Genomic DNA, 72,089 nt, shown 5'->3' with positions numbered 1-72,089 from the left:
CATTTGGAGGTGTAGAAATCATGTTCTCAGGCATGATGCTGTCGGAAGACCTGAACTAGTAGTTAGGGACATTCAAATTGATATAATTTGTAGAATCCAAAGTTGTGTGGATGTTAAATGGTCTAATGAGGATAGGTTTTGGCTGCAACATTTAATTGGATAACTAGTATTTTGACTCTGGCGATACCCGAGTTAGCTATAATTATCAAATATATTATTATTTAAAGTTTTGTAATTGATTTTATTAGCTTTTCGTTATTTTCTATCTAGTATGAAATCGGAAAATAGACATAATTATGGCATGATAAAACTAACAATTTCAAGGGGATTGAGATAAGAGAATGTTAATACCTTAATAAAATTATTAGATATTAGAAGCTTGTTTATATCTTTATAGTTACATATAATAATAAGACTTTACTATGTTTAACTTTGAAATATTAAACATTGAAATGTAGTGGATTGATGGTTGAACTCTCACATTTTATTTCAAAAGTCATGCGTTCAATTCCTAATAGTTACATGTTAATATTTTTAAATGAGATCATAAATACGTGTATTAAAATTTTGAAAAGAGTCTCACATGACATATATATTGGAGAGTGTCATGTGACACCGTTCCTTTGATAGGAACGTCTTTTAATATATTTATATAGATGTATAGTTCTTTGGAGTAGGATGGCTGAGTGATGCTAGTAGCCTGCACTAGCATTACTATAGGTTGTATTGTTTTGGGGTGCCTTGTTTTGGGTTTCTGTTTGGTAATTAAAGCTTACATTTTTTTTACAAAGAAAAGTACGCTCAAACAGGGAGGTGAAATTTGGACGATATTTGTGGCGCTTACTAAGTTTGATGCCATTATTTTTGAAAGAAATAGAGTTCTAAATTGGTAAAAAAAAAAATTACATATATAACGTACACGATGAAGAAATAATAGAGTTTGATTTACAATAAAATACTTAATTTGTAGTAAATCAATTATAACTCTTGACATATACTCCCTCTGTTTCCTAAAGATCTTCCCACTTTTGCTTTATTCCTTATTTGGCAAAACAAATTTCCCTATTTACCCTCTCATGTCACTATCATATGGTCCACCATTACATTATTAATTCAATTTTACTCCCTTTCTCTCTCCTACTTTAACCCCTTTTTATTTGTTTATTTATCTTAACCCATTTCTCTCTCCTACTTTACTCACACCATGCCCCACACAACTTGATTATCCTTGGTATCTGTAGGAACAGTAAGTGGGAAGATCTTTAGGAAACGGAGGGAGTATTTTGATAAATAATACTTGTTGTACCATTGGGGATTATTTAAAAAATACTTTAAAAAAAGATCCATTTATAAAAAAATTCAACTCTATATTAGAGTAACGTATAAGATGAAATACTTACTATAGTAACATATTTAAGTAATTAACCTAATGCAATTAGAATTAGGGATGTATTTTCAATTCGGACTTTATAAATAATTTTAAAGGATTTTATAAATATATTTTAGTATTTATATATTTAGATTTAAACATAATTTAGTTTTAAATGATTTGATTATTTAAAAGAGTTGACTATTTTAAAAGTCAAATGAAATTATTTTAAGGATTTAAGAAAGTTAAAAATATTTTAATTAAGCATGCTTTGATAAAAGTTTTAAATACTAATTTATATTGGAAAAGAAGTCTAATGGACTTGAGGAACCCAAAATCCTAAATGGATAAGGAAAAGGAGTCATATTAATGATAGGAGTTCTATTTTATTTATCCTATTCATCGTCAATTTTAAATGAGCCCAATCTCTTTTTTCCTAACCCCAAAAGGAAGCCTCCATATAAATATTTTAATATCCAATTATTTTATCCCACACAAAGATTTATTTTCTCTCTCTGCACATTCAAGAATTTCAGCCCTCTCTATTCTCTCTCTCCTCACGGTTTTCTTTCCCTCCCTTCACTCGTTTTTTTTTTCTCTCACCCGAATATGATTGTTCAGATTTCTCATAGTTCCGTTTATTTTTAGCCAAAACTTACTTCTTAGAAATTGTAGATCTCGAGAAGTTATTGAACTTAGGCTCAAGAATCACTCGATTCCGATTATTCTTGTATCAGTTATGGCCTCTGCAAGTTTCGCTATTTTGCTGCCATATTTCACTCGCGATTTCGGTATTTCACTCTTTTTCTTCCTTTTTATTTTGATTATTTTCCTCATTTTCTTATATATTGATTTCATAAATATTGATTTAATATTTCTAAGTATTATTTTGATAAATTATTGTTTAAAGATTGTATCTTTAATTGTTTCAGATTATATGTTTCATATTATTAAGCAAAAGAATTTCAGATTTAATATTTTATGTTCAAGATGAGATTAAAATATTAAAGTCTTGATTTTTGAGGTTTAAAAAGCCTATTTTAGGTGTACCATATTTTAGGGTTTGAAATATTTAATCTTTGGTGTCAAAAGAATTTTATAAAAGGTTTTGACACGTTTTTAAGTGATGTTTTATTGCTGTAAATTTATTGGTATATTGATTTACCAATGGTTTGTATTTTGTTAGGCAGAGATTATTTCCTAGGCAACTTTAAGAGTAGAATAGTGGCCTCTCAATTTGTCTACACAAGGTACGTACATACCTTTGTGCTATGTGATTTTTTTGATAAGTAAGTGTAATATTATTATTGCTCAAACACAGTACATCCAACACTCTCAAGGCAAAGCGAACCAACTAGGTTGGACCCCTAAGCCTAGAGGAGTAACAAAGACTATCCATTACAATCTTACAAACCAATTCTGATCAACACTAGAAACTTTATGTGGCATAACAGCTATTACTCTTTGCTTAACAATTTGTTTGACACAATTAAAAGCATGCATAGGATTAGGAACAGTTTGAGTCCAATAAGCCTTATTTCTACATTGCCATGTGAAGTATATTGCAGCAGCAACGCTAGCATACCACACATTCCTCCTAAACTTTGTCTTCTAGCTATGCTGAATCCATTGCTGTAGGCGAACCAGATCAGTAGTTCCAGTTGTAATCCCCATCCACTCTTTAATTTCACTCACTAGCCTTCTATTAAATTCACACTTAAAGAATAAGTGAGCATGGGATTCCACATCATTATCACATATACTGCAGGTATTTGAGTTGCTGGCACCAAACTGAGCTAATTTCTCTTTTGTGCATAGTCTAGTCTGAATAGCTAGCCATGATATGAACATGTGCTTTGGAGTGTTAATCCTATTCCAAACCATATGATCCCAATGAACATGCAGCTCCAGCTGCTCCATCATCTTAAGGCATACTTTTTTAGTAGAGTAAGTATTCATAGAATAGAATTCTTCCCTACTAAAATACTGCTGCAATGTTTGTTTAGTTGCACATATTTGCCTCCAATACCAGCTGCCACTGGTTCTTGGAGAGTAATTCCACCAATCTGCATCCATCAGATACACAACTTGAATCCATTTCACCCAAAGATTCTCAGCATGTTGAGCCACAACCCAAACATACTTCCCCATAGCCACATCCCAACCATGGATATTTCTAAACCCAAGCCCACCATGAGCTTTGCTTCTACAAGTTCTCTCCCAAACAATGTTGCCTGACTTGGTTGTATAGGTATTCCCAGACCAAAGAAAGGCTCTGCAGATTTTTTCAATGCTTTGCAGAACTTGTTTTGGAAGCACATACACCTGAGCCCAGTATACATGTAGGCTCATAAGAACTGAATTAATCAGTTGCAATCTTGCTATGTAGGAAAGATGTCTTGAACTCCACATCTTAATCCTGGCAGCCATTTTCTCAACTAATATTTCACATTGACTATTAGAGATCCTTTTTGAGCATACAGGGACACCTAGATATCTGAAAGGCAGATAGCTTCTTTGCAGCCCTGACACATGAACAATTCTTTGAATCTCCTCCTCATTCATAGCACAGCAATAAAATTCAGACTTCCTCACATTAGCTTTCAGACCAGATGATCAGAAAACAGCTTGAAAGCTTGCAATAATAGATATACAGATGGGAAATCACCTTTACTACATAAGATGAGATCATCTGCAAAGCAGAGATGAGTGAGATTAATGCCTTGACATTTATGGTGAAAATGAAATTGCTCCAGTTGGCTCATCTTCCCCAGCACCCTAGACAGGTACTCCATACAAATGACAAAAAGTAGAGGAGACATAGGGTCTCCCTGTCTTAATCCTCTTGTTGAACCAAAGTAACCTTTCATGGCTCCATTAATCATCAAGGAAAACTTTGGAGTTGTAACACATTCCATAATCATCACAATGAAATGGTTAGGAAAACCTAAATGAGTGAGCATTTCTTGTAGAAACATCCAATCAACAGTATCATAAGCTTTCTAGAGATCAAGTTTAATTAAGCAACTAGGTTTAGCTGATTTCCTACCATAGTGCTTCACCATATCCTGAACAACCATGATGTTATGCACAATATATCTTCCATGGATAAACCCTCCCTGATTCTCAGCAATGATATCTGGTAGCACTTCTCTCAATCTATTGCAGAGAATCTTGGTGATACATTTATACAAAATATAAAAACATGAGATAGGCCTGAAATCACTTACAGTGGTAGGGCATTTACTCTTTGGAATGAGAGTAATCACTGTAGAGTTCAGCTCCTTGAGCAGCTTCTTATGTGTGAAAAAATCCAGAATTGCTGCTGTTACCTCATTGCCAACTAAATCCCAGTTATCTCTATAAAAATGGGCCCCAAATCCATTTGGCCCAGGAGCTTTATTGCCAGGGATAGAGAATATAGTAGCCTTCACATCCTCTGCTGTATAAGGAGCATTCTGATGTGTCTATTTTATATAGAATTTTACCCCCGTTCCCCTTGAATTATTGGTATTAATTGCGCTCTTTGGAGCCCTTTTTAGTACTAATGTGTGTCTTGTAGTGTGGTTGTGTTTTCAGATTGACTTTTGTAGAAAATCATATTTTGGTGCATTTCCTAATCCTTGATATCGCTACATGAGACATGAAGTCGGGACGCGCGAAAATCTCACATTTGGCTAAAAACCTGATGACCGCCCGACCGGGCGACATCTGCCCGGGTGGTCGGGCGAGTCTTACTTAGTCAGAAATCGAACGCTGAAGTTCCAAGAGAAATTGCTCCCGCGCCGACCGGCGCGAAATCTGCCCGGGCGGTCGGGCGAACCTTACTTAGCATATTTTCGAAGTTTAAGGAACCAAGCCAGCTGCACTTGTGGGCCCGACCGGGCGAAATCCGCCCGGGCGGTCGGGCGAGGCGAAGGATAATTATGCTGAAAGGCGCCGGCCAGGCGCGACGAAGAAGCATCAGACCTGACGACCGCCCGACCGGGCGAAATCCGCCCGACCGGTCGGGCGAGACGATCTTTTGGGCCGTTTTAGCGCGTGTTGCGCCATTTAGAGCATATAAATACTATTTTCTTAGAGTAAAAAATACGCCTTTTTACTAGAGAATACATTTTATAACTTTTTAGAGAGCTTTTGAGTTTACTCCATTGTTGAACATTGATTACTACGCTTTGATTCCTTCAAGTAAAGACTAAGTTTTCTTAATCTCTTCTTTCCTTTCATTATTATCATGTCTTTTAATTTGTTCATTATTTGTTTGTTATTTCAATTATGTGTGAGTAGTCCATTAATCTAGGGTTAAGTAAAACCCTAGCAATGATTTAATATTGAATTCTCCATTAATCCCAAGTTTATATGATCAATTGTTCTTGTTTGATTGGATTGTTCTTATGCTCATTATCATACTAGGGATAGTGATTTTGATTTGACTCCGTATATCTTATTTTCAATGGGAATTGAATCTAGATGGTTTTGTTGATCCAATCAATGGTATGAATATCTTCTATGGGAATAGTTAGATGGATTGCTAGGAATTTAATTGTGATGCTATGCTTAATGCCTCTTTCTTGCATGATTCTATGGGAATAGGTTTGATTGCTTGTTTAGAGTAGCCATTGGTACTCGGGAGAGATCTTTGGTAATTATAGGGTGCATTACTCCTCTTGAATTCTTGATTATGTTATTTGGGATGGAAATTATTCATGTATTGGTCATGCTAGTGGTGATGCTTAATTCTAGATGTTTTAATTAATTGATTATATCTTGTGTGTTCTAGTATATTGTCATAGTTTAGTGTTAGTCTTAGTCAACACCCTTTTCATCATTGTTTGTCACTCGTTTAGTTAAATTGAGTCAAGATATCTAGTGTTTGATACGTTTGTCCCTGTGGATTCGACCCTGACTTGCTCTGCTACATAGTTAGGAAGTTAGTGAGGTAATTACTTTTGATAGGTGTGCGACACGCCAACCACATTCAGTATGCTTCTATGCTCTTCAGTAATTAGAGGACCATTCTAAACAATTTGCTGCAAAACATGTCTCCTATTAACATGATTAGTACCCAGAAGCTTCTGATAATACTCAATAAAAGCTTCTTCCACCCCTCAGCATCATCCTTCCACACACCATGAGCATCAGTAATAGCATAAATCTGATTCTAGACTCTCCTGGCTCTAATACTCTGATGAAATACAGCAGTATTTTCATCACTATGTGATTAGTATCATGATTTAAGGAGAAAGAAATTTTAGTATCATGTATGAATATATGATTTCTAGTATGACTGATTTCTACATGTTTTAATATTTTATGCCTGCGTGCAAACATGTGATTTTGAGAATTGTTATGAGTTAAGATTGTTATGTTTGTATGGATTAATTGATGCAAGCATATGGATGGAACTTTGTTTATTAATTCACATGGGGGAATTAATATATGTTATAGAGATTGAATCATGTTATTCATGTGTTCCCTTATAAGTATTATTTTCACTACTTTATGAGGACTGTGGGCCTTATTTGATAAGTTGATAAGTTATGCCTTTTAAAAGGTAAGATTATTGTTGGCTAGGTTTAACAAAATAAGAAGTTTGAGATTAAAAGGAAGTAATCTGGGATTGTAAGTTGTGATCACTTATGTAATCCTAAGATAAAAGAAATAAGTTGTGATTTATTGATTTACATTTCTGTGATTGCTTGTGTGTGTGTGTGTGTGTGTGTGTGTGTGTGTGTGTGTGTGTGTGTGTGTGTGTGTCACAACAAGTAATAACATGTAAATAACGTAAAGTGTAACAAGGATAGTTATAGACTTTAGACTGGTACACCTCTAGAGTTGGACATTAAGAGTTGGAGTACATGGTGGTAGCCCATGGCTTTTTACAGGAGATGGATTGATCACCATCCCTTTTCAGTTAGCAAAAGTTCCTCGATATCGCAGGTCAATCTTAAATGCGTTGTAGTGCCTAGTAGCACTCGTATTTCGGCTTCGTAGGTGAAGGCATTAGTAGATAAGACAACTCAGTTCCAATAACTATTCCATTTAAGTAATAAAAAGATGTTTAGAGTTTAGTTCAGTTAAAGTTATCTACACAATGTTATATGATTATATTATTATTTATCCCCGCATATTATTTATTTAGTATCATGTTAGGAATGCTTATGTTTTACTATGAAGTACTCAGCTTTGCTGATTATGTGCTTTGTTTGTGATTGTGATCATGGCTTTGCCTTATTGATCATGTGATGACCCATTTTAGTGAGCAGATTCAGTATAGCATTGACTTACAGATTTGCAGATGTGCAACATTGGGAATCTGGAATGGAGAGAATGTGTAACTAGTATTTTTTTTTTTCCTGCTTTAGTAGGAACATTAATTATTAAGTTTGTTTGAATAAGACTCATTTAGAGCGTTGATTTCTAAATACTTATTTATTTATATATAATAAGAGGTTAAAGTTAGTTATATGTTTTTCGCTGCAAAATTCAGAATAAGCCGATACGTTATCACACAGGCGATAATACTTGGGTAATTCTCTACTTGTATATTATAAAGGTATTTCTGAAAAGAGAGAATTATCGGGGTGTTACAGGAGGGGGTTGGTAGCTGGTGGGGCTGGGGTTGTTGGGGGGGGGGGGGGGGGTTAGGGGAGAGAGATGGGGCTTAGGGTTAATAGGATTTTTAGGTTAATTAGTTATTTTTAGGGTTAATTAGGGTTAATTAACACTAATGACTAACAGAGTTAACCGTCGTTAGTCATTAAGGGCATTATTGGTCATTTTTTTTTATAAATTTGGGGTATCCGATGAATATTTTTAATAGTTAGGGGTATCTGGTGAATTTTGAAAAAAGTTGGGGTATTTGGTGAATACATTTTTTTGTCAAGGGTATTTGGTGAAATAACCGTAAATTTTAAGTTTGATACAATTATGATGTTGTGTTAATTCAAATTGACATGTTATTACACTTTTCCATCTAATTTTAACACTTTGCAGTTCATACATATATCTAAGAAATTCCAGTGAACCTATAAATTCAGAATTGTCTTAGTTCTCACTTAATCTTAGTCTTATGCTAACACTCACTTGAAAAGCATTAGTGTGTTTTAACAACAATCATAAATCTGAAATATGAGAAATTGCAAAACTAAAATTTAGGAAAATATAATAAAAATAATGAACTACGCTCTTGGATGCTTTTCCTTAATATTTTCTCCTGAAATTAGACAAGATGCACCGAAAATTGGAAGCTTATGAGCTTTCAGACTCAAAGGAGGGGGAAGTGAGGTATATAGTTCGTTATACTCTTCGATGCTTTTTTTTTACCATCTCAGTTATTTTTTCTTTTTTTGTGTTTCTTTTCAGGAGATTGTCTTGGTTATCTTTGGGATTTCTCTGACTGTCAATTTTGCTCTTTATGATGATTTTAAGAGTTCTCACTTCATGTTAGTCTTATATTAACACTCACTTGAAGAGCAGTCATAGATGCATTTTAACAAGAATCGTGAATCTGAAATATGACAAACTGCAAAATTGAAAATTAGGCAATTATAATGTTATTAATATGATTAAAAAAAGGACAAAGGGGAAGATAGAACTAGAAGGGAAGGAGAGGAGAGAGCGACAAGATGGAGGGATCAAGCAGAAAGGGATTTTCTAATGTGACAAGGGTATACATGATATAGGAGGAAAATTAGCCTTACTAAATACTTGCATTTTTATCTTAGTCTAATTATATGGGCTCACTAAAATCTTACTATTTACTTATCATTAAAAAAATAAAAGACAAAGGCGAGGAGAGAACTAGAAGGGGAAGGAGGAGAGAGCGAGAGGATGGTGGAAATAAGTAGGAGGGGACTTTCTAATGTGACGAGGGCGTATAAGAGGGGAATCAACCTTAAGAATACTTTCTCAATCATCTTAGTCTAATGATATATGCTTGCTGAAATCTTACTATTTACTTAGCATATCCATACCCATTAAAAGGTGAGAAATGCTTCTACTGTAGCTTAGTAACAGTAAGATTACTTTATTGCCCTGAGGAACACCAATTTGACGATTTTGCCCTTCACTCTTCACATAACTACTTCCCTGCCCTCCCTTTGCCACACGTGTCCTTTGGATGCTGCTTTACCTAGTCGCTCCTCCATCTTCTCTTCCCATTTCTTTCCTCCTCCTCTCTTAAATTGTTCCTTTCTTTTCAAATTCCTAAGGTTATCGATTGAAGCTTGAATTCGTCTAATCGAAAATGGCAATGCAAGCATGAAGTCAAGGGATGGACCCAGCAGTGTTGGACGACATTATTGGACGACTTTTGGAGGTTTAGTTTATAGGCTTAATGCCATTGTTATTGATAGATCCGACGACTTTTGCATCGCTTCTCGTGAAACTTTGATGCACCAACCTAATCTATCTCTTTCTCTTCTCTTTTCTCATCGAGTTCTTCCACCAACCTGATCGCAAGGGTAAATTTCTTCGATTTTTCTCGCAAACTTCCGTTTTTAGGTTTAGTTTGGGATTTCATTTTTTCGGTAATAATTTTGGCCGATTGAACTTAAATATGAAATATTGGCTTCACATGTAAACCTATATACAAATTCATTATATTTTGTGATCTAATTTTGAGGTTTGCATTTGACTGATTGATTAAATATTAGGTTGTTTGTACTGAAATCAGTGTGCTTGTAGTTATAATGAATTAGCTAAAGATCTTGATGTTGACTTTTTTTAATATTTCTAATATGATTGAAACTTTTGTTAATTGAGTGTAATGACTGTTTTCCTTGTTTCTCTCAGAATCCATAAATATAGATGATTTAGAGAATTTGTTAAGAGGAAGGCGTGGATGCTTTTCATACCGTTGTCGATGACGGGAGCATCCAGGAGGTTGTTTCTTTGTTCCACTTTTGAATATGTTTCTTTTATTTTCTCACCTTTTTTCATTAAGTTACTTGTCGTTAATTGTTAACTTAGATGAATTCAAATGAAATGATATAAGATCTGTTGTCAGTAGTTATGGGTTTAATCTAATTTAGGCTCCTTGTAATGTGGTGTAGGTGGCAGAGTAGTTGACGATTATGCTTGAAGAGTGTTTGGGAGGTGACTATTAATCAATTCAGAAATTAAAGCAAGTGAAACCGATGTCTTGTACTCTTGTAAGAAAGGTAATTGGCATTTCCAATCATGTTTTTGTGTGTTAATTAGGATTTAGATCATTGCAAATTACATTTGAGGGAGAATTCAGGGCAATAGGTGAAGCGTATATGCTATGTGACTTTGTATCGTGTACATGTCCATTTATTGATGTTTTTGGCAGGATGGAATTTACATGAGCTATGATGGTCTCAAAATGTGCTTCTTTAATAGTGGGTAAAGGAGGATCAATATATATTTGTAGTTTCACCGACTATTTATGGTGAGGTTAGTTGTAAAAATAATAAGTAGGTTAAATACTTTGTTATTGAATAAGAAATCCCTTGTGATTAGAATAGTTTATGGAATTTGAAATCTTTGTTTAGAACAATTTTTTTATATTTTATTTAAAAAGTTTGTACAATGATAGTTTTGGAAAATCATAACTTGATAGTGCATGACAATCGTAGATTTAGAAGTAGAGGATTTGCACATTTCATCCATTATGTCCGTAAAATGCATCAATACATATTTACCGATGGTACTTGCATAACTTTATCTAACCTTGTGCTTTTATCTTGAATCTTTTGTGGTTGACGTGTTTTAGCCTTTTCAATTCTCGCCTTTTTGTTACTATGTTGCAATTTATTTTCCACTAAGGCTCCGTTTGGTAGGGCGTAAAACATTTTCAGTGTAAAATGATTTTCATGGAAAACAATTTACAATGGAAAACACAATTCCAAAATTAGTTTTCCGTTGTTTGGTTCGATGTAAGAAAAATGATGAAATGAAAGGAAAATGAAGGGGAAAGTAAGGAGGTAGTGAGAAGAGTGTACAAGAGAGATAAGGAAAATAGTTTTCCCTTCATTTTGAAAGGAAAATGGTTTTCCATCATTGGGAGAGTAATTTTACCCCAAGGGAAAATGGTTTTACACTTTTTTGCCAACCAAACAATGTAAAACTGAAAATAGAGGAAAACAGTTTTCCGGAAAAACGTTTTACGCCCTACCAAACGGAGCCTAAGTCCTAGCCCATGTATAATATAAAAAATAAATGATCTTAACATAAACTAATAAAGTCCATCTCAAGAAGATCTTCCTATTTTTATTTTATTCCATATCCATACCCATTAAAAAACAAGGAGTTTCGTTACTGTTCCTTCAGTGCTTTGACATTCATGCCCTTCACACTCCACATAACCACTTCCCTGCCCTCCCTTTACCACGTTCTTTTTTTTCCCTCCCGTTTTCCCCCTAAACACTCCCTCTTCATTTTTCTCCGAGTATTGCTTAGCTGAAGATCTTAGTATGAAGAAGCTCATTTTTACTGTTGACTAAGAAGACTAGAAATTTATGTAATTATGAATAATTATTAATGAGAACAACTTGCTTAGAATTGATATCCTGGAAGAGTTAGTGATACACAATACTTATTATACAGGGCTATCCTCCCTAAACTCATCCTCGCTTTTTAGATGGATAGAATTTTTCTTCTAAGTTTAGGTGCAGGCTTCATTGCTTCTCAAATTTTGCAGAAAAGCAGCAGATAGGGAATCTTAGCCATTACTGCAACAACAGAATCAACAGCAGCAACAGATGGTTCCATTACAAGACACCTATATGCAGAGCAGAGCGAAAGCCCTTCAGAATGTGGAGTCTACCATACAGGAATTAAGTAATATATTTACACAGTTGGCGACAATGGTGTCACAATAAGGAGAGATTGCAATCAGGTTTATAGCTTGTAGCCTAAATTAGTTGTTTCAATTCACACAAAATTTATGCTCGTATGTGTTAGTGATGACAATTCTGAAGCTATTTTGAACATCTAAAGCATTGGGTTTACTCAGATCGGACTCAATTATGAACCATGCTTGAATGATACCTTAGTGGCCCTTAGCTAGTTGCTTTTCCATGTTGCTGAGTTATGGATGTAGGCATGTAGCTCAACCTTGCTTTTTTTCTTTTTTTGCTTCATCAATCCCTGGCTTCTCTATAGAACCAAATTATATTATTTGGTTTTCTTCTCATTTCGTGTAGTTGGATTTTTTTATTCAAGAGCAACCATGAAAGAACACCTTTTCAAGTGACATGTGATCTTTAGGGGAAAGCATAATTTTGTGCTAAGCCAGCCAGCATAATTGCACTCTCTTTATAGCAATTAAAGTCCTTGGCCATTTAGCCCTGAAAGGACATAATAGACGCCATTAATACACTACTTATACCATTTATATGTTATGTGCATTTTTCGGAACCAATTGCTTGACAAAGTTGACATGCATCTCTATTGTGAACTTGATTTGTGATCTAAACTAGATTTGGCCCTATTGCAGGATTGATGAGAACATGGAGGATACTCTTGCAAATGTTGAGGGGCGCAGAACCAGTTGACCAGGTATCTTAGCAGTATATCCTCAAAAAGATGGCTGATGATCAAGATATTCTTTGTATTTTTAATGTTCTTCCTTTTTGTCGTTGCGTAAATTTCATTCAAGAACCTTTTTGGCTGAGTATATACGTTGAGAAAAAATTTAAATGAAAAATATAGTAAATTGCTATTGTAGATTCGGCTCGATCGAACCTCATTTTAGATTGCTTTTTTTTCATTTTCTTTCCCTGGTGGAAGAGGAGTGTGGCGGCTAAGTTTAAATGTTGGATTGGAATAGGTTAATTTTTTTTTGGCAAAACAATATGTAATATCTCTTGATTGTTGTAAGCATTACTAAATGGTACTTCTAGATGACAGGTTCCATTAGCTCTCTGTTCCTGTCTTTTCTCTTGGTTTTTGCCATCACGTTATTCATTATTATTTGATTTATGATAATGTAATATTGACCTAGTGGATAATATACCTATAAGAACTAAAGAAAATATATTTTATTTATGAGCTCGATTTCATTATTTATTTATATGTATTTCAAGTGGGTAGATTATCGATTATGTATGAAAAGCTTTTTTCAACAGAGTGGGGGTGAGAGGGGATGGTATGGAGGGTGATAGCGGATGAGAGGGGGAAAGCGGAGGGTTGAGAGGGTGAGAGGAGAGGAAGTGAGGGTGAGGAGGAGTGAGGGGGGTGAGAGGAGAGGGAGCGGAGGGTGATAGGGGATGAGATGGTAGGGAGTTATGGTAGGGGTGAGAGGAGGAGAATGTGTGGTTGAGAGGGTGGAGGGGAGGAAGCGAGGGTAGTGGGTGAGGGGGTAAGGAGCGCAGAGGTGAGAGGTAATGGGGTGAGTAGGGGAGGGGTGAGAGGGGAGGGGAGCGGAGCGGAGGGTGAGAATGAGGAGGCAGGGGAGTAAAAGCATGAGGTCTTAGCTTCTCATTTGCTATTGGTGATGAATTGAATGGATTTTTTTATTGGTGTTCAAATTGTAGGCAATTAATTATTTGGTTGAGGAATTTGAGGGACGGCGTGTAAGATTATTAAGGAAAGAAAAAATTGGTGGAAGATGGGATCAAAAGCCATCGTTGTGCTATGAGAGTAAGTTGAATGTCGTATTGTCCAGTGATCATGTAATAGTTTCTTTTTTCTTTTTGTTGTTGGTCAATATTCCATCTTGTTATCTATTTGGGAAAATGTAAGAGTATAATGTTGGTGGAAGATTGGAGCAGCATTGTACTCATTTTGTCATGGCAGTGTATTAGTATTATGTTAATATATTTTTGTTTGGTAAGTAAGTAAGTTGTATTCATCACCAAAACCATACCAAATTACAACAACCACTCTTGCCCTTAGCTACGCTAGAGCAGCAGACCCCTAAAGGCCATAGACCACAACAACCATTACAAATGGTTTATCCACTCTCTATCTACATTCCTACAAGTCTTTGGCATACAAAATTTTACTCGATGTCTAACAATAATGTACTTGATATCCTCTATACTTTTATCTACACTATACACTTTCATATTCCAGTAAGCTTCATTCCTTACTCTCCAAATCTGGTATGTAATAACAGCTATCACTGTGCATAAGACTTGTTTCCTTGTTTTATTTTCCCTGTAGGAACGTTGGGACCACCTAATCCACTAGATCAAAGATCTTTAGTAGTAGCATATCTCCACCCATTCCAGGACTTTGCATAAGACATGTTTGCTATAATCACAGTCAAAGAAACGGTGGGAGTGATTTTCAGTTGCCCAGCATAAATACAACATTTATCATCAGGACTGATGCCATATAGCTGCAGTCTCTCCTTTGTCTTCAATCTATTCTGAGTACTTAACCATAAAATAAATCTGTGCTTTGGAAGAGACATCCTATTCCACACAGCCCTTCCCCAATTTACCTTGGGAGTTTCAGGCAATAACAGTTTATACACTTTTTTCAACTTGTACTTGCTGGAAGTATCCCAAGTCTGAATTCCCACTGTCTTCAACTCTTCTTTAACTTTGCACAAATATTTAATAATCCAGCTGGCATTGGAGGGGGCTTGAAACTCCCACCAATTTTGTTGTTTGATGTATATGTTGTGAACCCACTTCACTCGGCCCACAAATCATCCTTCTTGATTCCAATGTGCCAAACAAGCTTTCCCACAGCAGCCTTGTTCCATATTTGACTCTTATTGAACCCATCCCACCTTTATTTTTTGGACTACACACCTGAATCCACTTGATATAGCCTCCCTTCAATTCAGTAGCTTTACCACTCCATAGGTCACTCCTACAAATGCTGTTGATTTTGTCAAACACAGCTGTAGGCATAACGAAAATATTCATAACCTTGTAATATTCAAACAGATCATATGAATATAAAGTTGAGTATATCTTTAGTTTGTTGATTATAACTGATTAATTCTTCCAATTACTATATCGAGATCAATTCCAATAGCATTTTAGGTGTATAATTAGAGAATACAATCCAAAGAAAATCACTATAAAATTCTAATGGTCTAATATTTTCTTATAAATAATAACTTTTAAGCCTAAATTGTACATATATTAAATTTGTAATTAGTAAAATATTTTTGTATCAATTTAATAGATGGTAGGAAAACAAAATAATCATACAATTAGCTTGTACAAGGAGTATGAAAAAGGTATAGGAGTAATTGGGTCATTATTTCTAACTACGATGGTCGAGCTGAGCATGATTGAATGGGTAAAAATGGTGAAAATTGAATGAATAGAGAAGGCCAGTTGCAAAAATGCTAGCAAAAAGGTCTTTTACGATTATTATATTACTTCCTCCATTATGAAATTAGTGGGATTTGTTTCTCATATCTGGACCAACTGCTACTTTTCCGTTGGTGATGCGAACCAGCTCACCTATTTTCATGATTATTTAGATCAGCCAAAGTGTGGTTCTCTAAGTCGAAGAACAACGCGAACCATTATGACAGATTATTGACAACCCATCCACATGAAAATAGTGTTTGTGAGATTATATCATCAAAAAATTTATGTCGGCCATTAGAGTAAAGCTAATTAGATTTTACCCCCTTGAAGGACCGCACTTATCAACGAAGATGCTACGAAGATTAGCAATAATGCTACTACATCACCCAACCAAGAGACCCTTTTGCTTATTATTTTGCTGTAAAGTCTAATAATGGTACATGTTAACAGTGTGGTCCTGATAGTTAATCATTACATAATATGAACTAATCTCTTTTGCTAATAGGCATTATTCAGTTTTTGTAACAGATATAGCAATGACTCAAGGACATTTTAGATGATGCAAACAACCCTACACGTGTTTTATAACCCAAAAATAGCTTGCACTGACAAGAGTTATATGCATTTATGCTATGCTATCTAATTACCTTATCTTCTTAACTACCAAGTTCACATGCTTTGGTTTGCTTAAATCAATTATGCTAATACTTGCATTTAGTTATTCACCATCATTTTCGCTACCTTAAGGGGCTTGCACTAAATTATATGCATATATATATGCTATGCACAATCGCTACATGTTGCAATTATTAAAGAACGAGGAAAATATTACATTAACTAATAATAATTAAGATACTTTGTCCAAAATACAACACTATAAATTTTAGAAAAATTCCCATTTGTAACCTTGTAATTTTTCGGTTTTCCAATGGTAATCCTGTGATTTTCGAATTCTCAAAAATGACCTTGTACTTCTGTTGAATTCTCAATCGTGACTTTTTCCGTTAAATCTAACTGTTAAATCAATGCACGCAAATTGAGATATTTATGGATTGCAAATTGAGGCGAATTTGATCATTTTTTGCAAACTCCGACCTCAAATTTGACCAAAAAAGAGCTAAAATGACCCCCAAAGCCTTGACAGAGCCATTTTTTCGGAATAATTTGCATTCCAGAAATATATCGATTTACATGCATTATTTCGTGAGCCAAAAAAATAGCCCGATCAAGGTTTTGTGGTCAATTTAGCCCTTTTATGAGTCAAATTTGAGATCGAAATTTGCAAAAAAATTAGATGCCCCTCAATTTGAATTCCACAAATATTTCGAATTTTCGATATGCATTTACTGAATTAACGGTTAGATATAACAAAACTATAAGGTTACCAATGAAAATTTCCCTAAATTTTAATAACTAAATATTGCTACCTTGGGGGACCGTCTGCGCTAGTGCACGGGCCAACAACTAGTATAAAAAAAGCCAAAGAGTCAAAGTCCACAAAGCCAAAAAAAACTGCCATTTTCGCAACATCAAGAAACATGACATTTATTATATATACATCTAGCAGATTAGCAAAGTGATACATTAAGGAATGAAGCATATCAAAGTGCTGCAACTGAAACACACAATTACATAACCAATCTTACTTATACACACACACCTGACAACACACATATGACACATAATAGATTGAGAACAGCAAACTCACTCTTAATACCAAAATGTGATGTTATTATATACTTTGTCTAAAGCGTCATCAAGAAGGCGGTGGTTGGTTGTGAGGCTCAATGGGGAAGGTGAGTTGTGGTGCACAAGGGACAGAAGGCAATACAATAGTTGTAGACGATGATGTCAAAGTAGCAGGGAGAAATTGTGGAGGGCACAAATTTGGTGTATATGGAAATTGAGACTGGACCTGAGGGATGGGTCGTTCAATTGGAACACTACCGCCATCAAGTGCAAATGGTGGAAATGTTAATGGATATTCAGCAGGATTAATATGAGAACACCAAGGCGCTGATTCATATAACATCCTAGGCCGCATGATCGTTTGTTGTGTATGTGGAACTTGCAACTGGCTTTGTCCGCTTGAACTTGACAGCGCCTATAAAATTTTAGTGCAAATGTTAAAAAGATGTATATAAAAATAATATGCACAAAGTCTTGTGAAGTAGAACACATAATATTATATAGGAAAATTTGCTTAAAAAAACTTCTACAAGTTTAATTTTGCGAAAAAAAATCTTATAAAGCATTTTTTGCAAGAAGAAACTACGAATTTAATTTTTCTTGCAAAAGAAGATATCTATTCCCATTTTCCGGTGTGTTTTTTCTCTATTCTGGCGCTGACCTTTTTATCTTTCTTTAACTCTCTATTTCCAATAACTGCAGCACCACCCCTATACATCTCAATAACCACACCAGAAAATGGGAATAGGTTTCATCTTGTAAAAAAAATAAAATAAGTTTGTGGTATTTTTTCCCAAAAAATGCTTTAAAAGATTTTTTCTCGCAAAGTTGAACATTTAAATTCTTTTTTTGACAAATTTTCCTATTATATACAAGTATAGTACATCATAATAATATCGCTCAATTATGAGTAGCAAGATCAGCTCGGTTGATATAATTAAAGTCTAAGCAAATTTTCGAGTACTTCAAAGATTGCATAATTATTTATGTAACAAAACTTTTTTTAAAAATGTGACACTACTATATAATCGCATTATGAACATTTCAAATTATTGTTAGGAAAATTACAGCATGTTAAAACATTTCACATGAACCATTGCTACCTCTTGCGAGTTTGGGTAGTTTTTTTTTTCCAAACAATGACCCATATAATGTATTTCTTCCATTTCTTATTGATTGCAACATATAATATAGTCATGTGAAATCTAATTATGTTTGTCTCAACATATACTTTCAATACATCAACTTTTTATAATTATTAAAAGATAAATTAAATATATCAATAGTTAAACTTGTGCAATGATAAGCATGAAAACTCAAATATTGCAATTAATAAAAAACGGAGGAAGTATATATTCTAATTTTTGAACTCCACCTGATAGTTTTGGCCCCAAATCGTGGCTTTCGCCAAAAAATTAATATAAAATCCATCCGAATCAAACAAGAGGTAACAATAGTAGATGCTAGATGTTTTTAAGGTACTCCATCTGTTTCCTAAAGATCTTTCCTCTTTCCGTTTAAGTGCGTTTCCAAAAGATTTTCCCTCTTTTACTTTATTCCTTATTTGGAACTTTTTTTCCCCTTTATACCCTCTCATGTCCCTATCATATGGTCCACCATTACATTATTATTATTTCAATTTTACTCACTTTCTCTCTCCTACTTTAACCCCCTTTATTTGTTTATTTATCGTAACCCCTTTCTCTCTCCTACTTTACCCAACCCCCACCCCACACAAGTGGATTCTCCTTGGTATCTGTAGGAACAGTAACAAGGAATATTTTTAGGAAATGGAGGTAGTAGTATATTATACTTTCTCTGCTTTTTTTTAGTTACAACATTTTGACTTTCATATTTATCAATACATGAATTTGACCATTAATATCTCTAATAGCCTATTTGTAAAAAGTATAAAAAAATAAAATCTTGTAAATATATAAATCCAAATATCTTACATGTTAATATTTGTAATACTTCCTTCGATTTTAATGAGTGACGTAGAGAGAAAGTTGGAAGAAACTAATACATCTAGAGAGTAAAAGTTGGGATCACATATTTAGAAGACTTAATGGCAAAGTTAAGAAAAAGAAGTGGTCCCCAAGAGCATATGGGTACCCGTTTTTTTAAAAACAAAACTGCCAAGTCGCTCTTTTTCATTAAAACTTGGCTCCAAAATGAAAATTTTTAATTTTATTTAAACTTTGGCTCCAAAAACAAATTTGCGGCCAATATTTAAGCAAAGGGGACATAGGAAACCATCTGATTTTTCACCAAACATTCATAAATAATTCTCACTGTGACATGCACACACCTCACCAAGAAACAACGTTTTTTTACAAAAAAATTATTCATAAATTTTTTTAAATTAACAATGCGACTTGCACACAGAGCATAATCAGACCATTGATGATACTTTTGAAGTTGGGCTCATGGTGAATGTGAAAGGGGACTACATGGACATAGATGAAGAAGAATTATTGTTGCTACAAGATCTTAAAATGGATTCACAAGAACACATAACAGCACACATCCAAGAAGGTCATCTAATTGTTGATGAATTGCATCTTATTGAGGACCAAATGAGTCATATCAGGGAGGAAGAAGATGATGAGGTATGTTATTATTTCTCAGATTCTGAAAATAAAGAGGATCATGAGTTAGAGTTGGCAAGTGATGTCCAATTCACAAAGCAAGAAACCGACCTAGGTAAGAGACCAAATGTACCAACCTGTGTAACAAATTGACCTTTTTGCATCTGCAAATGAGGCCATGGTTCTTCCAAGATATCAATTAACAACAATTCAACAAAAATATGTGGTCAGCAGGTCTACTTTGGCAAGACTTTGGAGACTACAAAAAATCAGAAAATAATTGGAGCAAAGGTCAATGTCACAAACAGATAAGCTGGCAGTAGTGGTAGAAATCCCAAGATTATACATATTGAGGGGCGTTCCACTAAAGCAAAGGACCACTCTTAGGTCATTTACCCTAGCTTTCGAAATTAGTCCCTCCACTGTTTATAGACTACGTAAGAGGAGAATACTTAGGGGCCACACAAATTCAAGCAAAGCCAAATTAAATCCAAAGCACAAGATTGAAAGAATGAAGTTCATTCTTTCTCACGGCATCCCAGAAATAGGTAGACAAAAGGCAAGATTTAGTTATCTATACAACATGGTGCACATAGATAAAAAGTGGTACTTTATAAGCAAGGTAACCCAAAAGTTTTACCTACTGTCAAAGGAGGAAGTAAGACCCACACAGGCTTGCCAATCAAAAGCTTTCATAACCACAGTGATGTTCTTGGGTGCAATTGTAAGGCCATGGATAAGGGACTTAGCTCAAATCATTTGTAATCCCCCACATTTTTAAAGGATTTTCATAAATATATTAAGGTATTTATGTAGTTATATTTAAATCCAAATGAGTTTGGAAAATGATTTGACTTTTAAAAAGGGTTGACTATTTTTTTAAAAGTCAACTAAAAATATTTTCATAGCTTAATAAAATTGAAAATGTTTTAATTAAGCATGTCTTAATAAAAGCTTTAAGTATTAAAAGTATTTATTTAAAAAGAAGTTTAATGGAATCGAAACTCCTAAAAGGATAAAAAGGAAAAGAGTTCTATTGATGATTAAAGTCCTAAGTTGATCATCTTATTAGTCATCAAATCTTTTTAAATCTTATATCTTTTCCTAAACCTAAAAGGATTAGCCTTTATGTAAATATCCTAAAACCCAATTATTTTATTTCACACAAAGATTATTTTCTCTCTCCTCACACTCAATAATTTCGCCACTTTCTATTCTCTCTCCTCATGGTTTCTTTATTCCCTTCATCGTTTTTTTCTCTCACCCGAATCTGATTGGCCAGATTTCTCATAGTTCCGTTTATTTTTAGCCAAAACTTCCTTCTTGAAAGTTGTAGATCTCAAAAAGTTATTGAATTTAGGCTCAAGAATCACTAATTTCCGATTCTTATTCTATCAGTTATGGCCTCTGCAAGTTTCGCAATTCTGCTGCCATATTTCACTCGCGATTTCGGTATTTCACTATTTTTCTCCGTTTTCCTTTTTGATTTGTTTCCTCGTTTTCTTATATATTGACTTCATATATATTATATATTGAATATTAATATTTTCGATTTGTTATTAATTTTAGATTGAAGTTTTAATCATTAAAGCATGGATTTTTAGAGTTTTAATTACTATAAAACCATAGTAGCATATTAGATACTAGAGATTGATTTAGATTATGATTTTAAACATGTTTATATACGTTTAAAGAAGGTTTTATGATTTTAAAAGTTGCTGGAATTTTAGAAAGAGTTTTATTAATGGAGTTTTAAGATTTTTAATTACTAGTATGGTAGTACTATGCTAGGAATTAAAAGTTATTGAAGTTTTGATATTAAAATAAGCTTTTGAATATATTTAAAGGGGATTTTAAATATTTTAAAGTTGCTGTATTTTTAATTAAGAGTATTGATTTTAGTTTATATTAATTTTTAGGCGGAGAATCTTCCGTAGGAGACTTTTAACGTTTTAAAAGTGGCCTACAGGCTAGTATATAAAGGTACGTACATAGTCTACTGTGCTATATGATTTTAGAAACATGCCTTAGGGATGTTTTTATTTATTAGTATCATGTATAGGACTTTGTTGTTCATATATATGTTTTATTGAAATTGTTTTACATGATATTTTGCCTATGTGCTACATGTAAACTAGAAGTAGTTATGAGTATGTATGTTTGTATGGAAGTTTGATGCAAACAGATAAGTTCAGTTCATGTATTAATTCGTGAGTGAATTAATGTAAGTATGTTGAATCATGTGTTACATAGATTCATGAGTATCATCTATTTGTCTTATAAGAACTGTGGATCTTATTTGGTAAGTATGAGCTATATCTATATAAAGATACAGTTTTCTATTGGCTAGGTTCAACAGGCAAGTTAGTAAAGAATAAAAGACGTTGTTAAAGGAGTCTTGAATGATAAGTGTGAACACTTGTTAATTCTAAGATAAAAAGGAGTTTGTGATGTTATATGATTATTAGTTATGTGTGTTATGTGCTTGGTTGGTGTTATACCATTGGGGAATCTGGAATGGAGAGGCTTTTGTGACATTAGTATTATTTAAGTTGTTTCTAGGAGTTTATCTTTTCAGACAATAGTTTAAGTTGGTGTGTTTAAGTTTGACATTGTCATTTGGTTTCATAAGTTTAATAAAGTTGATTTTTGTTTTAATAAGTTTTCCGCTGTAACATTCTGAGTAAGCCGAAACGTTATCACACGGGCGATAATGCCTGGGTAATTCTCTAGATTTGTTATAAAAGTATTTTCTAGAAAGAGAGAATTATCGGGGTGTTACATCATTTGGGATGGAAAGTTGGGAATCTACCCATTCATAGAGGAAATTGCCGATCAAAGATGGCCTTGTAATAGACCAGTTGGTACAATAGAACTAAAAACCAAGCAAAGCACCACAAAGAACACAATTAGGGAGATGCTAATCATAAAATTGCTGCCAGCAATAAGATAGAAATGGCCAGCAAATGGATGCAAGTAGATATGGATTCAACAGGATAATGCAAGGCCTCACATTGGGCCAGATGACTCATATGTCAACAAGCTCAATCTCCTGATCTGAACATGCTAGACTTAAGGGTTTTTTTAAAGCAATTCAATCAATTTAACACCAAACTTTTCCAGATTTAGTTGAAAAGTTGGTATCAAGTGTGGAAGAGGCCTACAATGTATATGATCCAAGGTTGATTACATACACATAGTTACATTTTGATGTATGTAATGCTTGAGGTCATTAAAGTGAAATAATTACAAAAAAAAACCCACACATAGGCAAGAAAAGGCTTGACAATTGGGTCTTCTACCAACTTATGTTGAATTACCAGATGAGTTGGTAACTAACACAATCAAGGAATTAAACTTGAACATAATATTTGGGGCAGATCCTGATTCCAATGCAAGTCAGAGCCAAACAGAGGCCACTCAAGAATAGGCAGCAATAACAATAACACAACTTTGTTTCAAGATCATGGGATTGACTGTGTGCAAAGTAAGACAACAACAATAACACAACTTTTGAGCATCCAACAATATCCTCATCATAAATTAAAGGTGGCCTTTTGCAAACATTTTTCTTATGCTTAGCCTAGTAAAGAAAATAGTGATAGGTAGCACAAACTTTTTGTAAAAACAAGTAAATTTTTTGTAAAGTGTGTATGAAATGGTAGCATTAAGAATATCTTTTTGTATTATCATTTGGTTTCCATTTTACAGTTTTATAAAATCAAAATCTTTTACTTTTGGTTTGTCCTCTCATAAAGTCCATAATCCACATGCATAATCATGGCAAAAATAACAATGAATAGCCTCATAACATGAGATAAGGGTGATGTAATGGTGGCACTTAGTGATTCTTGGGCCATAATGACTTCATGCAAGCATATAAAGTTGTTGAACTCATTCTTCATTAAGGTAATTAATGGGGATCACACCCTCTCGATACATATAGTTTCATGCAAATGCAACAAAAAGTCAAATTCATAGTTTTTGGGCCCATTTCCTGGACCAGCCCACCTATGGTAAAGTTACTAAAATACCCCTATATCAAGGGAAGCCATCCCTCCACCAGCTGGAGGTGACCAAAATACCCTCATTTATTGGGGCTCCTATCCCCTATAAATAAGGGTTGTCTCATCAGACAAAGGTAAGCAACTCTAAGCTGCCAAACCCAGAGCATCTCTCTCTACATTGATCCCTTTCTCTCTCTACCTCAATCATTTACTGACTTGAGTGTCGGAGGGGCGATCCCTGGACCACCCCCGGGGTAGGCTAACCTTGTTTTGCAGGATTCCGATGTACGGATAACGGAGCTCAGGCGTACCTTCTTAGGGCGCACATCAAGTCTCTCAGCACACATCAACATTTGTGATCACCCTCAATTTCTAGACAGAAACACATAGCCATATTTTGCCTCCTAACTGCAAGATCCTAATTTAGATGGTGGCATATTAACTGAGTCTAGCCTAGCTACATGTTATTCAAAATTTCATCATCATAGAGGAGATCAACTTTCAAACAAACACCAAACCACCCCTTTACATGTAGATAACATACCCAAATCAACAAGTTAGAACAAAAAAATAGAATCCCAGTCATTCAATTGAAATAATAAGCAGCATGAATCACAAAATTCAGCAACCACAAAGAATTACAACACCAAGCCACCCCTGTACATGTACATAGCAAAAAAACAGGACCCAAATCATTTAATTGAAACAATAAAATCACAATAACAACATGAATCATAAAATTCAACAACCACAAAGAATTACAACACCAAAATAGACCTATACATGTGCATAACATACACCTAATAGCAAAGAGAACAAAAAAAGTGCCCGATCATTCAATTGAAATAATAAGATCACAATAACAGCATGAATCACAAAATTCAGCAACAATAAAGAATTACAACACCAAACCACCCATCTACATGTACATAAAAAAAAAAGCAAAGAAAAAAAAAAAAAAACAGGATCCCGATCATTCAATTGAAACAACAAGAGCACGATAACAACATGAATCACACGATTCAGCAACCAAAGAATCACTAGAGGAAAAAAGGCTAAGGGTTGCGATAAAAGGGATGTTGTTATTTGAAAACCGCAGCCCTTAATATTAAGGGTTGTGCAGTCCTTCTTGTTTTTTTTCTAAAATTACTTTCGCATCTTACCTCACTAACACTGAAGTCTGAACATTCTCTAACCTCGCTCTCCCTCTCCATTTCTCTATCATGAACTCACTCCTCCCAGCTCGAGAAAGCAAGAGGAATGACTTGGGAAAACACAACTCAGTCCCCCTCCTAGCATATTTGTTGCCTAGCTTGGCTCAGTAGCCTTACATGTATACCCCTTGGGTAATAGGAGGCTTCCTCTCCCCCAACTTGGGAGAATTGAGGGCGAACTCGAAGAATCGAGTTGGTCTAATTCAGTCGCCTAGCAAGATCAAACGGACATCGTTATGACCACGACTCAGGAAATATGGGCTCACTAAACCCCCCCCCCCCCCTAGCGGAGTCAAGAAACTTGTTCATTGGCACCTCCTCGGTCATAAGAGGAGCGTACTACTTAGCCAAAAAACGGGTAATATTGGCAATATACTTTGACCTACTCGGCATCCGAGAAGCGTCATGAGACCTCCTCGAGAAACGTGGGGCTTTCCAGCCACCCCGAGTCGAGAAACTTGTTCATAGGCACCTCCTTTGTCATAAAAGGAGCATCCTACTTAGCCGAAAAATGGCTAAGTATCGGCGATTGGATCTCCTCGGCATCCGAGTAGCGTTGTGCGTGAGATCTCCTCGAGAAACATGGGATCAACCCTCCCCCCCCCCTATTTGAGAAACTTGTTCACTAGCACCTCCTCCGTGATAAGAGAACCGTCCTATTTACTTAGCCGAAAAACGACTAAGTATCGCAATTGGACCTACTCGGCATCCGATTAGCGTCATGAGACCTCCTTAGGAATCATGGGGCTCAAAAACCCCACGAGTCTAGAAACTTCTTCATGGCACCTCCTCGGTCATAAGAGGAGCGTCCTACTAATTTAGCAAAAAAATGGCTAAGTATCGTCAATTCAACCTACTCGGCATACGAGTAGCGTCATGATAGCTCCTCGGCAAACATGGGGCTCATTAGCCCCCCTGAGTCGGGAAACTTGTTCATTGGCGCCTCCTCAGTCATAAGAGGAGCGTCCTACTTAGCCGGAAAACGGCTAAGTATCGGCAATTGGACCTACTCGGCATCCGAGTAGCGTCATGAGACCTCCTCAGGAATCATAGGGATAAAAAAGCCCCCGAGTCCAAAAACATCTTCATGGCACCTCTGCGGTCATAAGAGGAGTGTCCTACTAATTTAGCCAAAAATGGCTAAGTATCGTCAATTCGACCTATTCGGCATATGAGTAGCGTCATGATACCTCCTCGGTAAACATGGATGGGACTTACTAGCCCCCCTGAGTCGGAAAACTTGTTCATTGGGACATTCTTGGTCATAAGAGGGGCATCTTACTTAGTCGAACATGGCTAAGTATCGGACATTGGACCTACTCAGCATCCAAGTAGCGTCATGAGACCTCCTGGAAAAATATGGGACTCACTAACCCCCCTGAGTTAAGAAATTTGTTCATTGGCACCTCCTCGGTCATAAGAGGAGTGTCCTACTTAGCTGAAAAATGTCTAAGTATCGGCAATTGGACCTACTCGACATCCGAGTAACGTCGTGAGCCCTCCTCATATAACATGGGGCTCACCAGCCGTCCAAAGTCGAGAAACTTTTTCATTAGCACCTCCTCGGTTATAAGAGGAGTGTCCTAATTACTTAGCCGAAAAACGGCTAAGTATCGTCAATTGGACCTACTCGGTATCTGAGTAGCATCATGAGACCTCATCGGGAATCATGGGCCTCACATATCCCTCCTGAGTTGATAAAATTTTTCATGGCACCTCCTCGGTCATAAGAAAAACGTCCTACTAACTTAGCCAAAAAATGGGTGAGTATCGGCAATTGAACCTACTTGGCATCCGAGTAGCGTTGTGAGACCTCCCCGGGAAACATGGGGCTCACCAGTGTCCAACTTACTTAGCCGAAAAATGGCTAACTATCGGCAATTTGGCCTACTCGACATCTGAGTAGCGTCTTGAGACCTGCTTTGAAAACATGGGGTTCACCACCACCCCAACCCCCCCCCCCAGGAGTCGAGAGACTTTTTCTTTGGCACCTCCTCGGTCATAAAAGGAGCGTCCTACTAACTTAGCCAAAAAATGGCTCTATCGCCAATCGGACCTACTCGGCATCCGATTACCATCGTGAGACCTCCTCAAGAAACATGGGACTCATAACCCCCCTCCCCTTCCCGGGTCGAGAAACTTCTTCACTGACACCTCCTCGGTCATAAAAGGGGCGTCTTAATAACTTAGTCGAAAAACGACTAAGTATCGAAATTTGACCTACGCAACAATCGAGTAGTGTCATGAGACCTCCTCGGGAATCATGGGGCTCACTAGCCTTCTTGAGTCGAAGAACTTCTTCATTGGCTCCTCCTCGGTCATAAGTGGAGCGTCTAACTAATTTAGCCACAAAACGGCTAAGTATCATTTATTGGCACCTAACTTGACTTGGGAAAGAAGCCCCTATGCATGACTTCCTCGATCGGCGAGGGAAAATCCGCCATATGTAAGAGGGCGTCGACTCACAATTTAGTCAAGCAAGCCCTCAGGTGCGATCCTCTCGTTAAATGATCCCCTCGGGGTGACCAAGTCGGGGGTGACCCTCTCGGTTAATGAAGCCCTCGGATGGGCTCCTCTCGATCAAGTACCCCCTTGTGAGTGACCAACTGGAAGTGACCTTCTCAGTTAAGGAGTCCCTCGGGTGTGACCTTCTCGGTCAATAAGGCCCTCTCGGTATTTCTTTCTACTCAGCCAACACACAATGCTCCTATCTTATTTCCGAGTGCGTCCATAGCATGTTGTTACCGTCGAATTGTGATGTCGCCGGGTCGGGAGAGATTCCAAAGACGTAGAGTAACGCGTCTAGTGCACCCAAGTCTGTGTCTCGACCCATGAAAGCACCGAGCGCATCATTTGTCAGGTCAGGTTTCAGCAGTTGGGATTGACTCGACATGCGTTTGCCGCACTCGGGGGCATCTGGCGCACTGGGGGGGGGGGCGTTTGGGGAATCGATATGCGTTGAGCGTGCCTTAGTACGTCTCGCACAGCTCTGGGTAAACAAGCACTCGGGAAAGGTTTTGATTCATCAACCCATGGAATCAACTCGGGCTCAACACAACGAGTGCTGAAGGCCCCTACAACTCGGGTAAGGAACCTCCACATACTCGGGAAAATGACTCGGTCTAAAAAAAAGTAACCCGGGTGTAAAAAAAAACAACAATCGTAATGCTCAAGACCCCCGTGCTTGGTTAATCCTAACGTCAAAAGATTTACTCCACTACGATCCGGCATGAGAATTCGTGAGACTCGCTCAACATCGGCAAAAGTGGTATTACTTTGTTTCACCAATCAACCGCACTAAAAATGGCGATTTCCACTCCGATTACCTTGCGATGGGCTAATTATTTGGGCCCATTTCACAGACCAACACATCTACGGTGAAATTACTAAAATACCCCTACGTCTAGTGAACATAATCCTCTACTAGCTGGAGCTGACTAAAATACCCTCATTTATTGGAGGCCCTACCCTATTTAAATAGAGATTGTCTCATCAGTCAAATGTATTCAATTCTCACCTACAAAAATCAGAGCATCTCTCTCTACATTTACTCATTTTCTCTACCTCAATCTCAACTGACTTGAGCATCGAAGGGGTTTTAATTTGCTGGGAACACCTCAGGCTAGTTTTTCATTGTATTTTGGAGGATTTTTGGAGACCTCTTCCTCAATAATACCTTCTCGGGATTTCAAGACTCTCAACACTACCATCATATTTAACAGTTTCTAGGCAAAAACACCAATCATTCAATTGAAACAATAACAGCATGAATCACAAAATTCAGCAACTACGAAGAATTACAACATCAGACTACCCCTCTAAATGTCCATAACATACCCAAAACAGCAAAGAGATAAAAAAGAATTGCAATCATTCAATAGAAACAATAAGATCACAATAACAACATGAATCACAAAATTCAGCAACGACGAAGAATTACAACATCAAATCACCCCTCTAAATGTCCATAACATACCCAAAATAGCAAAGAGATTAATAAGAACCCTAATCATCATTCAATGGAGATCACAATACTAGCATGAATCACAAAATTCATCAATTAGAAAGAATTACAACACGAAACCATATCTAAACATGTGTATAAAATACCCCAAACAGCAAAGAGAACTAATAACAGAACCTACCTTACATTAAATCACATATAATCATAATAAGAACGTAACAGAGACAAGATTGTGAGCCAAAAAATCACAAGAACATGATAAAGTATCCTTAATTCCCTAAAAATATTGATAATAACATAAAATAGCATATGTTTTACAGAAAACCCTAATTCAGAGAAAACCTTAATTCATAAAAACATGGTAAACTAACCAAGATCCACAAAAACACAATCACAAGATAAATAACAGATAAAATAATCACAAAACAATAGCGATGAACCCAAATTAAAAAATAATTATTGAATCAACAATAGTAAACAATATAAACATCATGAAATTTCCAATTGGTCCAGTAGCAAAATCCCACACTTAAAGAATGCAATTATAACAAAATAAAGATCTAAGCTAAGAACAATAATGGGAAGAGTTAGAAGATATCACCACATATCCACGAAGACGCAGACAATTTTCAATTTTTTTGTCTTTGTTTTTTGTTTTTACTGACAGCAGTAGAAGACACATCAGAATCACCTTTATTGGGGATTTAGAAGTAGAGGATACATAAGAATCGCCAAAGTCGAGCATTTTTTTAGCATGCAAACCCAGATCCAGCCTCAACAAGATCTTTTTGAGGGCCTTAACTTGATCAAGCAAACAAAACTTTAAAGTTGGTGTTTCTTGCAAACCGTGAACACCATAAAGAATCTCAGTAGAAGTATACAAAGACCTGCTTTCACGCCGATCTAATTTCCTCAACAGTAATGACTCTTCAGAGCCCTCAATCATATCAAATCCGAAAGAATATAGCTGGTTGTATTCCACAAATCCATCGCCAAAAAAATAGGGGACTTATATTTTTTTCGCAAGACAAAGTAGTCGAAGAAGACAGTGAGGGAGTCAAAATCACCAAAAGTGAAGATGAGAGAAGAAAGAGATTTTATAATTTGGGGGAAGATTTTTAGGGTTCTTCGCAAGAAGCAGTACACGAAGAAGAAAGTGAGAGGAGTGCAAAATCAGAAGAATTGAAGATGAGAGAAGAAAGAGATTTGAGAATTTGGAGCAAGATATTTAGGGTTCTTCGTTTCAAGGGAGTTAGGGTTTGTAGATCATAAGAATTAGGGGGGATAAAGTCAGATGAGGGCTAGAGGATGAGTTGGGGAGAAAATGTAGGGAGTCATTAATAAGTTGGTGGAGGGGAAATTTAATGAATTAGGTGAGGGGTAAGTAAATGTAATAAGTTGGGTGGGTGATTAAAGAATGGAAAAAATGTAAAAAGAAACTTCTTAAAGGTTAGTTTGGCAGATTTCTTCACTAAGGTCTTGCATATTCCTGAGCACATAGATCTTATTTCCATACTAGGTCTGGTTCTTCTCTTGCCACCTCCTAGTCTGAGGAGGGGCGGTGTCGAAGTTATCGTAGCTACAACACCTCAACACAAAGCTCGGTTGTCAAAAGTCAAAACTAACCTTACTAACCAACACAGCTAAATCAGTTGGTTAACGTCCTCCACAAGCTACAGATTATGCGACAATTAGTTCTGGATAATTTCTCTCTCCTTCTATATTTTAATATTGTATAAATAGATTAAGATGTAATGATTTTGTAACTTGAATTCATTGTTTCAGCTTTCCTAAGTGAGAGTTTCTCTCTTTACAAGCCCGGTAAGATAGTTCATAATTCTAGTTTAGTTTTTCTCTAGTTTTTCATGCATTTCTCAATTAGGTTTTCAATGTTTTTTGGTTTTGAATAAAATAACTGTAGAAAATAAAGAAATAATATTTCCTAAATAAAATTAAGAAAATATATACAACTAATTGATCGAAATCATAGATGGAATTTTTTTTATATATAATTAATAATATCAAACTATTTTTTTTCCATATTACTTCCATGTACTTTACTATATGTAATTAAACAATCATCGAATGTTTTCCATGTACTTTATTATATTATGTTTGCTTAAAAGATATGAAAAATACTTGGCATTATAGAAAGAAAACATCAAGGGTTGATTCCTGGGTTAAGACCTACGACGAAAAAATGAGCCGAGGCCTGAGGCAAATAATCAAGAAAAATGGTCTAAGTGGAAAGAAGGTATTATTAATATTACTTCAATTTGGGACTTCAAAGATCTGATGTATTCAACGGCATGGTCGAGGATGGACGCATGGTCCCCCTGCAACATTAGTACGCAAAAGCCCTTCAATCTCATGAATGATAAATCATAATCATCATTTATATACATATACATATATATATGATCAGCAGTGTTGTTTGCAAAAACATAAAATGACATATATTTCCTAATAGATGAAGTTTAAGTTATGTAAGTCTAATAGTCCAACACAACTAGTAGGATTCGGAGACTCATTGTTAGTTTGGAAAATGCATTGAGGAAATTTTTTAGAACAATTTGCAACTTTTTTGCTTGCCTGTAGGGAAAAATCAGCACCTACGGGGTCAAATCTATACCCGCGGGTTTTCCGTATTTCGTCTTTTTTTTCTAGTATTGTTATGCTATGATTCTTTAAAGATTGATTATTTATTTTCTAATATATTGCTAATTGTACTTGGAAAATAAATAATTAGTATCCTAGGTAATTAAGCCCAGTTGGATTAGGTCTTGTAAGATTTTAATTCCATTAGGTAGGATTTCATCCTCTATACTTTCTCTGTTTCAAAATACGTAACACACTTTTCTGGACACGCTTGCCAACATATAACTTTAATTGTTTTAATATCTCTATTTCCTTAAATGTAAAAATTATAAAAAGTTGATATTTCAAAAGTATATATCATGACGAATCTAACAAGATCCCACGTGATTAGACTTTTCCTTCCATAAAAATCACAAAACATGGTCAAAGAACAGTGTGTGAATAATGCACGCAAAAGTTAAAAATGTATCATCTATTTTGAAATAGATGAAGTATAAAGGGGGACATAGATCATTGTTCTGAATGTTGATAAAATATGGGGAGATATTACAAAATTCTTCAATTTCTAGATAGAGTTCTTGAGAGATAGCTTTTCACGACATTTGTGAGCTTGTGGTTTGCTAATATTTATTAAAGGATTAGTGAAACTTTGGTAGTTTTTCCTCCACTTGTTAAGGGAGAGGTTTTCAACGTTAAAGTTGTATCATAAGTACTATTAGAATTGAGTAGGAACCATAATTGCTATAAATTAAAATATTGTACTTCCTACGGTTTATAATGATGCAATAAGTTGACCTAGACGCTTGTCATCCCGCAGATTTCATTACTATATTAATTTAATTATTTATTAGTTAAAATTATAGACAGATGATATTTTATAAATTTTATATACATTCAGACATAATATCTAACATCTAATATACTTAGTTTAGTTGTCTATATTAGTAAAAAAAATATAATTAAAGTTGATATTGAATAATGACAAAATCAAAGTGTTGCATATTAAGAAAAACAAGAGGAGTATTTGATATCAAATACTTCCTCCGTTTTTTTTTACTCGCTACACTTCTTATTTCACGGACTCATAGGCAATTTTTGTAGAAGAGAGAGGTAGAGAGTAAAAAGAAAAGGAACTCATGTGGGAGGAGAGAGATAGAGAGAGTTTATTGCCCAAAAAAGAAGTGTAGCAAGTAATGTGAAACTTCCCATAATGAAAAGTGTAGTGAGTGAAAAGAAACGAAGGAAGTAGTAAGATAAATAATCTAGAGTATTTAATAGCAAGCACGAACTACTATTGTTAGTAAAGTCTTGCACATTAGGTAAAGTAGAAAACTAGTGAGTGTCCCAGGCGATGCCCGAGTTCGTTATTTTTCGTAATTTTTTTGTCTAGTGAGCAAAAATTAACGTAGTGGCATGATAAGTAATTGAATGATATATTGAAAAATAAACCCTTAAAAGTTTGGGTATGAAAGCAATATAGCTTAACTTTCTATAAAGAATTAGAGTAAGAGTTTATTCTGTAATAGCCTCTTGTTATTATCGTAAAAAGGTTAGGTACAAAACTACTTATGTAAATATTCTAACAAGATATAATTATAAGATGTTGTGATATTTTATTTTAAAATATTAAACAATGATTTTATGTTGGATTCATGGTTAAGATTTCACTTTTCCTTTCAAAGGCACGTGTTCGATACCTTTTAACTAGTACACATTATTTTTCAATTGAGGATTTAACTTGAAAATAAAGCATTTGCATTGGAGCCTTAGAAGAAAGCGTCATGTGGCACACAAACTTTCTTAGCAGCACCTTTAAATATATCCGTATAGATTATTATTGTTGGGAATTTATAATACATATGATCAAGTTGTTAAGATTGTTAGAAAGGTGTTGTATTCATATATAATACCAAGTCGATATTATTATTGTTAGAAAATATATATTTATATAATGTCGAAACTATTCAAACGTGTGGTGAAGAACTGCACCTCGCTATATGTCACATCTCCCCTCTCTCAAGCGCTTACATGGTGCCATATTCATCCATGAATAGGCATCCTCTCATTGCATTTTACTCAAAAGATTGTGCAATAGGTTTTGATTTCTTAACCATCTATTTTAAAATATCATCATTCTACCACCAATCTAGCTCACATTTTTGTAACTAAAGTCTTAATCCAACTACAAAATGGATGGGCTAATGATCCCAATACTAGAAAAATTGTTAGCAAACATTGGCAAATGCAACATTCACGTTCGCACTTTTATAATATAACTCGAAAAGTTCAATTTATTAAACAAGAACTCAAATTATGGGCAAGGAAAAACGTTGGACATGTCCAACATAAACTTGACCAAAATCATTCTAGATTGGTAAATTTCCAACAACAATTGCTCCAATTTTCTAGTAATCCGCATATTGAGCAACACTTAGGGCGATTAGTTCGTCAACGAGAACGACTATTAGCCTTCAACCATAATTATTGGGGCAAATATTCTCGAAAATAATGGCTCATAAAAGGAAATCGTAACTATTCCTTTTGTCATTCTAAGATTATTGCTAATTTCAAACGTCAACGAATTTTGCGTGTTAAAAATCTTTTGAATCATTGGGTTGATTCCTCGAATGAAATCCAAAATGCTTTCTTGTTGGAATTTCAAGAGCGATTTAAATACACTCACGAGTATCCTCGTTCGGTATCTAAGCCTTGCATAACCCCTATTGTCTCTGATACAGATAATTTCCTTTTAATAGCTCCTAATTCTGCCAAAGAAATTAGAGATGTTATCTTCAAAATGAATCCCGCAAAATCTCGAGTATTAGATGGGTTTTGACCTAAATTCTTCCAACAATATTGAGATATTGTAGGTCCTAACGTTTGCAAAGCAATATATGATTTTTTCAATCATGGTCACCTCATTCGTAGTGTTAATCATACATTGATCACTTTGATATCGAAAATAGCTACTCCTGAAATGTGTTTTAAAAGCATTGTAATGTGACTCCCTAGGTCATGCATGAATAGTCAAACCTGCTAAACTGCATAAGCAATATCTAGGCGAGTGAAAGTGAGATACTATAAACCACCATCTAAGTTGCGATAATGTGTAGGGTTTGACATAGGAGGCCCTGCATCGACGCGGAGCTTGGAGTTCTTATCAATGGGAGTCGTTGCAGGCTTACAAGAACTCATGCCAGCATGCTCCAATATTTTCCTGTGCACATTTCTGCTGGGGTAGATGCGTATATGAAGTAGTACGATTGACAGAAATTCCCGTAAAATAACTAAGGGGGTCAAATCGAACATTGGGAAATCTGTTTTAAGAGTACTAATCAGATGACCCCGCATAGAATCAGATAAAGTGCACAGAATAATATCATCAACATAAGATAGATGATATGCCATATGATATGTCGTATGATATGCCATATCGTGATCATGTCGATAAGTAAACAATGAGTTGTCACTTTGAGCAACAACAAAACCAATCTCAAAAGATAGTTAGCAAGCCGTTGATACCAAGTACGAGGTGCTTATCTAAGACCATACAAAGATTTACACATGCGGCAAACACTATGTGGATATCGTTTGTCAACAAAGTCGGGAGGCTGATGAATAGACTATTGGCGAGCCATATCCCACCCCAAGACAGTACGAATAGTAGCTGGGTGAACAATTGAACTAAAAGTCTCATTAAAATAAACACCTTGTTCGTGTGACCTATCATCACAAACCAAACAAGATTTGTGCCTTTCAAGGTCGACGATTAGATTTTTATTTATGACGAAAAAGCCACATACAATTCACAATATTCCCACCATAGGCTTAGGAACCAACTCCCAAGTCTCTATTTGATTAAAAGCATTATATTCATCATTCATGGCCGCATTCCAATTCGTGTCAGTCAAGGAAAGTTTGTTATTATTTGGAATAGGTAATCGAGAAAGAGGAGCAGGTGGTATAGGAGTAAGCATTTGGGTTTAGGTTTGCGAATTCCGTGACGAGCGCAATTCATCATATGGGAAGACATGGTCGGGGGTGTGGGTTGGGAATGTAGTATTGGGGTTGCGTCGGTGCGAGGGGCTATACCGAAGGGTTGGGTTGGGGGTCAGTTGGGGAGAAGGGGTACCAAGGTGCACTAGTGGGATTCCATGCAGTACTGGACTCAAGTCGGACACATCTGACCCTTGACTCACTGACAAAGATGCGGGCCCAGCGAGGGGGGGATAAAGAATAGTTTGGAGGGCAAAATTGGACAATAGGGGAAGGTGGGCCTATGCCAGGGGATTTGGTGGGGCACGTTGGGCTTAGGGTGCGCGAACTAGGCCAGGAGTTTTCCAGAGTGAATAGGAGTAAGGCTGGGTTCAAACGGGGATGGAGACTATTGGGCCAAGGGGGGTGGAGTGGAAAGTTGTTGATGGGGAAAATGAGTTTTAACAAATGTAACGTGCCTGGATATGATGTGTTTATTTGTAGATAAATCAAAACATATATACCCTCGATGATTTTTAGGATAGTCTAAGTAAATGCATGGAGTTGACCTTGGAGTAAGTTTATGAGGAGTGGTTGATGTCAGATTAGGATATCACAAGCAACCAAAAACTCGAAGATGATCATATGTGGGAACTTTATTAAATAAAGCGTGAAAAAGTGTGATTTTGGGTAGAGTAGGTAAGATATTATAAAGATATGTGGCAGTTTCAAGAGCATAATCCCAAAGATAAGAGGAAGTGATGCATGAAGAAGCATGATGCGGCTTATATTATTTATAATATGAATCATTCTCTCAACTTTCCCATTTTGGGAAGAGGTGTGGGGATAGGAGAAGCGAAAAATCATGCCATTAGTTAAGCAAAATGTTTAAATGGATAATTATCAAATTCATCACCATGATCACTTAGAAAGGCTTTTAATTGGGAGTTGAAAATGAGTTTTAACATATCATGGAAATCAAGAAGGGCATGGTAAGCTTTAGATTTGTATGCAAGGGGGTAGTCCACATATAATGAGTAAAATCATTAACAGGAACATGATAATATTTATTTCCTGAACTATTGCCGATAGGGGATGTCCATAAGTCAGTATGAATGATATCAAAAGCATCAGTAGTAGAACTAGTTGAATCATAAAAGGGCAATTTAATATGTTTCGTAATCTGAAATAGATGCAAACCTCTAGTCATGCTCCTTATTATAAACTATAGAATTATGTTGCCTAATAAAATTAATATACTGTGCTCCCGGATGACCTAGACGATCATGCCGAGTGGTTGGTGTAATAGCAGCAAAGTGGCAATGCATGTGGATGGTTGGGCTTGAGTGATAGGATAAAGGTCCCCATCACATCTTTTTATAATATTTCCCGTTCGAAGGTCTTTCACTCAAAAACCACAAGGATTTTATAGAGACAGAATTATCAAAAGTGCATTTAAGGACAAATTTTCAATAATTTGAGGGGCAAGGTAGACATCTCAAAGGACTAGAGGTTGATTGGGGAGGGTGGTGAGATCATTCCTGACTAAAATATGATTTTTAGTGCTTAAATTAAACAAGAACAAGAGATTACCTACGAAATGAGTCATGTGAGATGTTGCACCAAAATCCATGTACCAAACTTCATTAGGATTTTGAAGAGTCATAGTGGATAACACATTGTTGAGTTCAGTTGGCGTCATAGGAGGGCCACAGTGCACCGGGCTAGCTCTATAGGTCTATGGAGATACATAGAGTTTGATGTGGGATATTGGGCTAGAGGGGAGGCCCACTGGCGCTGTCAAGTCTAGAAGCTAGCCCAAGTTATGGCATTAGGTAATGGGCCAGCCTATTGAGTAGTTGTTGGGCTCAATGCTTGATGACGCAGGGTCGTGGATTGGTTGTTGCGAGTGAAGTTGTCACCACGTCCACTACCCATATCGTTCCTGCCGCCACGTCCACCACCACGATTGCAGCCGCTGCTACATCCACCGTCAAAGCCATCAGTGTGTGGTTGAGTCTTCTACTTAGACGGCGCGTTTTTTGGAGGCGCCTAAGCGGTGGATTGGGCCACAAATGATGAGGGGATGGAAGATTATTCCTTCGCCCTGCCGACTCCTCAAGAAGTTGGCAAGATCGCACGATTTCAAAGGAGGGGAGTGGTTACGTTTATTGTATCATGGATGCAACAGTAGTTTCAAAATTCGTGTTAACAAGGCCCGATACGAGGCGAAGCACTAATTTTTGCTCCGACATGAGAACGTAGCAAGTTTATCGTGAAGAATCTATAATTGAATTGTTTTTCAAGATATTTTGCACGTGTATGTTTATCATCTCAAATATTTGCTTTGAGGTGATCCCATGTTTCCAAAGCAATTGAACCGCGAATTAATATTGTTTGTAATAGATCTAATGGAATTGTCCCAAAAATCCACTATTTGACAACAGAATCAAGATGTTGCCAGAGGCCCAGAGTGCCTCAGACATGTCAGTAGGACGAGGTTTGGTGGGAGCAATGTGATCTAGAACATCTTTGGCGTGACAATGAATATCAAATTGTTCAACTCAATTCGAATAATGTACCTTCTCACGGTCAAGAATCAAGGGATGCCATTTTTGATGTTGTTGATAGGTAACGTCGAGTGGTAGTTAGTGTTAGCCACAGAAGGAGGAGGAGGAGGAGGAGGTGGTGGTGGTGGAGTGTTTGATGGTTCGGATTCTTTCGTCATGGTGGCTCACAGCTGGAAGGGGCAGAAGTGAGGTGGTTTGGTTTTGAGGAAACCAAGATAAAGGATAAGGATAAAAAAAATCTTAGCTTAAGAAGATCAGTGTTATTGTGATACCATGCTAGATTTAGGTAAACTCCGTTTGTTGGAGTGAATTCTATTGATACAATATATAGTTTACGACAAAGGATGTCCTAACAATATTTAGAAACCTATCTAAAGTCGAAGTGTAAATACAAAATATAATCCTAGTATATTTCATATATATTGTATCTGAAATGTATGATTTTTTGGTTTTGTTTTCCTTATTTTTTGTTCTTTCTTTTTCTTTTTCGTCCTTTTTACTTTCTTTCTTTTTTTCTTTTCAATTTTCTTTTTCTTTTCCTCTTATATGACATGTCTTTACCCGTATTTCTTTATTCCTCTTCTAATTGTAGGAGTAGTATATACCCTTAACTCATTTTTTTTAGGTTCCAAGTTTTTAAGCTTTATTATAATTCACCACTGTTCTTTTTAGAATATTTTTACGGATGATTAATATCCATAATTTAGGTTAGAGAGGAAAAGTGAGAAAACTCAAAGATAAATTGTAGAATTTGATATCCAAGGGATTACAACTTGTATTAAATCTTCGACAACTGATCAATGAAAATTTTCTTACTCTTTCTCCTCTTAAGTGCTTACTTCTCTTGTTTTGTTTAGTTTAATTTTTATGGAACACTCCCTCCAGTTTTTAGTAGTTTATCTGTTTCTTTTGCACAAAGTTTTAAGAGAAATAATGTTGTGGGACATAGAAAGAAAAAGAAACTATTATTTTATATTAAAATTGAATGTATGTGTGATGGAAAGTTAGTGGTTCCATTCCAAAAGTAGAAAGAAAAGAAATACGGGTAAACTAACAAAAATCGGTGGTAGTAGTTTGTTGGTTAGGGTTTGGGTGAAAACCAACCATGTTTGATTTGAGTGTTTGAATATGAAATTAGGGATTTGATTAGGCTTCTTAATTTATTAATGCCATGAGTCTGCATGACTACTATTTGCTTGCATCGTAGTTGGCCTCTTGGATGTTTCTTTATCTAATACCTTAATCAAGCTGAATTAAAGAGGAGATTAAGGTTGACATTTATGTTATTATCTTGCTTGATTACTTATGGAAGTGAGATTGAAGTAAGCGTTTCGTATTGACATTGTGGATGTCCTTTGGTTGCATGTTTGATACCATGAGAGTGGCTTAATTATGTGATATTGGTAGTTTTATGCACCCTTGAGAGAGGGATTAGGGCTAGTTAAGAGTCAAATACCTTAATTAGTTTCTTGGCTTTCTTTCCTCCATGTTTCAGCCTTCTAATTGCCTAAATCATGAATGGATTGGTGTTGAATTCCATTTCCTAGTCATATTTAATCTTTGGTAGTTAAGTTTGGTCAAATAGACTTAGTCTCTGTTCATTTGGACTGAATTAATGAAAATTCAGTTCGATTCAGTTCAAACAAATTCAGTTCAGTTTAGTTTAGTTCAGAAAAATTCAGTTACTTTCCTCTCATAGTTTTCATTCAGTTCAGTTGAAACATATTCAGTTCAATTCAATTTAGACAAATTGAGTTCATTTCAGTTCAAACAAATTGAGTCTAGTTTAGTCCAAAATAACAAAGTCTTCATCGGTAGTTGACACCTTCCGAATTTTTTCAACCTATTTTGTTGTTTAATTGATACGTTTTTGTGCTCATTAGTCCTTGTGGAAGAATGACTCTTGCCACTACTGAGTTTAGTAGTTTAGTTAGGTAGTTTGATTTTGGGAGTAATGACTTGGTTTTTCATATGTCAAAAAATATTAAAGAATTTATATATAAAATAAAATGTTGTCGTAGTCTTACGTTAAGCTATTATTAGCATTCTATGCACGCGTTGCGTACAATAATATTTTCTCGGAGAAAAAATAGTTAACTTTAAATGCATGTGATACATGCGGTGAAAACTTTTTAAAATAGTGTAAGTTGGCAATTTTTGTTCAATATGATACACACGGCATGCAGTTACAATTAATTATATAATTTAAAAAATGGACATAAGAACACCGCTTATTTTAATTCGTTAAGTTTGAATTTTGTTTCCTTTTCTTATTTATTTAACGATTTGATTAACTTTTTATTTCTTCATTTTTATTGCTAATTCAAGTTTATTACAAATATTTTTAATCAATTTATCTCTGCAAGATATCTTCTATATTTGTGGGCTAATTCCTACTAGTTTTGACTTTTAAAATTAGTTTATAGAGAAATAAAATTAAGGATAGTTGGTTTGAATTGGTTTATAAAAAAAAACCATGAGAGCTTTTGAGTAATTTAATAAGAGAACGCAATATCCTCCCTCCTCCCTTAAATAGAAATAAATTTGTCATATATGAGATTTTGGATATTAAGTACGCAAGATTATTAAAAAAACAAATGCACTACTACACGCCAAAGTGGCGCCTGGATAGATTAGCAACCACTTACTGTTGTTCTACCCTCATTTCATGCGGAAAAAACTTTATCTATTTAGTGGGTCAACAACCCACTACTAATAGAAATAAATAAATAGTGGAATCCAACTCATCAATTTTAATATTTTTTAGTGCTCTATTTGTTGTGGATTAACTACCCACCGGATAGTTCATAGATGTAGCGTTGTCCCTTTGAGGTAAGATCAATATGCATAGTTGAAGCATCTAGAATTTAGGTGCATGAATGACATTGACAATAAATTATTTTGTTCTTAAGCTGTTTATCATCGATCCCTAGCTAATGGCTAATGACTACCTAGCGACTAATACATAATTCATCGAAATTTTGGAAACTAAAACATTGATAGTCGCCCAAAAAAAAAGCAAGGTCATATGCTCTTGCAGTGGTACCACCAGTTTCCCACGTAATTTATTTGCGGGAGTTAGAACTACGGAGGAACTATGGATATTTCACCACTTATTGGATATCTCCATGTTTCTCAGTTCTCACCTGTTTCAACGATAAAACTAGTTTTTAAATTCGGGCGATGCCGATAAAATCCTAGCCCTCCTCTCTTTTTTTTCTCTCTAAAACCCTAGCCTCCCCTACTCCTTGTTCATCAGTTAGGGGCTGTTATGGATGATTTCATCCATTGTAAGCCCCCCTTTCCCTTTTCTTTTCAGTTTTTAATTTATTTTCTTGTTTTGTTGAATAAATTAGTATCTCTTTATGAGATTTCTTCAAACCATGTTATGGGGTTTTTAGTGTCTGTTATGGAGATGTCCTTCTCCCCTATGGGAGTTGTGAGTGTGGTTTATTTGTATTTAGGTATGAGAAATTGTTCTTATTAGTTAAAGTTCAAGATTCAACATGAAGGTATTGGAACCTCGGATGCGGTTAACATGGCTCGATCAAGAATGTTTTTCCCAAACTATGTCAGAATGATAGACTTCCTCATCAATAGTTGTTTGATTCAACAAATACAAGGGGGTTGCGCTGTATTGCTCGATCTGGTTCATATAGTTTATTCGAAAACGAATTTTTTTTAACCTTGTTTAATTGTATCTTGTTTTTCTTTAATATATACTGTAGATGTCGTTTGGCCTTCCATTAATGAAATTTCTCTTTCAAAAAAAAGTTCGGGCAATGCCTCGGATAAATATAATTTTTATTTATTAACATTTTACTTCATAAATATAATATCAAACATTATTTGATTTGGTGGTTAAGACTTTAATGTATACCCTGAGGTCATAGGATCAAATCTTATAATATGCATTTTGTATTTCTTTGTTTTATTTTATGCATGTTTACTTTATGTAAATACTCTAAGTAATAGCGCCACATGGTGTAGTTCCTTGCTTAGGAATGCCTTTTAACATATTAGTACTAGCATTTTTGACACGTGATGCGTGCGTGCATAAATTTTAGCATTTATTTTGGGCACGTTTAGGTATTAAAAAAGATGATATCATTCACTTTTGTTAAATCATAATTTTATGCGCAACATAATGTGATAAAAAATATTATTTTTGAATTGACACATGTTTTGACATGTAAAACCGTAGATATTGAACTATTTGTGTTCTTTAAAACAAAGTTACACTGAACTTTATATGTTTAAAGGGTAGAGTGCTACTGTTTTATAACTATTATCACTCCCTTACCATTCTTTTATATAATAAAAATTGTAAATAGTAGGCAATAAGCAATATTTTATGAGCGCATGAGTTTGATATACTATAAAAATTATGCGGTAAAAATGTAATGTCATTATTATCAATATTGGTAACCATTTTTGAATTGAAGATTCTCATTTTGTCAATAATCTTGAAACTTTTTTGTGTAAAGTTTTTCAATCAAATTCATTTTTTTTTGCTTGTGTCTTAATTAGGTAATTATTTGTTTTAATTATCTTAGCTTGTTTAATATGGAAATAGCTTCTATCTTCTTTCTTTCTTAACTTTTTCTTAAGGATATTTTTGTATTTCAAAGGGGGACACCATGCCTCCCCCCTTCACTTATATAATAGAGATAGATGTCCATCAAAAATTCATATCAAAGGTTTAAAGTAGGTTATTTTTAAGTCAATATTACATATTTAAGGATAATTGAGAAATCTTGAAAGTAATTTTATAGATTCCTCGTTTTCAAAATATAGTTTCATGTTTATGTTTCATGTTCAATGTAATACTTTTATCACTAATATCTTTAATTACATTAAAAAAAAAACTGAAAAGTCAAAAAAAATTGACAGTTTAGAGATGAATGTTGCAAGTTAAAACTATTTTTGAATGGCGAAGTAGCATTTACCGATGATATTCTGGTAATGATATTGTGACCTTTGCTAATACATTAATTGTTTATGAAAAATATGTTCACTATGTTTTTTTTTTTTGGTAACGGCTACATATAAGCATTAAATACATTTTTTTAAATGGAAACTGTTAAGAATTCAAGAAACATTTTCACATCAACTGAGGTAAAAAATGCTTGATTTAATATTTTATTTCCATTTTAAGCACCTTATACATATCCCTAAGGACTATGTATATCATTTCCTTTTTTTTTTTTTTATAAATTTCCTTCTCATTTCATTGATCATGCAACAACAAAATCAAGAGCAGGAAACCTCTACCCAAGACAAGGTATTCCACCTATTAAAGGGGAACTTTCATAGTGTTAAACACACCTTGAGGAGGGGAGGTTAACAAACTCCATCCAACTTACATCCATACATAGTCTGCAATGTTCAAGTTTTATCAGGAAAATTAAAGGAAAGAAATGCTAAGGAAGTACTATTGCTAATAAACATATCAACTGCAACGAGTAGTGACCTTACTGGCACTATTACACTATGTTAGTACTTGTATTAATATAGGTCACGTTTGATCAATGGAATACATTTTTGACTGAATTTCATTATTTTCCTCAAAAAGTGTTACTTTGGGACAAAGACTATTATGACTTGAAAATGTTTACATTACGTGCAACTTTTCCGACCACATTCTACCCAAGACAAGGTTGAATGGCATCATAACGCCGCCACTCCTCCTGCAACCCTTCTGTTTACATTACGTGCAACTTTTCCGACCACATTCTTGCGTTATTAATATTAATGAAATTTTATAATTCATTTAAAAAAAATGGACTATAATGACTTGAAAATGTCGAAAAAGTGTCCAAGCACCTAAAATAGGCGCCCAAACCTGTGGTCAGGCGCCTAAAATAGGCGCCCAACCACACGTACAGGCGCCCAAATCATAAGTACATGCGCCTAAAATAGGCGACCGAACACAGGTACAGGTATAGGCGTCTGGGCACTTTTTCGGCATTTTCAGATCAATTTCTAATTTTCACTCTGTTATAAGATATTCTAATAAAGCTAATAAAATCAGCCGAAATAGGGACTGAAACAAAAATGATTACACTAAACCCCGCGTATCGTAAGTTTCGGGGGGAACCCGAATCCCCAAACTAGGGCGCTTCGCGCCTGGACCCCGTGCTAAGTTGTTCGAAGCGCCAGGTTCAATACATTCTATCAGTTTTATACAAAAAAAATTAATTTCATTAGCGCTTCCCCCCGTAATATAACGAGATGATTAAAAAACTTGAAGTCGTTGGAAAATGTGAACTTGTCGGAAACTTTTCCAATCTTGTAGTCCTTCAATGGAGGAAATGGAAGGGATGAGAGAGAGTGAAAAATGAGATGGAATGGAAGAGGTGAGGAGGAATGGAGGGAGGTGGAAGGGGAATGAGGGAGGGAATGAGAAATGGAAGGGGAAAGAGAAGAAAACACCCTCGTATTTTTATACAAAAATATATGGCATTAGTAGGAAAAAAAGGACGTCATTTAGCAAAACCGAAGAACAAAGGCGAATTATATTGAAAGTTTTGTGCGCTCGCACAACCTGGTGAGCCAATATCAATGCCAGGTGCACCCACAACTCCATATGGTGTACCCGCATAAAAACTTTGTCTTTCTTTTGAGTTGGACACTCGCTTTGTGCGCCTGCACAGTTAGATCTAGCTCTTCCTTTTTATCTTTCAGTTAACAATTATATATACTTCCTTAAAAACAGAAAGATTGTAATAATTGGGTGTTATTTGTAAAAATATTCAATTGTTAGATTATCTCTATTAAAAAGAAAGCATATGTTCAAATTTCATGTTGTTTTTCTAAAGAAGGTAAATAGAAAAGAGAAAATAATGAAGGGAAGAAGATGGATGGGACTCATCATCGAAGTAGAGAAAGTGGAGTTGGTGAAGGGTGAAAGATGTGACATTTCTTCTCCATGTAAGAACAATGTTTTTCACATTTAGAGTACTATTTGAAATATTAAGAAAACTATTTTTCACCTTTTACAAATCAAATAAAGAACACACATAGATATAGTGTATTCTAAGTGACATAATGGTCACAGAACTAACCCGATTATTTTCTCTAATGTATTATTCCCCAAAATTTGTAAATAAAAGTTCTGATCATAACCCATCTTTGATTAGGAGGGATTAGATTGCAAACAAATATTAGCTATATGCATTTTGGGGGAGACTTTCAAATTTAGTTATGCTATAATGCACTTTGTATCTGGATTCTTTCGCCATGAATGCTCCAAAGTCTAACCTTACCTTTTCGCAGCTGGGAAGTAACGCTTGTATCTCTTTGATCTTTGCATTTATGCGCGTCCGCCTCCTATTCTCACAACTTCGCTTTTGTGAACGTTTCTGTATAAGAACAAGATTGCAGTCACCAAGATAGCAAATTAAACCAAAGGCACCACAATAGTGAGTATGCAGAAGATAGATGAGGGAAGGAAGAAAAAAGATGTTTTGGATCTACTTAGGGCTCGTTCTCTTCGGCATAAAATAGCTGAACTGAATTGAACTAAACTTAATTGAACTAAATTGAACCGAATTGGACTAAACTGAACTGAAATGAATAATGATATGTGAGAGTAAAAGTATCGTCCAGAGCTGAACTGAACTGAACTGAACTGAACTGAACTGAACTGAACTAAACTGAAAATAAGCTGGGCAGAACACTCTCAGTATATTGCTCTCTCATTAGATCTATTACTGCCTACACAATCCTCACATTCCATTACACTATATAGCTCATCAAAAGAACAAATAATCGATCATAAAGGACTGAATCACTCATAAAAGGACAAAATTATGGATCAAAAAGAAAATTGATATAATACTCTCTCTGATTTGTATTAGTTTACCCGTATTTCTTTTGGAGATGTCCCTTATTAGTTTACCCATTTCTTTTGTTTCTATTTTTGGAATGAAACCACTAACTTTCCATCACACATACATTGAACTTTAACATAAAATAATAATTTCTCTTTCATTCTATGTCTCACAACATTTTTTCTCCTAAAACTTTGTGCAAAATGAAAAGGGATAAACTAATAAAGGCTAGAGGGAGTATTACACTATTCCTCGGACTCTAACCATCGGCTTAGGCTATGTTCAGTTCACCTTATTTTTGCTTATTTCAGATCTAATCAGATCAGATCAGATCAGAAAAAATAAGTTCAGATCAGATCAGAATAAAAATAAGTTCAATCATATCAGATCAGATCAGATCAGACAGATCAGATCAGTTCAGATCATATCATGCTTATATTTAAAAACTTATTATTATTAAATATCTTTCACTACATATTAATAAAAATTATAATAATTGAATATTAATAAAGTACTCATTGAGACGAATCAAACAAGACCCAACATGACTATATTTTTTCTTATATATTGAGAAAAATCTAAAAGATTATCTCTAATTGTGAATAGTGTCAAGATTCTAAGTGACAAAGATAAAAAAATACAAAGGGGTATTATTATTTACTAGTACATTTGTTCAAAAGAATTATTATTGTTGTTGTTGTTGTACTTATTAATTATTAATATTGGTAATTATTATTAATCTTGTTGTTACCATTATAAATGTCATTGTATTATTATATTAAGTTATTTTGTTGTTATTAAATAATAGAAAATTAAAAGCCACTGTTAAGAACATAAGATTGACGCAAAAATAAGAAATATATAAAATATGATATCTCAAATTCATGACAACGAAACTACTAATTCGGATTACATTTCAAAATAAGCTAAGTGTGGAATACAAATTATAAATTTAGATTCGGTATACCTCTTCTACCGAATTCCAAATCTCTCTAGCTATTTGAAGTTGCACGATATTTATTTATTTTTTGCTCAAGTCATAGTTGTTTGTATATCTTGTTCTATTTTATATGGAAAAAAAAAGAGTTCAGTTTGCCGACTTCTCAAGTGTGAAACTTTTTTTTAAGGGAAAGTGTGAAACATTGTATAAGTGCTTTATAAAATAATGACTTGAGTTATATAATTATTTTAGTAATAATAATAATTATGATTATAATTATTATTGTTGTTCTTATAATAATGATAATAATAATAATTATTATTAATAATAAAAGTTGTATAAAAGTTGTAATAGAAATAAAATGATAATAATAGTAACACTATAAAGAAGATCTTATAATGTATTGCATAATAATGATTTACAAAGTAATAATATAATAGTAATAATATATTTTATAAAAGATAAGATCTTGTTGAAAAAATAAGTTCAGATCAGATCAGATCAGAAAAAATAAGTTCAGATCAGATCAGAAAAAATAAGTTCAGATCAGATCAGATCAGATAAGTTCAGATCAGAAAATTTCAGGTGAACTGAACATAGCCTTAATCTTTTGGTTGAGTTGGTCCTTTGACATGGTACCAGAGCCACCGTGAAAAAAAGATCATGGGTTCAAATCTCATCCACCCCTCCTTTCTAAGTGAATATGTAGCGCCAGGTATAAGGAGACATGTGTTGCATTCACACTTCAAGCCCAATGGGCTCTCGCCTGAGGGGGAATGATAGAGTATAAAACTATTCTTGTGACTTCAACCATCAGCTTAACCTTTTGGGTGAGTTGGTCCTTTGACAAGAATAAAGGACAAAGTGGAAATAGGAGAAAAATAGCTATCATGAGCCATCATTTTTTGTGAGTTTAAGACACCTATGGAGATTTCCTTAAGCAAATTATGTTTTGATTCCTCGATAGTATATGTACATATAATCGGAGAAAATATTTATGACGAGAGACGTGAATACAAAAGAAGACAAGACCATTCATTTTCGAAAAAAACAAAAGAAATAAAGTAAGACCATGGATAATTGGATATTGCATATGAAAATTTTACAATGGCATTCTTAAGAAAAAGGCTACCATAATACTTCAATGTGCGCAATTTATACACATCAACAGTATGTTATTTATGGCTAAATACTATAGATAAAGTCAAATAATGTTCTTTGTTTCTAAAACATCTCATATTTTAGAAAATTGTGTACACGAGACCATGAGAGAGAAAACTAGAGAGAGAAAGAGAGAAAAGAAAACCAGAAAAAAGCCCCAAAGTCCCTAGAACAAACCCTAGATCTAGAGCTACCATCCAAGTCAAATCTTAAACCCTCTATATCCTACTACTCTCATGGAGTATAGTAATCAATGGCCTTGCAATATCCAACAGGCAAGGACAACTCATTTGTCTAAAAGTAGTGAGAAAGCAGAGCACACAAATACAACCCATCAAAACACACCCTATTACCCGGCAAACAAAAGTCGAAACCTAAAAATCTCGAGTACCCACAAACAGGTGACTCAAAACAAAATAAAAGAAGACAAGAATGCTGGAAATTCAAAGATATTTATAGATGGTTGCACTGGTATTTGTTCAGATATCAAAGGAAAAATTTCTAGATATAAGGTTCTTGCTTTCTCCCAAACCCAATTTCTTTCCCCAATGATGAATTGGGAGGCGATGTCGAGGCGATTATAGGGCAAAATGACATATCTTCTTGCACAACCTGAATCCACCCATGATTTCTCCATTTCAAAAGGTTCGCTAGTCAAAATAACAATTTCAAGGCAAAGGTCCACATCAAAAGCTGAAAAGCCAAAAGACTCAAATTTGTGAGCGATCATTCACTCCACCCTATCTATAGGGAAGAGAGGTAAGTCATTCATACTCAAACTCTTTTAAGACTACTTTCAATTTCTTCTCTAAAATTAATCTATGTAGAAAAGTTTTAGTCTTTCTCACTATGGATGTGAAGAAGTATTTTAAGGATGATGTAGTTCAGGGTGTTAGATCTAAACCCTCACTTACTGACCCCCTGCCCCTCACAAAATGAAAGAAATGTCCATGAAAGCACCCAAATGCATGTCCCTTCCCAAGCCCCCACTTAAAATGAGTCCTATTGTCCTGAACCTGATAATAATTTCTCAAGTCACCCTCCATTATTGGACGAGCTTCCCCAAACCCAAATGGACATGAGGAGCTTCCTAATACTTGTTTGTTTAGAAAAATGCTAGGAGACCCCTTAATTTGCACACGGTCATTTCTCGAAAAAAAGTCGATTGGGAAATGGTAAGATGGAAAGTTGAGTACGATGAATTGGGCAATCGATCAATGGCTCCTGTTGCAATTTACCAATTCGACAGACAGAAACTTGGTTTGGGACAAGCGCTCCTAGCATGTGCAAGGGGAGCACCTAGTCCTACAACCTTGGAGACCTTCTTTCGACCCTTTTATTTGAAGAAATTAAGGAGGTGGATTTGTGGATCCCTATTCCTCGCTTCCCAATTGAACTTTTGAATTCCCAAGCAGTTGCTAATCTGATTGAAAAGAACAAGATTGGGAAATTCATTATATTGGATCAAAGGTCTCTTTAATGTAACAAAATTCATTTTGCATGTGCTTGCATCACAGTCAATATTCATGAACCCCTTAAAACATATGCAAAAGTTGTAAGAAAATGGGGTAGAACTTTTGGCCACCTTATTTGGTACGAAGATTTTTCTGAAGGTTGTGCCTCTTGTGGTGATTCATCTCGTGCTATTAATGCATGTCCCCTTCTACACCCCCCATAAAGAGGTCAAAATCGTGCTTGAAAATTCCCCATCTTTTTCGAATATGGCTGGAGAGAAGCCTGCTCACTATCCTAGGCCAGAATCGCACCCCACCACAGCTTAGTCAGCATATGTGGTGCGTGCAAAACCTAGACAAAGAGCCAAGGCTCCTCTCGAAGCTGATGGCAATAAAAAATTAAAAAATATGCATGTTCCCACTCCTCCTCCTTCCTCAGCCAGGGAGGTAGACCCCCAAGAAGCTTATGAAGTTCAGAAAACTGGTACAAATGAAACAAAGGGTGGATGGATCTCAGTCCCACCTAGTGAAAAAAGGTAAGAGTTGTCTTAGGGTGGCAGCCTCTAATGCCCCCAAAGCACCCTCTCATGACGAGAATTTGGTTGCATTTCACAAGCTCCAGCACTTTTTTCTTTGGGACAACAATCTGGAGAAGGTCTAGAAATGCTTGTTGCTGCTCTATGCCACCACTCGTCACTGATGCTTTATTGTTGTTCCGAGGTTGCGTCGTGGTGGTGTTGTTTTGGTCTGTTCTGCTCTCCTCTCTTTCTCTTTCTCCTTCTCTAGCACTGACGTTGCCTCCAATCGTAGTGAGCCATGCGGTGGTCAGCGTGGTCCTGTCGCCGTGTGTTGGTTGTCCTGCAAAGTACCAAGGTACTTTCCCCATTTTCCTATGTTGTGAGATGATGTTGCTGTTGTTATTTTTGTTATATTGTTGTTCTTGTTGATGATGATGAGTTGTTGTTATGGTGTGTTGCTGATGTTTATCCTGTGGTTGTTGCATTGGTTGTTGTTGATGTTGTTACTGTTGTTTTGTTGATTATGGTTTCAAAGGAAATGTTGAGCCCAAAATTAGTTTTAGGGTCATGATTCCATCACTCAATTAGCTTTACTTTAGAAGTTTATCTTATTCAATTGTTGATTTACCAACAGACTTCTTAGGATATCAATCGGTTTATCCGTTAAATTATAGTAGTGTTATTTTATGTAATCGTATGAGTTCACTTGGTGGTTTTTGAGTTTTAGAAGATAAAATGTTTAATATTAGCTCCGTTTCACAATACATGCACCATTTTCCTCTTTTGGATGTTTCACAATACTTACACCATTTCCTCTTTTGGATGTTTCACAATACATCCCCTCCTTTAAAACATAATCACATGGGTTTAAAAATCAATCACAACGCTCTGTTTCCTCGCCCTTGATTTGTGTGCCATATAGAAATGGTGCATGTATTGTGAAACTGAGGTAGTATAAAGTAAGAACAAGAACTGAGAATTGTTTATTCGTGAAATTCTTTATTATTGTAATATGTAAATTAAGTAGGTAATCTTATCATGGTGTTCTAATTATAACTAGAGTGATTGCCTAAAATTATTGGTTCATTATAGTTATAAGAGGATGTTTAATAGGGTCAAAGTTTACAATAATGTGTACTCATGAACTAAAAGGATTAGTTTTCTAATTAAAGAAGCGCATAGTACCTGGTTGGAGATGTTCAATGGTACTAAGAAGAATAATTATTTGACTAGACTCTAAAATTGAATTTACTTAATTAGTTTCCTCACATGAAGTTATAAAAAGGATAAGCTAATCATTGTTAATAACATGAAGAGCATTAAAGATAGTTTGACTAATTATGAGCTGGATTTTTGAGGTTGTGTGTGAAAGGGATTTCAATTTAATATCGTTAAAGGTAGTAGTGTAATAAAGTCTTACAGTTTGATTAGTTTCACTAAAGTATTTAGTAACAAGTTCAAATATGTAAGCAAGTATAATTTGAGGCTAAGCCTCAGTTATTTGATTGAGTGGTTTACTAATTGGATATGAGGTAGAGTCGATCCACGTAATTATGAGTTTGATATGTGAATAGTTCGTTATCGATTATGTTAATTTGGAATTCAAGTTATGTTATAACATGAACCTTGTTTTATTGGATATGGATTGTGTATTTGTTTTGTGGTTCATGGTTATATTCATAAGTTGACTTGCTATTGTATTGGTTGTTATAAACTGAATTGTGTGGAAATGAAAGTGATTAAAGAACTAATCATATAAAGTGAAAGAATGGCAAAGGCTAGAAGGAGTCGATGAGGATCGCTTCTGGTGGCCCCTTATAGATTATGAACACATGACGAAAGGCTTAGGGCTTCTCTAGTGGTCAACCCTAAGGACCTTAAGGATTACTCTCTGGTGGAGTTGAGGGAAAACCCTCTAGTTGGGTATATGAGAGTCGCCTTGGAATTATTACCTCTGGTGGGTTACTTCAAGAGGTGTATACACTAAATACTACGGTAGGCCTTACCATATGATGGGAAGACGTTCCCCAATAAGTGATGTGTCTGCAACTTGGTGTTGCTACCTTCGCGTCGTTCCTTTACCTATTGCCAGATGATTGTGTTAAAATAACATAAAGTATATGAATGTCTGTAAACGAATTGATTGAAAGGAATATTGTTCCACGAGGAACCCTGAGTCTCCAAGGGTATTGGGTGACAAGTATAAAGCATGTTTGCTATATAGATTATTCCGTAAGTAACTGTTAAGTCACCAAGGTTATTAGATGACAAATTTAAAGCATTTGTAGTAGTTGTTGTTATTGATATTGTTATTTTATTGATATTGTTATTGTTGTTGTTATCGGTGTTGTAACTCTGATTGACTTATTTTCAAGTAAAGGAGCACCAAAGCATGTTTTAAATCTATTTGACGGGTTAGTACTCAACTTTGTGGATGTGCATGTGTACGTTTTGTTTTGTCATTTTTGTTGCCTGTCACTTGGTGGGTGGCAGTGTCCCATTTATTGTAGGTTTAGGAGTTGGGGTTCTCTAACGTTGAAGGTTTGGATTACTAGAAGTATAAATAGTGGTTTTAACTTGTATTTCGAAGTGAGGTCACTCAACCTTGTAATAGTTAGACATTAATTAGTTGTTTTCCATTTTTTATATTTAACAGGCGTTAATATGTTTGATTCTCTCTTGGTGTTGCTCCGCAAAAGCGTAGAGGTTGTTGGATGTTGGAATTGGGAATATTTTATTTAATTGTAGTTATGAACAGGTTTAAGTTATTTTCCACTTTACGGTTGTTCTATTTTCAAAGGAAACTTTGCCGGATTTTCCATAGGAAAATATAGAGTATGAAAATCAAGGTGTTGTAATAGTTAATTTGGAAATCTGATAGTAGTGATCCTAACTATCACTCAATATTTCCCCTAAAAAAAAAAAAAAAAAAACTATCACTCAATATTTTTGATAGGTCGCCATGTTTAATTAACGTGTGAAAGTTTCAACTTTGGGGGACATTGTTTTTTATTGGACCCAGGCCAGATGACTTATGAGATCAGGTAAACTAATGATATTTTATTTTATTTCAAATTTTTTAAATCATTAGACATCTTTACTTTTTATTCCTTGAATACATTAACAACGATCTCCGCTTCAATGAAGCACAAAGGAAGAGAGGAGGGTGGGGTACAAGCAGCAGGTGGGGAACACGGCGGATAGGCGAAGCTCCAGTTAGGCGACGACGCAGCACGGAGGTAGCGGCAGCGATGAACCAATGAAATCCAACTGTTACCTGTATCCACAAGCTCATCACAACCTGCTCCCATTGCTTCTCAACTGATTGGAGACGCTTCTCTCTCCACTCAACTAGATTGAGTAGTTGCTTTCCCTCTGTAGCTAGCTATATAAGTAATTAAGTACCTTAGTTCTTGATAATTAGTTGGTTGTAATAATGTTAATTTCAGTAATAAGAGTTCTCTCTTTTGCCTAAATCTTTCTTTGTTTACTTCTAGAAACTACAATATGATATCAGCTTAGGTCAGCGAATTCCTGAAGGTTTTCGCACATTTCTGATCAATTATTTCTTCAATAATCAAGTTCTCAGTTGCTTGATAATGATTGATCACAGTGTTCTCGAGGTGTAATTTGAGTTCTTCAGTTCAACTTTGTTGATGTTTGATTTTGTGGTTGAACTGCACAATCGTAATTGCGATTTTTCCTTTTAATTCGTTCAATGGTTGATTGGTTGATATTCTTTGCATTCTGATTCTTGTTGCGATGAACCAATATAGCACCTTCTAACAACATGTAAACCCCCACCATGAATATCTAAACCCAACAAACCAACACAGGGAAAAACTATAGGAAAGAGAGACGCCAATTTCGATATTTTTTCGCAAGAAGATAAGCAACAAGAACAAGTGTCGGTAGCAATTTGGATTCAATAATAGAAGAAGAAACAAAAAGGGTATCACGTGACTTTTAATGGAGTCACGTGACCCTTAACCTGCTCTAGGAGGTTAAGGCTTTGTTTGGCAAACAGAGTTTAGACTTTAGCTGTTAGAGTTTAGAGTTTGCTTTAGAGTTTTTAACTTTTTTATAAAGTGGATTTGACTGCGGATTTGACTGCTGTTTATATAAATGTGTGGTAACATTTAGTTGTTTGATAAATAGTTAATGATGTAAAATGACAATTATAGACATTGGTAGTTTTATTATTACTCTCCTCATATCCTCATTCACCACCTCATTTATCTTTCTCCTCCATTTACTTTCATCCACAAACCACTACCCTCCTTCTGTCCTTCAACCCTTTCTCTCTTCTCCATCATCTCTCCTACTACCACCACCAGCACCACCATCACTACCATCATCAACCCTTTCTCTCTCTTCCATCATCTCTCCTACAACCTACCATGCACTACCGTACCAACAACATCACTACCATCATCAACCATTCTCTCTCCTCACTAATACCACCATGGGTCCACCGAAATCAACCACCACAACCACCGTTTATGTACACCGACCACCATAATCACAATCTCCTTTCTCCACCACCCTTAGCATTACAATTTTTGTGGATGGATTTTAGAGGTGGTGATTGGTGTTTTTTGGATGATTTTCGTATTTTTTTTGGGTGGATTTTTTAGGTGGATCTTGGTGGTGATGTACTGGTGTTTAGACAGATTTGGGTCTTGGTGTTTTGTGGTTTTTTGGGTGGATTTCAGTGGTGGTGTTTACCGTGGTGGATGTCGATGGAAGCGTTGGTGGTTGGTAGTGGAAGCTTTGGTGATTTTGCTTTGGCTTAATAACTTAATAATGATAAATATTAAATAATCATGGGTATATTAGTCTCAACATTTTTTTTCCTTTTGAAACTCTCATGAAAACGCTGCATATTGCAGCGTTTTTGGTTTGAGAGTTTTGACCCCAAAACTCTTTTGCAAACTCTCCCTTACCAAACACCCATATTAGAGTTTTGACTGGTCAAAACTCTAAAATAGGTTACAAACCTCTAAAAGCTCATGAAAAAGTTGACTGCCAAACAGGACCTAAGTAACTTGCAAGGTTCAATAAAAGATAATGACATTTAAAGTTAGGACCTAGCTACACAGATTAATCGATATTTGAGACGTATTAAAAATGTTGAGGAACAGTTGGGATCCCTCACATCAATTTTTCCTAATTCTAATATAGTTTAGATTTTGGTTTCCACATTCTCTGATGTAGTTCAGTGAGTGTGATGGTAGCAGTTGGTTAGCTCGACCAGGTTCTTTAATTCTGCTGTGCATTAATCCTATGTAAGCTAGTCGGAAATGATCGTCTGTTACACCTCTCTTCACAGCTTTCATTACTATTCGTATTTTACTTTAATTTTCTCTTTAGAATAAAAAAGTCCCAATGTTTTTTTTATTAAAAGTAAACTTACGAATTAAAAAATCCCTTATGATCTGAGTATAAAAGGTCGCCCCTTCTCTCTCTTTTTTCTCTTTAAAACCCTAGCCTCCCCTACCCATTGTTCATCAGTTAGGAGCTGTCATGGATGTTTCACCCATGGTAAGTCCCTTTTTCCCTTTTATTTTCAATTTTTAATTCTTTTTCTTATTTTGTTGAATAAATTAGTATCACTTTATGAGATTCTTTTAGTCTTTGTTGTGGAGATGTCCTTCTCTCCTATGAGAGTTGTGAGTATGATTTTTTGTTTTTGTTTTTAGGTATTAGAATCTTGAATGCAGTAAACATGACTAGAGATGGCAATGGGTAGGATCTGGACAGGGTCCTCTAGGATTCAAATCCAGATTCGTTTTTTAGGCAAGGATCCAAATCCTACCCGGATCCATTGGGTAATAATAATGAGGATCAAATCTAGATCCATATGGATCTTATGGATCCAAAACGGATCCTTGCCTATTTTGTTCAAACTACCCTAATTTTTACAATAATTAAATATTTTGAACAATAAAGTCATCTAATATCAACAAAAAATTACATTTAATTTCTGAAAAATAACCATTGCAACCATTAAAAACTATATAATTATCGAAGTATAGATTAATCAATTATTTCTGAAAGATTAACAACTATCAATCGATTTTTCAAACTCAATAATCCAGTAAATTTGAACATTAATTAGAACAATAATTTGAAATTCAAGCAAAAGCCCGTTATAACATGTAATAACTAACATCATAATAACAAATTATAATAATAAAATTATAAAAATGGGTAAACGAATCTGGATCTGGGTAATAATTTAGGACCCAGTTAAGAACCGTTTTCTCCAAGGAGGATCCAGATCCTACTCGGATCCATAGGGTCCAAAATTTGAGGATCCAAATCCGTAAAAAATGGATCTGAATCCACAGATCCGGGTAGGGTCCATTACCTACTGCCATCTCTAAACATGACTCGATCAATAATGTTCTTCCCAAACTATGTTAGAATGATAGACTTACTCATCAATAGCTGCTTAATTTAGCAAATACAAGGGGACTGCGTTGTATTGCTCGATCTGATTCATTATAATTTCTTCGAAAACAAATTTGATTTAACCTTATTTCATTGTGTCTTGTTTTTCTTTAACATCTATTATATGTCATTTGACCTTCAATTAAGGAAATTTGTCCTAAAAAAAACATCCCATATGATCTTCATTAGGGAGGGAGCATATGACGATTTCAACCCCAAAGTTAGTCGTGCTGGAGGTAGGGATGGCAATGGGGCGGGTCTGGGTCGGGTCCACCTAGACCCAGACCCGTTTATTTTTCACGGACCCAAACCCGCCTAGATCCGTTGGGTCTAGATTTTTCAGACCCAGACCCAGATCCGATGGGTCAAGCGGGTCCATGGGTCCTTACTGGGTCCTAAATGGATCCTTATTAGTTTTAAGTTTTCATCACATATTTGAATATATGTAATTAAAAAGTTTCGCCCTAATATATATAGGTTCTTGTATCCATGGTTAAAGCATTCTCTAAATAAAATTTTAAGAATTAACTCATAAAATATTAAAATGTTACAACTTATAAAGTTACATGTCTTAGTGGAGTTACAACATTAACGAGTTCACAAAATCACAACTCGTAAAATTTTAGAGTTTAGGTAAAATAAAAATTATAATATGTAAATGGGTCCGTGCAGCGGGTCTGGATATAGCATATGTGGACCCGGACCCAGACCCGACACATGCTCTTCGGGACCTAGACCCGACCCAGACCCATTGGATCTAAAATTTCTGGACCCAAACCCTTATATATGGGTCGGGTCCTAGCGAGTCTGGGTCGGGTCCAGGACCCATTGCCATCCCTAGCTGGAGGTGAGTGGCAAAAACTCCATCGCTCATAAAACTATTTATGGATCATACATGCATTTACGCTTTTAGACTAGTCCATTTTTATTCTACTATAGCTTATTCAAGTTTCCTCCATTCTACCATCCACAGTTAATGGTAAAGTTACAAGTATACTAAAGAGTGTTTTTTTTTTTTTTTTTTTTTTTTTTTTTTTTTTGCTCCTAAGACAACCAGCTGGGCTGTCAAGTTTATCAGTAAGGTCAAAAATACCATTTCTGGCATGAATGGTATAAATTGGCTTTCTAGCCCTCAATATAGTACTGCTGATATGTATAAACAACTGACCAATCATGAGCAGAAGCAAGAGTGGTGTAAGGACATATGGAACTCCCACAATGTCCCTAAACATTGATTTATAGGCTGGCTGACAATGAAGAACAGGCTGCAGACAAGAGCCAGATTGCATAATATAGGGGATTTGCAATACAAATAAATGTTTGCTATGTGAGGATGGTATTGAAGATATTGGGCACTTATTTTTCACCTGCACATTCAGCAGCCAAGTACTAAAGGAAGTGAAAAGCTGAATGGGAGTGAAAACTACTTCGAATAACTTGGCACAACTCCTAACATGGACAATAAGAAGATTCAAAGGAGGTAAATTTAAGAAAAGAATTTTCATAGCTAGCATAATAGCAGCAGTTTATGCGATTTGGCAAGAAAGAAATAATGCTTCATGGCATTCCAAAATATACACTGTAAAGAAGGTAGTGTTAGGTATTAAAGATACTGTACATAAAAGAAATATGCATAGAATCCCTAAGGGAATCAGAGCTGGAGATAGAGAATGGTGGAATAAATTGTAGTTGGAGATCAACCTGATGGGTTGCACTCTAGAATGCCAGAGTTGTTCCTCTAAGAGGATATAGGATGTATTGTTTGCTCTTAATATACTACTTACCAAAAAAAAAAAAAGAGTGCTTTTTTTTTTTTTAACATAAGGAGTGTATTCCGATGCTTAGAAAAAGTTTTCATATATCCATGTTTCGATACAGAAATAGTATATTATACTTAAATTTTATTCGGATCCAGACATACTACACTTAATTGATTATACATATATAATAGTACTACATCAGTTTCTTTTTAAATTGTTACTGTTGTGCATGTACATGTTATGTTTTATGCACATGTTATGTTTTGATGATGAAAATTAATATAATATGTTATAGCATGAAAGTATGTAACAGCTGCAACAGATGCATGAAGAAAGAAATTGATAAACGAAGACTTTGAAGAAAAGAAGAATCAAGAATGAAGTTCGAGTTTATAATTTCTTAGAATAGTAACTTTAGATTCAAATGTAATATGCTTAGTAATATGCAATGTGCTCAATATAGAAATGTAAAGTTAATATAATTATTATCTTCTTTGAGTTAAGAAAGTAAATAATTATATTAAAATTATATTTCTATATAAAAAGGAAATAAGTTTTCAAAATCAGAAATCAAAAGGGATTAGGAAAACGAGTTTTTAAAGAAAAAGATTTTGATAAAAAACGTGTATTGAAAAGATTTTGATAAAAACAAGTTTTTGAAAAAGATTTTGATAAAAATCGGTTTTTGATAAAAACGTGTTTTCTAAGAAAAGATTTTTATAAAACAGAATTTTATAAAAACGTGTTTTCAAAAAAAGATTTTTATAAAACATAATTTTATAAAACGTGTTTTCAGTTTTCTAAAAGGATTTGAAAAATACTTTAAGTTGAAAAAAGAAAATCTATATGGAAAACTTATCTTTGTTTGTTTAAAAGATAAAGATAGAAAAAAGATAAAGTTTATCCCTTAAATCAAGGATTAAAAGATAAAGATATTTTTAAGTGATTTTCGTCCTAACCAAGACCTATAAAAGGGAATCAGAATTCACTTTTAAATCTCACGTTTTCAGAGAGATAAATCGAGTCTAATCAAAAAGCTGAAAACTATTTCCTTGGCACTGAGCGGTTAGGTTTAAGTTACTATTTCACAATTGTAATTGTCCTCTATTTGCTTGACTAAGAAGCACATCTTTGAGGATCGTTCTTTTCTTGTAACTTTTACATTATAGAGAGTGTCAACACTTAGAGTTAAGTGTTGGGAGTCATTACTAGGGTTAGTAGTGAGGGGAATCGTATTGTATCAAGAGTTTGATATTATAGGATTCAAAGAAATAAAAGAGTTTTTGTTTCTTGTGGACGTAGATCTCAGAGGTGAGATTGAACCACGTTATATATTGTGTCAAACTAATATCTTTAAGTTTATTATTCGCAAAAACGAAATTAGAATTTTCGAGTGTTCAGCTCAGAGCCTGGCACTGAGCTGTGAAAGGATTATTGCGAAAATCGATTAGATTTCACCACTCAATTCAACCCCCCCCTTCTTGAGTGTTCCTTTGGGTTACAACAAGTGGTATCAGAGCCAGGTTATTCTCGTAAGACTCACATCTAGAGAATAGAAACCATGAACACACAAGATGACTATCGTGACAGTATTCCAAGTGTCCATTTTCAAGGGAAAGGATATGGATGGTGGAAGACTAGGATGAGGATTACATTCAAGGTTCGATTTAATGCTGGAGAATCATAAAGACTGGCCTCTCCTATTCAAGTCAAAGATGCTGAAGGAAGACTGATCGATAAGAGGAAGATAATACAATTCTGTTGACTATGGAAAAGCCGAAAAGAATTACAAAGCTATGAGTATTCTCCAATCTGGAATTGGACCTGATGAATATTCAAGGAATCTCGCATGCACTACAAGCAAGGAAATTTGGGACACACTGGAATTGGCACATGAAGGTACAAACGAGGTAAAACAGTCTAGGATAGATTTACTAGTCCAACAATATGAACTGTTCACAATGAATAAGGACGAATCTATTAAAGATATTTTACCAGATTTACACTAATAACTAATGAACTAAGATCTTTAGGAAAAATCTATTCTTCTGAAGATTTAGTTAGAAAAGTGTTAAGAAGTTTGACTAATAAATGGCTTCCTAAAATAACTGCTATTCAAGAGGCTAAGGATTTATCAAAACTCTCACTAGAACAACTCATTGGTTCCTTAATGACTCACGAACTTGTTTTAGACTCTAAATCAAGTGAACCAAGAATAAAGGGTTGGCCTTAAAAACTGAAGTAGAAACAGGATGATAGTGATAGTGATGAAGAACTAGCTTTCTAACTAGAAATTTCAAAACTTTCTGAAAAAGAATAGGAATAACAACTTCAGGAGAGGTGGAAACTCAAAGGTAAAGGCACTACTTTTAACCCTAAGAAAAGTGCTACTAACTCTGGTTGTTTCAAGTGTGGTGAGTATGATCACAGGATTAAAGAATGCCCTCTGTGGGATGAAGAAAAGCCTAGAGAAAAACGAGACATCTAAGAAGGAGTACAAGAAAGCCATGATCGCAGCAGTCTGGGGAGACTCGGATTCTGACGAAGATCAGTGCCACGCTCAGAGCCACGAAGCAAAATTATGTCTGAATGCTGTACAGACCACTCTGAAGACGGCACTGAGCCATGACGACTCACATCTATGCTTGATGGCTAAAAGTTCGAACCCTCTTGAAGAGGAAGAAGACAGTGAGGTAAACGTGAGAGGAAGCAACCTATGGTATCTCGACAGTGGTTGCTCAAGACATATGACTGGTGACAAAACACAATTCCTCTCACTAGTAGCCCACAATGGAGGGTGTGTTACATTTGGCGACAACAAAAAGGGAGAGATCATTGGAATAGGCAATGTCGGCAAGTCTCTAACACACTCCATCGAGAATGTTATGTTGGTAAATGGACTGAAACACAACTTGTTAAGTATATCACAACTGTGTGATAAAGGTAATGTTGTTGAATTTCAGGCAAATTTGTGCCAAATCTTGAATATGAAAACTAGGGAAGTAATTTTGGAAGGTAAAAGATTAAACAATGTCTATATAATCTGTCTAGATACCTTACCTAATGAGAAAATTTCATGCATGAGTGCCCTACAAGATAATCCACTACTTTGGCATAAAAGACTTGGACATGTTAGTCTAGACTGCTTAACAAATTGAGAAAAATGGATTTAGTAGATGGTTTACCATCCATAAACTTTGATTGGGAAACAATTTGTAATGCATGTGCTAGATGCAAACATGTTCGATCATCTTTTAAGTCAAAGACATTTGTTAGCACCTCTAAACCCTTGGAACTAATTCACATGGATCTTTGTGGCCCAATGCGTGTAAGGAGTAGAGGTGGTAGCAAATATGTGTTGGTACTTGTTGATGATTTCTCTAGATTTGTTTGGACATTATTCATTGGTGGGAAAGATGAAACATTTGATGTTTTTCTTGTTCATATTCGAAAAGTTCAAAATCAAACAAATTGTAAATTGCTGTCTGTCCGTACTGATCATGGCACTGAGTTTGAAAATACAGATTTCGAAAAATTCTGCAATGACAATGGAATTGATCATAATTTCTCTGCACCAAGAACACCACAACAGAATGGAGTTGTAGAAAGGATGAATCGTACTTTAGAAGACATGTCTCGAACCATGCTTCTACAAAGTGGCTTACCTAGAAATTTTGGGCCGAGGCAGTAAGTACTGCATGCTATATATATAACAGAACTAAAGTACGATCCATCTTGAATAAAACTCCATATGAACTGATCAAAGGTAGGAAACCAAATATCTCTCACTTAAGATGTTTTGGATGTACTTGTTATGTTCACAACAATGGCAAGGATAATTTGGGTAAGTTTGATCCAAGAAGTGATGAAGCAGTGTTCATTGGTTACTCTCCTCATAGCAAAGCATATAAAGTATACAACAAAAGAACAATGCGTATGGAGGAGAGTGTCCATGTCATATTTGATGAATCTGATAAAAGCTTACAAGATGTGCAGGTAGATGATGACGAAGACTTCTCTATTGGACTGATTAGAGAGTCACGAGACAAACAGCATGATGAGAATCAACCTGAAACAAGTTCTGAGGCTCAGAGCATGGCACAGTCTGAAGAACAAATCAACAACTGCGACGAGAATGAAAAAGATGCAGAAGAGTAACTGAAACTGTCGAAGAAGAAGTGTCGGCAGAACCAACAGAAGCTGAAGAAACGAAAACAACAGTGAACGCTCAGAGCATGGCACTGAGCCACAGAACGAAATTTTCACTCCGAAGAAGTGGAAACACCAAGGATCACATCCTACTGACCTAATACTCACAGACATATCAAAGGGAGTCCAAACTCGTTCATCTCTTCATAACTTTTGTGCTTTCAATGCTTTTATATCTGAAATTGAACCATCTAATTATAAAATTGCATTGACTGACCCTGATTGGATTTTGGCTATGCAGGATGAGTTAATCAATTAAAAGAAATGAAGTTTGGCATCTAGAACCCGTCCCACTCATCAATCAGTAATTGGAACAAAATGGGTTTTTAGAAACAAACTGGATGATAGTGGGATGATTGTTCGAAATAAAGCCAGACTAGTGTGCCAAGGCTTTAACCAACAAGAGGGAATTGATTATGATGAGACCTTTGCCCCTGTAGCCCGTTTAGAAGCTATTCGAATTTTGATATCCTTTGCAGCTTTTAAAAATATTAAACTTTTTCAAATGGATGTCAAAACTGCATTCTTAAACGGGTACTTAAAAGAAACAGTGTATGTTGAACAACCTCCTGGCTTTATTGATCAAAATTTTCCTAAACATGTTTATAAACTAGATAAGGCACTTTATGGTTTAAAGCAAGCTCCTAGAGCTTGGTATGAACCCTATCTATCTTTTTAATGGAAAATGGCTTTAAAAGAGGTTCAGTAGATAGGACATTGTTTCTGAAAAGTAAGGGGAAGAATTGCTAGTTGTTCAAATTTATGTTGACGATATTATTTTTGGAGCAACTACAGAATTATTATGTCATTATTTTGCTGAACTAATGAAGAGTGAATTTGAAATGTCTATGATGGGAGAATTAAGTTTCTTCCTAGGTTTACAAATCAAGCAACTGGATAATGGCATCATGATACATCAACAGAAATATGTGAAGGAACTATTGAAGAAGTATGGTATGGAAGATTCAAAGACTTATCCTACACCTGTACCTACTGCACTTAAGTTAGATCGGACGAAAATGGTAAGAAAGTAGATGAAACAATCTACCGAGGTATGATAGGTTCTCTTCTTTATTTAACTTCAGTCGACCAGATATTCTTCACAGTGTATGTCTCTGCGCCAGATTTCAATCATGTCCAAAGGAGTCTCACTTCAAAGCTGTCAAACGAATCCTTAGATACTTAAGAGGCACTAATAACTTATATCTATGGTATCCTAAAGGAGGCAACTTTGACTTGATTGGTTTTTCTGACGCAGATTATGCAGGATTTTTAGTAGATAGAAAAAGTACCTCTGGAACAGCCACCTTCTTAGGTCCTTGCTTAATCTCATGGGCTTCCAAAAAGCAAAATTCCGTGGCTCTTTCCACTGCAGAAGCTGAATATGTTGCAGCCGCATCTTGTTGTGCACAGGTATTATGGGTAAGACAACAACTTAGAGATTTTGGTGTTTTGATTGATAATGTGCCCATTATGTGTGATAATACAAGTGCCATAAACATCTCTAAAAATCCTGTTCACATTCACGTACAAAGCATATAGAAATAGATATCATTTCTTACGTGATCATGTAAAAAAGGTAATATAGCCCTTGAATTTATTTGTACTGAAGACCAAATAGCTGATATTTTCACTAAACCTCTTGCTCGTGAAAGATTTGAAAAACTTAGATTAGCCTTGGGGTTGATTTCTAGTGCCTAGTTGATTTAGTGTTTATTTGATCCCTTTGCAAACTTAAGAGTTCAAAAGATTATACCTACACTAAGTCAGATGTTTGATTTAATTCAAGACTCCTGAAAAGGCTATTGATGCTGTCCTGATAACTGACACCTAAGTTCTTCAGAAAATTTCATGAGAAACTCCAACAAAAGTATCATGTTTTCGAAAATCTCCATTGATGTTGCTTTGATAAAACCAAAAATAATTTAAAAATTTATTTTATAAATTTTTCGAAGAAAAATTATGCAAGGCATTCAACATAGAGGAAATAAGTGGACTATAACCTACCCTCATAAACAACCCCCACCTAACCCTAAACACCTAAAACCTCCTTCACAATACCCGCCCCCTTTCAAAAACAACCCTCAACACTTCACCTTCCCTTCCCAAAAAACCGGCTCCTTTCAAACAACACAACCTTTTCCCTTCTCTCTCCTCTAACCTCCATCTCTCACCATGGGCCGAAAAATGGTGGCTAGGCGGCGCTATCTCCGGAAAAACGCCCCTCCCCCTACTCCCTCACCGACTCCAACACCCCCGTCCTCTCCTCCGAGAAATCCGACACCTCCGCCCTCCTCACCTCATCCTTCTCCTCCTCCTACTCAGCCTCCACTGTCACAACCACCTCCGAAGTCCACAAAATCTACACAACCTTCGTCCTCTGTTCGTCGCCCTAATACCCGCCAACGTCCTGCACCAAAACCGTCAACCCGCAAACGCAAGTCTTCCGCTGCCACAGAACCTCCGTCCTTTGACCCATCTTCTTCACCGCGTCGCAATCCGGTCCCAAATCTCGGAGCCAAGGTTCTGTCTGGACGTGTTTTTGCAGATCCGTGGCGTAAGCAACCCGTTTTCAAGTTTTTTCTTGACGCAATACAATCTCAAGGTTGGTCCAATTTACTTTCCTTTACTGATGCTGTTTATGAAAAGGAAGTTAAAGAATTCTATCAGACTTTGGAAATTTCACATGTGCTAGCATTAAAAGCCCAAGTTAATGGAAAATGGATTCATATGGGTGTTGATAAGTTGGCTGAAATTCTTGGGGTTCCTGATGTTGGTTTTTCTGAGTATAAAACGCAATCTTGGCCGTTTATTTATGGGGTTGATAATGCTGAAATTAGCCGCACCATTTCTGATCATCCTCTTCCACATGCTCAGATTTTTCCCACATCCTATCTCTCGGCCAAAAATAAACTACTTCGTAGTCTGATAACTAAAACCATTTTGCCTAGGGTTGAAAGTCGTGGTGAGGTCTTGATTATGGACCAAATTCTGCTGTGGTTGTTGATTCATGGTCATCCAATTAACCTGCCCATCCTTATGATGCTACACATGCAACATGTTTCTCAGTCTCCTCATTTTTATCCGTATGGTTTGTGGTTGACTCGGGTTTTCCGCGAGTTTGAGGTGCTGTTACCTACTTCTGTTGGGGTTACTGTCAAAGATGTGATGAGTGATGGTGTTTTGAGCAGAATGGAGTTATGTGTTCTAAAAGAAGAATTGTTGAAGAAAGACTTTCTGGGTTTTCAACCAAGGGAGGCGTGTGAAGGGTGCTTGAAAATGATGGCGGATACGAGAGTCATGAAGGCTCAGATGCAGCAGCTCTTGGCTCGCCAACGCGCCAGTGACACTCTAGCTGCCCAACGTCACCGTCAACTTATGTCCAAACCTTGATTACCATCTTTTTCTCCTAGTTCCACTTTAAACTTATGATGATGGCTTGTAGTTTTTTGTTAAACTTGTCGTTTTGTTCAACTGTTTTGGTACTGTTGGATGTTTATTTGGAACCTTCTGTTGATTGTGAATTGGTATTGGTTGTAGCACCAGCATCCCTAGCCCACTTGGTTGAGCTATTGGATTATTTTGGATATATTCTGACTATATGTGTGTTTTTTTTGTCTTTTTGATGCTTTTTGAGAATGACAAAAGGGGGAAAAGAAAGCATATAATATTGACTAGAATCTTGATGATATCCTAGGTTGAGATAATGTGAATAAAATATAAATGAGCATGTAGGGACAAGTGAATGATTGAAAGCTATTAATCTAAGGTACGGATAGATTCTAAAAGGGTAAATACTAAATATTAAATCCATGCATTGTTTGAGGGGGAACAAAAGTCAATATGCATACTTTAAGGGGGAACAAATGTTTATTCAACAATATTATATTCATGAGTTTGTCATCATCAAAAAGGGGAATTTGTTGTGCATGTACATGTTATGTTTTATGCACATGTTATGTTTTGATGATGAAAATTAATATAATATGTTATAGCATGAAAGTATGTAACAGTTGCAACAGATGCATGAAGAAAGAAATTGATAAACGAAGACTTTGAAGAAAAGAAGAATCAAGAATGAAGTTCGAGTTTATAATTTCTTAGAATAGTAACTTTAGATTCAAATGTAATATGCTTAGTAATATGCAATGTGCTCAATATAGAAATATAAAGTTAATATAATTATTATCTTCTTTGAGTTAAGAAAGTAAATAATTATATTAAAATTATATTTCTATATAAAAAGGAAATAAGTTTTCAAAATCAGAAATCAAAAGGATTAGGAAAACGAGTTTTTAAAGAAAAAGATTTTATAAAAAACGTGTATTGAAAAGATTTTATAAAAACAGTTTTTGAAAAAGATTTTGATAAAAATCGTTTTTGATAAAAACGTGTTTTCTAAGAAAAGATTTTATAAAACAAAGATTTTATAAAAACGTGTTTTCAAAGAAAAGATTTTTTATAAAACATAATTTTATAAAACGTGTTTTCAGTTTTTCTAAAAGGATTTGAAAAATACTTTAAGTTGAAAAAGAAAAATCTATATGGAAAACTTATCTTTGTTTGTTTAAAAGATAAAGATAGAAAAAAGATAAAGTTTATCCCTTAAATCAAGGATTAAAAGATAAAGATATTTTTAAGTGATTTTCGTCCTAACCAAGCCTATAAAAGGGAATCAGAATTCACTTTTAAATCTCACGTTTTCAGAGAGATAAATCGAGTCTAATAAAAGCTGAAAACTATTTCCTTGGCACTGAGCATAGCACTGAGCGTTAGGTTTAAGTTACTATTTCACAATTGTAATTGTCTTCTATTTGCTTGACTAAGAAGACATCTATTGAGATCGTTCTTTTCTGAAATTTTACATTATAGAGAGTGTCAACACTTAGAGTTAAGTGTTGGGAGTCATTACTAGGGTTAGTAGTGAGGGGAATCGTATTGTATCAAGAGTTTGATATTATAGGATTCAAAGAAATAAAAGGTTTTTGTTTCTTGTGGACGTAGATCTCAGAGGTGAGATTGAACCACGTTATATATTGTGTCAAATTAATATCTTTAAAGTTTATTATTCGCAAAAACGCAAATTAGTAATTTTCGAGTGTTCAGCTCAGAGCCTGGCACTGAGCTGTGAAAGGATTTTTGCGAAAATCGATTAGATTTCACCACTCAATTCAACCCCCCCCTTCTTGAGTGTTCCCTTAGGTTACAACAGTTACACTTTAACATTTTACACTATTCAAAAATTCCACATTGACTCTCGTTTGTGATTTATACATGAATAAAAATATAGTCATGTGAGATTTTGTTATATTTATCTTAGTATATACTCCCTCCGTCTATAATTAGTTTACTCCTTTATTTGGTGCACATTTGCCGAGATACTAATTTGAACCTTAATATCTCTAATTTTCGATAAGCAAAAATTACAAAAAGTTGATATTTGGATAATACATATTGAGACGAATCCAACAAGATCTCACATGACTATATTTTTCCTTAAATACAAATTACAAAAGATAGTCAAAGTCATGTATATAAATAATGTCAAAAGTCAAAAGGGGTGAACTAATAAAAGACGGAGGAAGTATTTTATTATGGTGAATTCTTTATCATAAACGGTTGTCAAAAATTGACAACAAAATTAATAACTCCTGAATAGTGGGAGTACTACTACTACAAGTCTACTAGCTGTGTCTTTCATTGCAATAGATTCTAAACATTATTCTATAAATAAGGAGAAAAAATTGCAATGTTCTTACTCTTAATGTTTCATGCAGTTGTTGATGAGGAATGGGAATTCGTTCAGGCTCCGCGGGCTGTTTTCCTTTTGTGCGCGCTTTGGCTTCATCTACATTCTTGATTTCTGGTCCCTGAATAAACATTATATAGTAGAGTAGATTAGTAGTATCCTCTTAATACGTATAAATACAATGAAAATCATATTCCCTATGTAAGGTGGGCTTGTCGGAAACCTCCTTCTCAACTTGCAAACTACTTTATAACCGTCTTTTTTCAAAGAGTATTCCTCCGTCTCATTTTATATAGTTCACGTTTTACTTTGGTTAAGAAAATCATGATTATTGTGTACTTGCATGGGCCAGAGTTGTTCTATTTTTCGGAATTATTGCCATAAAAAAGAATTAGAACATTAAATGGGTGAGCATGTGAAAAGAGGAGAGAAAAAGTAAAAAAAATCTTATACCCAACCAATAAGATTGAATGAATAATAAATAAAGGTATCAAAAACCCACGTGAAACGGTGAAGAGAGAGTAAAAAATGATGTTTAAAAATGAAAACAAAGGAAATAGGAATAACATTTTAAGACACTCAAAATATAATATGGGAACTATAAAATGGGATGGAGGAAGTAAATGTTATTTTAAAGATTATTATAATAAAAATTGTATCAAACGCCTATAATAATATTTCTAAAGTTTAAAAATGACTCTTAATTAGATATTCTTAAGAATTTTTACTCCTTTCTTTCTATCTTTTCTATTTTTTTTTTTTTTGTGTATATGAGATTCTTTTCCCATTGTTATATAAATATATACTCCTCCGTTTCATTTCAATCTACACACTTACACTTTTCATGCATGCCAATGCAAAATTTTGAAGGCATATATCTTTAGTTTTGTATTTGTAAAAATTATAAAAAGTACATATTAATAAAATACATGTTATGTTGAATCTAACAAAATCCCACATGACTATATTTTCATCCGCGTATAAATCACAAATGATGATCAAACTAAAATTTGTAAATAGTATAAAATTAAATATCAAAGTGTAACAATTAAAAAAGAAATGGAGGGAGTAATACTTATATATACCTATTGTTAAATTCATTAAATATCTATAATCTATATTTACTTCATATACCAAAAAATAAATGGTCAGAATTTAATGGAGATTATGATCAAATAAAAGAATGAACAACAAAAAGAGACAGAGATTCTATAATATTCCATTGTAATCCATATATAGCCATATTATTCTAAGGGTCTGTTCTCCCCAGCTTATTTTCAGTTCAGTTCAGTTCAATTCAGTTCAGTTCAGTTCAGATCAGATCACTTCAGTTCAGTTCAGTTCAACTCAGTTCAGCTCTTGACAATACTTTTACTCTCACATATCACTATTCATTTCAATTCAGTTCAGTTCAGTTCAATTCAGTTCAGTTCAGTTCAATTCAGTTCAGTTCAATTCAGTTCAACTGTTTTATGTCGAAGACAACATGCCCTAAATTCTTTATGAATATATATTTATGTGTAAATTTTTTAAATTTTAACGGCTGAAATTCTGGAAAGAGAAACATCAAAGCACCTCTATACTGCATTAGTGTTCGTTGGAAGTACCTAGAACTAGGTACTTCCTCTCATATTTTTTTTAGTTTATATTTCCAAATTTTAAATTTTACTCATTTGAGCATAATATATGACAAATGAGCAAAAATATATACTTCTTGGAAGCACATAAATTAGAGCACTAGTAGCACCTAAGAATTTATAAGCAAAAATTAGGTAGATAATTTTCTCTCTATCTCATAGTAAAACAAGATGTTTCTTACTTTTGTATGATAAAAACTAATTCTTGACTGAAAATCGCATTATTTAAGACTTTTGATAAAGAAGATATTTTAATCAATGCACAGCTCTTTAGTGTTCAGATATAAGAATACTTATTTCTATGTAGTATATAACTTTAAAATTACACCTCCTGTTATACTCCCTCCATCTCATTTTAATCTACACACTTACACTTTTCATGCATGTCAATGCAAAATTTAGAGGACATATATTTTTAGTTTTGTATTTCTAAAAATTATAAAAAGAACATATTAATAAGATACATATTATGATTAATCTAACAAGATCTCATATACATGACTATATTTTCATCCGCGTATAAATCACAAATGATGGTCAAAGTAAAATTTGTGAATAGTATAAAATGTCAAAGTCTATAAATTAAAATGAAACGGGGGAGTAGAGTATTATAATTATTAATAATAAAAATCTATATGATAAACATGCATTTTGTGAGTTGGTATCAACAGGGAAAAAAACACTTTGGCACAATAATAATCACAAACAAAATGACCAGGTTATATATATATATATATATATATATATATATATATATATATATATATATATATATATATATATATATATATATATATTATATTATAGAGGGTTAGGTTCTAATGAGAACCCTCTTATGGTGAGAACTGTAAGAACCACTTAAAATGAGCAAAAACTTCCTAAAATGAGCAAAAAAAAGTAACAAATGAGCATAAACATAAAATGAGTAAAAAACATTAAATTATCAAAAACGTAAAATGAACAAAAATGTAAAAGAAGAAAAACGTAAAATGATCATAAAAAAGTTCAATGAGAACCGTGAGAACCACTCATTTTTCCTCATTTTACGAAGATTTTGATCATTTCATAACATTTTTGCTCATTTTTTGTTTCACCTATTTTATGGTTTTGCTCATTTAACAATTTTATTTTCTCATTGAACTTTTTTGTGCTCATTTTACGTTTTTCTTCTTTTACATTTTTGTTCATTTTACGTTTTTGATAACTTAATGTTTTCTACTCATTTTATGTTTTTGCTCATTTGTTACTTTTTTTTGCTCATTTTAGAAAGTTTTGCTCATTTTAAGTGGTTCTCACGGTTCTCACCATAAGAGGGTTCTCACTAGAACCCAACCCTATATATATATATATAAATATATATATATATATATATATATATATATATATATATATACTCCCTTTTTATTTTAGTTAGCAATATTGTCTTTTTTACTCTAAACATACAAATTTTCACCGTATAATACTTTTATAAATATGTATAAATTAAAAATTATTATAAGAAATCTTGCATTGTTAGATTGATCTTAATATATTTTTTCGAACTATAAATTTCTTTTATAAACTTTTTATTATTACCTAAAAGTAATACTATATAATAGTTTTCTTCATTTTAATTATGATATAATAATTACGTACGATATACTTGGGGTCGTGTAACTTATGCCTGGTGTAAAGTAGAGAGTAGAGAGCAACCTGATCATGAGTTTGATAACCTTCTTGAGCAAGTATAGGACTGGGCCCATGCAGGCCTTCACTTATCGGAGCATCCGAATGATAATATTCGGGCCGGGTAACTGGTGCATGGGTTAATAGGGGAACTTCCGAGAGATATTGAAATATATCATGCAATGATGATGATGATGATGATGATTGATGACCCCTAATGTTTTCTAGGGACGAGCATGCGGAAGAACTACTATTGATTTGGTGCCCCCCTTGATCGCTCATCTTTTCCAAGAGGCAAGAGCTACAATTCAAAGGCTTGTTTTTTTGGTTATCATTATTATTCTTTATGTACTTATAGTTTATAGAAATAAATGTACATATAAATTGTTTTTAATTATTAATTCTAATGTGAAGTTTATCCCCTTTTTCTATCAGAAAAATAAAAATATACGAAATAGCATTGCCGATTGCTACTTGTT

At 34.9% G+C, this 72,089-nt stretch overlaps 1 protein-coding gene and 1 long non-coding RNA gene across 2 annotated transcripts; one reads left to right on the top strand and one right to left on the bottom strand.

Moving 5' to 3' along the window:
* Nucleotides 1–17,213: 17,213 nt before the first annotated feature.
* LOC125498392 (uncharacterized) lies at nt 17,214–45,584 on the bottom strand. Its single transcript, XR_008969841.1, has 3 exons — nt 45,495–45,584; nt 31,354–31,419; nt 17,214–17,722 (listed from the first exon to the last, which is right to left on the bottom strand). It is a non-coding gene; the product is annotated as an uncharacterized LOC125498392 (long non-coding RNA).
* Nucleotides 45,585–63,410: 17,826 nt separating this feature from the next.
* On the top strand, nt 63,411–64,101 carry LOC130591765 (secreted RxLR effector protein 161-like). The gene is made up of 2 exons (XM_057395670.1): nt 63,411–63,581; nt 63,703–64,101. Exons 1-2 carry the CDS (start codon nt 63,411–63,413, stop codon nt 64,099–64,101), a joined length of 570 nt encoding a protein of 189 aa, XP_057251653.1.
* Nucleotides 64,102–72,089: the final 7,988 nt, after the last annotated feature.

Source organism: Beta vulgaris, chromosome 6 (genome assembly GCF_026745355.1).
Source record: "Beta vulgaris subsp. vulgaris cultivar EL10 chromosome 6, EL10.2, whole genome shotgun sequence".
NCBI classification, from domain to species: domain Eukaryota; kingdom Viridiplantae; phylum Streptophyta; class Magnoliopsida; order Caryophyllales; family Amaranthaceae; genus Beta; species Beta vulgaris.
This window is presented reverse-complemented; position numbering and strand designations above follow the sequence as displayed.

Coding starts and splice junctions, on each gene's coding strand:
- LOC130591765 (XM_057395670.1), top strand. CDS start 63,411: ATGGGAGAATTAAGTTTCTTCCTAGGTTTACAAATCAAGCAACTGGAT. Junction 63,582..63,702: donor AGTTAGATCGGACGAAAATG/GTAAGAAAGTAG, acceptor TCATGTCCAAAG/GAGTCTCACTTCAAAGCTGT.